Raw genomic sequence first — 69895 nt, 5'->3', positions numbered from 1 at the left:
TCGTGTGAGGCCTGCTGCTCTCAGTTCCTTGCTGGGAGCTTCAGCAGGAGCGCTCTGGAGCTCGCCGGCAGAAGAATGGTGAGTCCCCCCGCCCCACCCCGGCCTCAAGCAAAAGTCCAGATTTCCCCCGTCAGTAACACCTCGGAGTGCCAGAGGGAGCGGGGGGGGGGGGGGGCATGCGTTAACGGAATGCTTCAACCGTGGAAGGTATTTCACGAGACACTGTGCACTCACGTTCGTTGTAACAACTGTCAAAGGGCACTCACTGTATGCCTTCCCACTCCTCGGCTGTGTTTGAGCCCCAGGACGTAAATGCGTTCGTTTGACGAAGCTCCGTGAACGTGCAACGGTGATGGCGAAGCGCTGCCCTGTTCGCTCCAAAGCTCTCGTTCGTGCGGCCTTCCCACGGCCTCAAGGTACGCAGTTCTAAAGAGCCTTACATTCCATGCTGGTGTGCCAAGCCCCCCACCCACCCGCAGGGAGGCATTTGGGCTCTTCTGAGAAACACCAGTGTGCGTCCCGAGTGAAACCAGGGCGTCTCCCCCAGGACGTCGCCGAACGGCAGTCGGATGCCAGAGGTGTACCTCCAGCCGGAAAAAGAGGGAAAAGGACAGCTTTCCCAGGGACAATTGCGGACCCTTGGGACCATCCAGAATCACCAAGGCCTCAACTTTGCACGGCCTGGGGAACGCTCTTCCGCCTGTCCAGCAATGCCCACGTCAACACCTTTCTCGGCAGAGGCAGGCACTCTCTCCCTTTCACTAGATTGCTCGGCAGAGCCTTCCGAGAAACATGCTGCGTCATTCAGCTTGAACGTGGGACGCGGAGGGGAGAGTACGCTTTCTCCCCGTTTGGAGGCGCCTCGCGCTTGGCTTCAAAGCTGCCTGGAACGGCACTAGCGGCCCGCCGTCTCTGCACGGCAGGACTGTCGTTGTGGGCCGAGGCTGCGTGTTCTCCCAAAGCGAAAACCGTGCTGGCAATCCCTTTCTAGGAACTCCTCCCACGGCACCCCAGGTTCAGCTCCGGCCGAACGCAAGGTGACCTCAGGCCTCAAGGTGAAGTTCCAGTGTTTCACGTCGGGGGAGTTGGGTGTGCAGGGGTCTCCAATGAGGCCATACTCCACCACGGAGTGCCTTAACCCTGCGACGCTCCTGGGGACACACAGGGTAGGAGCCCATTCACCAGTTTCGCAGGATGACCTCTCTCCGTGCCGGAACGGCGGCCTCTGGCTTCTGAGGAACCTTAGCGTAAGCAGGCCCCTTGCAGACAGCTCTTCACATTCATAGCTAGGGCAGTGTACTCCTCTCTGGGTTGCCCAGGTTGAGTGGCCCAGTCGTCCGAGAGACTGGCGAAAGCAGCGCTGGGCGGACTCCCTCTGCCAGTCAGTCGAACGGCCTCCTTGACTGAAAGAGAACTGCAGTGCCAAAAGACACCGCGCTGACGACTGGCTCCGGGAAGAGACTCGGGACAGCACTCTCACAGCAGCGAAAGCTAGGCTGTGGGCCCAGCCTGAGGAGCGGTACGTACGTTTGCCACACTTCTTGACACAGCTAGGCGTGAGCCAGAGAGCCTTGGTCACTGAGGCCTACCTGAGGTACTGCCATACTTACCCAGTAGATCCCACGCAGAGGTCCCTGTGCCCAAAAGCGCCTCCACGGAAGGGCCCTGTTCCTCCCGTGTGTTTCCTTGAGGTAATCAGAAACCACCGAGGATAACTACGTGAGCTCCGCTTTGAAACTGGGCGACCCTGGGCAAACCTGATTCCCCTCCGCGGTAGACGAGACAGTGGCGGGTCCTAAGCTGCCTGAAGCACACTCCTCACGCGCACCTTCTCTTTGCTGCCGGAAGGCCTCACATAAGAAGTCTGAGTTGACTCGTGACAGAAGAAGTCTGAGTTGACTCGTGTGAGGCCTGCTGCTCTCAGTTCCTTGCTGGGAGCTTCAGCAGGAGCGCTCTGGAGCTCGCCGGCAGAAGAATGGTGAGTCCCCCCGCCCCACCCCGGCCTCAAGCAAAAGTCCAGACTTCCCCCGTCAGTAACACCTCGGAGTGCCAGAGGGAGCGGGGGGGCATGCGTTAACGGAATGCTTCAACCGTGGAAGGTATTTCACGAGACACTGTGCACTCACGTTCGTTGTAACAACTGTCAAAGGGCACTCACTGTATGCCTTCCCACTCCTCGGCTGTGTTTGAGCCCCAGGACGTAAATGCGTTCGTTTGACGAAGCTCCGTGAACGTGCAACGGTGATGGCGAAGCGCTGCCCTGTTCGCTCCAAAGCTCTCGTTCGTGCGGCCTTCCCACGGCCTCAAGGTACGCAGTTCTAAAGAGCCTTACATTCCATGCTGGTGTGCCAAGCCCCCCACCCACCCGCAGGGAGGAACTTGGGCTCTTCTGAGAAACACCAGTGTGTGCCCCGAGTGAAACCAGGGTGTCTCCCCCAGGACGTCGCCGAACGGCAGTCGGATGCCAGAGGTGTACTTCCAGCCAGAAAAAGAGGGAAAAGGACAGCTTTCCCAGGGACAATTGCGGACCCTTGGGACCATCCAGAATCACCAAGGCCTCAACTTTGCACGGCCTGGGGAACGCTCTTCCGCCTGTCCAGCAATGCCCACGTCAAAACCTTTCTCGGCAGAGGCAGGCACTCTCTCCCTTTCACTAGATTGCTCGGCAGAGCCTTCCGAGAAACATGCTGCGTCATTCAGCTTGAACGTGGGACGCGGAGGGGAGAGTACGCTTTCTCCCCGTTTGGAGGCGCCTCGCGCTTGGCTTCAAAGCTGCCTGGAACGGCACTAGCGGCCCGACGTCTCTGCACGGCAGGACTGTCGTTGTGGGCCGAGGCTGCGTGTTCTCCCAAAGCGAAAACCGTGCTGGCAATCCCTTTCTAGGAACTCCTCCCACGGCACCCCAGGTTCAGCTCCGGCCGAACGAAAGGTGACCTCAGGCCTCAAGGTGAAGTTCCAGTGTTTCACGTCGGGGGAGTTGGGTGTGCAGGGGTCTCCAATGAGGCCATACTCCACCACGGAGTGCCTTAACCCTGCGACGCTCCTGGGGACACACAGGGTAGGAGCCCATTCACCAGTTTCGCAGGATGACCTCTCTCCGTGCCGGAACGGCGGCCTCTGGCTTCTGAGGAACCTTAGCGTAAGCAGGCCCCTTGCAGACAGCTCTTCACATTCATAGCTAGGGCAGTGTACTCCTCTCTGGGTTGCCCAGGTTGAGTGGCCCAGTCGTCCGAGAGACTGGCGAAAGCAGCGCTGGGCGGACTCCCTCTGCCAGTCAGTCGAACGGCCTCCTTGACTGAAAGAGAACTGCAGTGCCAAAAGACACCGCGCTGACGACTGGCTCCGGGAAGAGACTCGGGACAGCACTCTCACAGCAGCGAAAGCTAGGCTGTGGGCCCAGCCTGAGGAGCGGTACGTACGTTTGCCACACTTCTTGACACAGCTAGGCGTGAGCCAGAGAGCCTTGGTCACTGAGGCCTACCTGAGGTACTGCCATACTTACCCGGTAGATCCCACGCAGAGGTCCCTGTGCCCAAAAGCGCCTCCACGGAAGGGCCCTGTTCCTCCCGTGTGTTTCCTTGAGGTAATCAGAAACCACCGAGGATAACTACGTGAGCTCCGCTTTGAAACTGGGCGACCCTGGGCAAACCTGATTCCCCTCCGTGGTAGACGAGACAGTGGCGGGTCCTAAGCTGCCTGAAGCACACTCCTCGCGCGCACCTTCTCTTTGCTGCCGGAAGGCCTCACATAAGAAGTCTGAGTTGACTCGTGACAGAAGAAGTCTGAGTTGACTCGTGTGAGGCCTGCTGCTCTCAGTTCCTTGCTGGGAGCTTCAGCAGGAGCGCTCTGGAGCTCGCCGGCAGAAGAATGGTGAGTCCCCCCGCCCCACCCCGGCCTCAAGCAAAAGTCCAGACTTCCCCCGTTAGTAACACCTCGGAGTGCCAGAGGGAGCGGAGGGGCATGCGTTAACGGAATGCTTCAACCGTGGAAGGTATTTCACGAGACACTGTGCACTCACGTTCGTTGTAACAACTGTCAAAGGGCACTCACTGTATGCCTTCCCACTCCTCGGCTGTGTTTGAGCCCCAGGACGTAAATGCGTTCGTTTGACGAAGCTCCGTGAACGTGCAACGGTGATGGCGAAGCGCTGCCCTGTTCGCTCCAAAGCTCTCGTTCGTGCGGCCTTCCCACGGCCTCAAGGTACGCAGTTCTAAAGAGCCTTACATTCCATGTTGGTGTGCCAAGCCCCCCACCCACCCGCAGGGAGGCATTTGGGCTCTTCTGAGAAACACCAGTGTGCGTCCCGAGTGAAACCAGGGCGTCTCCCCCAGGACGTCGCCGAACGGCAGTCGGATGCCAGAGGTGTACCTCCAGCCGGAAAAAGAGGGAAAAGGACAGCTTTCCCAGGGACAATTGCGGACCCTTGGGACCATCCAGAATCACCAAGGCCTCAACTTTGCACGGCCTGGGGAACGCTCTTCCGTCTGTCCAGCAATCCCCACGTCAACACCTTTCTCGGCAGAGGCAGGCACTCTCTCCCTTGTACTAGATAGCTCGGCAGAGCCTTCCGAGAAACATGCTGCGTCATTCAGCTTGAACGTGGGACGCGGAGGGGAGAGTACGCTTTCTCCCCGTTTGGAGGCGCCTCGCGCTTGGCTTCAAAGCTGCCTGGAACGGCACTAGCGGCCCGACGTCTCTGCGCGGCAGGACTGTCGTTGTGGGCCGAGGCTGCGTGTTCTCCCAAAGCGAAAACCGTGCTGGCAATCCCTTTCTAGGAACTCCTCCCACGGCACCCCAGGTTCAGCTCCGGCCGAACGCAAGGTGACCTCAGGCCTCAAGGTGAAGTTCCAGTGTTTCACGTCGGGGGAGTTGGGTGTGCAGGGGTCTCCAATGAGGCCATACTCCACCACGGAGTGCCTTAACCCTGCGACGCTCCTGGGGACACACAGGGTAGGAGCCCATTCACCAGTTTCGCAGGATGACCTCTCTCCGTGCCGGAACGGCGGCCTCTGGCTTCTGAGGAACCTTAGCGTAAGCAGGCCCCTTGCAGACAGCTCTTCACATTCATAGCTAGGGCAGTGTACTCCTCTCTGGGTTGCCCAGGTTGAGTGGCCCAGTCGTCCGAGAGACTGGCGAAAGCAGCGCTGGGCGGACTCCCTCTGCCAGTCAGTCGAACGGCCTCCTTGACTGAAAGAGAACTGCAGTGCCAAAAGACACCGCGCTGACGACTGGCTCCGGGAAGAGACTCGGGACAGCACTCTCACAGCAGCGAAAGCTAGGCTGTGGGCCCAGCCTGAGGAGCGGTACGTACGTTTGCCACACTTCTTGACACAGCTAGGCGTGAGCCAGAGAGCCTTGGTCACTGAGGCCTACCTGAGGTACTGCCATACTTACCCAGTAGATCCCACGCAGAGGTCCCTGTGCCCAAAAGCGCCTCCACGGAAGGGCCCTGTTCCTCCCGTGTGTTTCCTTGAGGTAATCAGAAACCACCGAGGATAACTACGTGAGCTCCGCTTTGAAACTGGGCGACCCTGGGCAAACCTGATTCCCCTCCGTGGTAGACGAGACAGTGGCGGGTCCTAAGCTGCCTGAAGCACACTCCTCGCGCGCACCTTCTCTTTGCTGCCGGAAGGCCTCACATAAGAAGTCTGAGTTGACTCGTGACAGAAGAAGTCTGAGTTGACTCGTGTGAGGCCTGCTGCTCTCAGTTCCTTGCTGGGAGCTTCAGCAGGAGCGCTCTGGAGCTCGCCGGCAGAAGAATGGTGAGTCCCCCCGCCCCACCCCGGCCTCAAGCAAAAGTCCAGATTTCCCCCGTCAGTAACACCTCGGAGTGCCAGAGGGAGCGGGGGGGCATGCGTTAACGGAATGCTTCAACCGTGGAAGGTATTTCACGAGACACTGTGCACTCACGTTCGTTGTAACAACTGTCAAAGGGCACTCACTGTATGCCTTCCCACTCCTCGGCTGTGTTTGAGCCCCAGGACGTAAATGCGTTCGTTTGACGAAGCTCCGTGAACGTGCAACGGTGATGGCGAAGCGCTGCCCTGTTCGCTCCAAAGCTCTCGTTCGTGCGGCCTTCCCACGGCCTCAAGGTACGCAGTTCTAAAGAGCCTTACATTCCATGCTGGTGTGCCAAGCCCCCCACCCACCCGCAGGGAGGAACTTGGGCTCTTCTGAGAAACACCAGTGTGCGCCCCGAGTGAAACCAGGGCGTCTCCCCCAGGACGTCGCCGAACGGCAGTCGGATGCCAGAGGTGTACTTCCAGCCAGAAAAAGAGGGAAAAGGACAGCTTTCCCAGGGACAATTGCGGACCCTTGGGACCATCCAGAATCACCAAGGCCTCAACTTTGCACGGCCTGGGGAACGCTCTTCCGCCTGTCCAGCAATGCCCACGTCAAAACCTTTCTCGGCAGAGGCAGGCACTCTCTCCCTTTCACTAGATTGCTCGGCAGAGCCTTCCGAGAAACATGCTGCGTCATTCAGCTTGAACGTGGGACGCGGAGGGGAGAGTACGCTTTCTCCCCGTTTGGAGGCGCCTCGCGCTTGGCTTCAAAGCTGCCTGGAACGGCACTAGCGGCCCGACGTCTCTGCACGGCAGGACTGTCGTTGTGGGCCGAGGCTGCGTGTTCTCCCAAAGCGAAAACCGTGCTGGCAATCCCTTTCTAGGAACTCCTCCCACGGCACCCCAGGTTCAGCTCCGGCCGAACGCAAGGTGACCTCAGGCCTCAAGGTGAAGTTCCAGTGTTTCACGTCGGGGGAGTTGGGTGTGCAGGGGTCTCCAATGAGGCCATACTCCACCACGGAGTGCCTTAACCCTGCGACGCTCCTGGGGACACACAGGGTAGGAGCCCATTCACCAGTTTCGCAGGATGACCTCTCTCCGTGCCGGAACGGCGGCCTCTGGCTTCTGAGGAACCTTAGCGTAAGCAGGCCCCTTGCAGACAGCTCTTCACATTCATAGCTAGGGCAGTGTACTCCTCTCTGGGTTGCCCAGGTTGAGTGGCCCAGTCGTCCGAGAGACTGGCGAAAGCAGCGCTGGGCGGACTCCCTCTGCCAGTCAGTCGAACGGCCTCCTTGACTGAAAGAGAACTGCAGTGCCAAAAGACACCGCGCTGACGACTGGCTCCGGGAAGAGACTCGGGACAGCACTCTCACAGCAGCGAAAGCTAGGCTGTGGGCCCAGCCTGAGGAGCGGTACGTACGTTTGCCACACTTCTTGACACAGCTAGGCGTGAGCCAGAGAGCCTTGGTCACTGAGGCCTACCTGAGGTACTGCCATACTTACCCGGTAGATCCCACGCAGAGGTCCCTGTGCCCAAAAGCGCCTCCACGGAAGGGCCCTGTTCCTCCCGTGTGTTTCCTTGAGGTAATCAGAAACCACCGAGGATAACTACGTGAGCTCCGCTTTGAAACTGGGCGACCCTGGGCAAACCTGATTCCCCTCCGTGGTAGACGAGACAGTGGCGGGTCCTAAGCTGCCTGAAGCACACTCCTCGCGCGCACCTTCTCTTTGCTGCCGGAAGGCCTCACATAAGAAGTCTGAGTTGACTCGTGACAGAAGAAGTCTGAGTTGACTCGTGTGAGGCCTGCTGCTCTCAGTTGCTTGCTGGGAGCTTCAGCAGGAGCGCTCTGGAGCTCGCCGGCAGAAGAATGGTGAGTCCCCCCGCCCCACCCCGGCCTCAAGCAAAAGTCCAGACTTCCCCCGTCAGTAACACCTCGGAGTGCCAGAGGGAGCGGGGGGGGCATGCGTTAACGGAATGCTTCAACCGTGGAAGGTATTTCACGAGACACTGTGCACTCACGTTCGTTGTAACAACTGTCAAAGGGCACTCACTGTATGCCTTCCCACTCCTCGGCTGTGTTTGAGCCCCAGGACGTAAATGCGTTCGTTTGACGAAGCTCCGTGAACGTGCAACGGTGATGGCGAAGCGCTGCCCTGTTCGCTCCAAAGCTCTCGTTCGTGCGGCCTTCCCACGGCCTCAAGGTACGCAGTTCTAAAGAGCCTTACATTCCATGCTGGTGTGCCAAGCCCCCCACCCACCCGCAGGGAGGAACTTGGGCTCTTCTGAGAAACACCAGTGTGCGCCCCGAGTGAAACCAGGGCGTCTCCCCCAGGACGTCGCCGAACGGCAGTCGGATGCCAGAGGTGTACTTCCAGCCGGAAAAAGAGGGAAAAGGACAGCTTTCCCAGGGACAATTGCGGACCCTTGGGACCATCCAGAATCACCAAGGCCTCAACTTTGCACGGCCTGGGGAACGCTCTTCCGCCTGTCCAGCAATGCCCACGTCAACACCTTTCTCGGCAGAGGCAGGCACTCTCTCCCTTGTACTAGATAGCTCGGCAGAGCCTTCCGAGAAACATGCTGCGTCATTCAGCTTGAACGTGGGACGCGGAGGGGAGAGTACGCTTTCTCCCCGTTTGGAGGCGCCTCGCGCTTGGCTTCAAAGCTGCCTGGAACGGCACTAGCGGCCCGCCGTCTCTGCACGGCAGGACTGTCGTTGTGGGCCGAGGCTGCGTGTTCTCCCAAAGCGAAAACCGTGCTGGCAATCCCTTTCTAGGAACTCCTCCCACGGCACCCCAGGTTCAGCTCCGGCCGAACGAAAGGTGACCTCAGGCCTCAAGGTGAAGTTCCAGTGTTTCACGTCGGGGGAGTTGGGTGTGCAGGGGTCTCCAATGAGGCCATACTCCACCACGGAGTGCCTTAACCCTGCGACGCTCCTGGGGACACACAGGGTAGGAGCCCATTCACCAGTTTCGCAGGATGACCTCTCTCCGTGCCGGAACGGCGGCCTCTGGCTTCTGAGGAACCTTAGCGTAAGCAGGCCCCTTGCAGACAGCTCTTCACATTCATAGCTAGGGCAGTGTACTCCTCTCTGGGTTGCCCAGGTTGAGTGGCCCAGTCGTCCGAGAGACTGGCGAAAGCAGCGCTGGGCGGACTCCCTCTGCCAGTCAGTCGAACGGCCTCCTTGACTGAAAGAGAACTGCAGTGCCAAAAGACACCGCGCTGACGACTGGCTCCGGGAAGAGACTCGGGACAGCACTCTCACAGCAGCGAAAGCTAGGCTGTGGGCCCAGCCTGAGGAGCGGTACGTACGTTTGCCACACTTCTTGACACAGCTAGGCGTGAGCCAGAGAGCCTTGGGCACTGAGGCCTACCTGAGGTACTGCCATACTTACCCGGTAGATCCCACGCAGAGGTCCCTGTGCCCAAAAGCGCCTCCACGGAAGGGCCCTGTTCCTCCCGTGTGTTTCCTTGAGGTAATCAGAAACCACCGAGGATAACTACGTGAGCTCCGCTTTGAAACTGGGCGACCCTGGGCAAACCTGATTCCCCTCCGCGGTAGACGAGACAGTGGCGGGTCCTAAGCTGCCTGAAGCACACTCCTCGCGCGCACCTTCTCTTTGCTGCCGGAAGGCCTCACATAAGAAGTCTGAGTTGACTCGTGACAGAAGAAGTCTGAGTTGACTCGTGTGAGGCCTGCTGCTCTCAGTTCCTTGCTGGGAGCTTCAGCAGGAGCGCTCTGGAGCTCGCCGGCAGAAGAATGGTGAGTCCCCCCGCCCCACCCCGGCCTCAAGCAAAAGTCCAGACTTCCCCCGTCAGTAACACCTCGGAGTGCCAGAGGGAGCGGGGGGGCATGCGTTAACGGAATGCTTCAACCGTGGAAGGTATTTCACGAGACACTGTGCACTCACGTTCGTTGTAACAACTGTCAAAGGGCACTCACTGTATGCCTTCCCACTCCTCGGCTGTGTTTGAGCCCCAGGACGTAAATGCGTTCGTTTGACGAAGCTCCGTGAACGTGCAACGGTGATGGCGAAGCGCTGCCCTGTTCGCTCCAAAGCTCTCGTTCGTGCGGCCTTCCCACGGCCTCAAGGTACGCAGTTCTAAAGAGCCTTACATTCCATGCTGGTGTGCCAAGCCCCCCACCCACCCGCAGGGAGGAACTTGGGCTCTTCTGAGAAACACCAGTGTGTGCCCCGAGTGAAACCAGGGCGTCTCCCCCAGGACGTCGCCGAACGGCAGTCGGATGCCAGAGGTGTACTTCCAGCCAGAAAAAGAGGGAAAAGGACAGCTTTCCCAGGGACAATTGCGGACCCTTGGGACCATCCAGAATCACCAAGGCCTCAACTTTGCACGGCCTGGGGAACGCTCTTCCGCCTGTCCAGCAATGCCCACGTCAAAACCTTTCTCGGCAGAGGCAGGCACTCTCTCCCTTTCACTAGATTGCTCGGCAGAGCCTTCCGAGAAACATGCTGCGTCATTCAGCTTGAACGTGGGACGCGGAGGGGAGAGTACGCTTTCTCCCCGTTTGGAGGCGCCTCGCGCTTGGCTTCAAAGCTGCCTGGAACGGCACTAGCGGCCCGACGTCTCTGCACGGCAGGACTGTCGTTGTGGGCCGAGGCTGCGTGTTCTCCCAAAGCGAAAACCGTGCTGGCAATCCCTTTCTAGGAACTCCTCCCACGGCACCCCAGGTTCAGCTCCGGCCGAACGAAAGGTGACCTCAGGCCTCAAGGTGAAGTTCCAGTGTTTCACGTCGGGGGAGTTGGGTGTGCAGGGGTCTCCAATGAGGCCATACTCCACCACGGAGTGCCTTAACCCTGCGACGCTCCTGGGGACACACAGGGTAGGAGCCCATTCACCAGTTTCGCAGGATGACCTCTCTCCGTGCCGGAACGGCGGCCTCTGGCTTCTGAGGAACCTTAGCGTAAGCAGGCCCCTTGCAGACAGCTCTTCACATTCATAGCTAGGGCAGTGTACTCCTCTCTGGGTTGCCCAGGTTGAGTGGCCCAGTCGTCCGAGAGACTGGCGAAAGCAGCGCTGGGCGGACTCCCTCTGCCAGTCAGTCGAACGGCCTCCTTGACTGAAAGAGAACTGCAGTGCCAAAAGACACCGCGCTGACGACTGGCTCCGGGAAGAGACTCGGGACAGCACTCTCACAGCAGCGAAAGCTAGGCTGTGGGCCCAGCCTGAGGAGCGGTACGTACGTTTGCCACACTTCTTGACACAGCTAGGCGTGAGCCAGAGAGCCTTGGGCACTGAGGCCTACCTGAGGTACTGCCATACTTACCCGGTAGATCCCACGCAGAGGTCCCTGTGCCCAAAAGCGCCTCCACGGAAGGGCCCTGTTCCTCCCGTGTGTTTCCTTGAGGTAATCAGAAACCACCGAGGATAACTACGTGAGCTCCGCTTTGAAACTGGGCGACCCTGGGCAAACCTGATTCCCCTCCGCGGTAGACGAGACAGTGGCGGGTCCTAAGCTGCCTGAAGCACACTCCTCGCGCGCACCTTCTCTTTGCTGCCGGAAGGCCTCACATAAGAAGTCTGAGTTGACTCGTGACAGAAGAAGTCTGAGTTGACTCGTGTGAGGCCTGCTGCTCTCAGTTCCTTGCTGGGAGCTTCAGCAGGAGCGCTCTGGAGCTCGCCGGCAGAATGGTGAGTCCCCCCGCCCCACCCCGGCCTCAAGCAAAAGTCCAGACTTCCCCCGTCAGTAACACCTCGGAGTGCCAGAGGGAGCGGGGGGGCATGCGTTAACGGAATGCTTCAACCGTGGAAGGTATTTCACGAGACACTGTGCACTCACGTTCGTTGTAACAACTGTCAAAGGGCACTCACTGTATGCCTTCCCACTCCTCGGCTGTGTTTGAGCCCCAGGACGTAAATGCGTTCGTTTGACGAAGCTCCGTGAACGTGCAACGGTGATGGCGAAGCGCTGCCCTGTTCGCTCCAAAGCTCTCGTTCGTGCGGCCTTCCCACGGCCTCAAGGTACGCAGTTCTAAAGAGCCTTACATTCCATGCTGGTGTGCCAAGCCCCCCACCCACCCGCAGGGAGGAACTTGGGCTCTTCTGAGAAACACCAGTGTGTGCCCCGAGTGAAACCAGGGTGTCTCCCCCAGGACGTCGCCGAACGGCAGTCGGATGCCAGAGGTGTACTTCCAGCCAGAAAAAGAGGGAAAAGGACAGCTTTCCCAGGGACAATTGCGGACCCTTGGGACCATCCAGAATCACCAAGGCCTCAACTTTGCACGGCCTGGGGAACGCTCTTCCGTCTGTCCAGCAATCCCCACGTCAACACCTTTCTCGGCAGAGGCAGGCACTCTCTCCCTTGTACTAGATAGCTCGGCAGAGCCTTCCGAGAAACATGCTGCGTCATTCAGCTTGAACGTGGGACGCGGAGGGGAGAGTACGCTTTCTCCCCGTTTGGAGGCGCCTCGCGCTTGGCTTCAAAGCTGCCTGGAACGGCACTAGCGGCCCGACGTCTCTGCGCGGCAGGACTGTCGTTGTGGGCCGAGGCTGCGTGTTCTCCCAAAGCGAAAACCGTGCTGGCAATCCCTTTCTAGGAACTCCTCCCACGGCACCCCAGGTTCAGCTCCGGCCGAACGCAAGGTGACCTCAGGCCTCAAGGTGAAGTTCCAGTGTTTCACGTCGGGGGAGTTGGGTGTGCAGGGGTCTCCAATGAGGCCATACTCCACCACGGAGTGCCTTAACCCTGCGACGCTCCTGGGGACACACAGGGTAGGAGCCCATTCACCAGTTTCGCAGGATGACCTCTCTCCGTGCCGGAACGGCGGCCTCTGGCTTCTGAGGAACCTTAGCGTAAGCAGGCCCCTTGCAGACAGCTCTTCACATTCATAGCTAGGGCAGTGTACTCCTCTCTGGGTTGCCCAGGTTGAGTGGCCCAGTCGTCCGAGAGACTGGCGAAAGCAGCGCTGGGCGGACTCCCTCTGCCAGTCAGTCGAACGGCCTCCTTGACTGAAAGAGAACTGCAGTGCCAAAAGACACCGCGCTGACGACTGGCTCCGGGAAGAGACTCGGGACAGCACTCTCACAGCAGCGAAAGCTAGGCTGTGGGCCCAGCCTGAGGAGCGGTACGTACGTTTGCCACACTTCTTGACACAGCTAGGCGTGAGCCAGAGAGCCTTGGTCACTGAGGCCTACCTGAGGTACTGCCATACTTACCCAGTAGATCCCACGCAGAGGTCCCTGTGCCCAAAAGCGCCTCCACGGAAGGGCCCTGTTCCTCCCGTGTGTTTCCTTGAGGTAATCAGAAACCACCGAGGATAACTACGTGAGCTCCGCTTTGAAACTGGGCGACCCTGGGCAAACCTGATTCCCCTCCGTGGTAGACGAGACAGTGGCGGGTCCTAAGCTGCCTGAAGCACACTCCTCGCGCGCACCTTCTCTTTGCTGCCGGAAGGCCTCACATAAGAAGTCTGAGTTGACTCGTGACAGAAGAAGTCTGAGTTGACTCGTGTGAGGCCTGCTGCTCTCAGTTCCTTGCTGGGAGCTTCAGCAGGAGCGCTCTGGAGCTCGCCGGCAGAAGAATGGTGAGTCCCCCCGCCCCACCCCGGCCTCAAGCAAAAGTCCAGATTTCCCCCGTCAGTAACACCTCGGAGTGCCAGAGGGAGCGGGGGGGCATGCGTTAACGGAATGCTTCAACCGTGGAAGGTATTTCACGAGACACTGTGCACTCACGTTCGTTGTAACAACTGTCAAAGGGCACTCACTGTATGCCTTCCCACTCCTCGGCTGTGTTTGAGCCCCAGGACGTAAATGCGTTCGTTTGACGAAGCTCCGTGAACGTGCAACGGTGATGGCGAAGCGCTGCCCTGTTCGCTCCAAAGCTCTCGTTCGTGCGGCCTTCCCACGGCCTCAAGGTACGCAGTTCTAAAGAGCCTTACATTCCATGCTGGTGTGCCAAGCCCCCCACCCACCCGCAGGGAGGAACTTGGGCTCTTCTGAGAAACACCAGTGTGCGCCCCGAGTGAAACCAGGGCGTCTCCCCCAGGACGTCGCCGAACGGCAGTCGGATGCCAGAGGTGTACTTCCAGCCAGAAAAAGAGGGAAAAGGACAGCTTTCCCAGGGACAATTGCGGACCCTTGGGACCATCCAGAATCACCAAGGCCTCAACTTTGCACGGCCTGGGGAACGCTCTTCCGCCTGTCCAGCAATGCCCACGTCAACACCTTTCTCGGCAGAGGCAGGCACTCTCTCCCTTGTACTAGATAGCTCGGCAGAGCCTTCCGAGAAACATGCTGCGTCATTCAGCTTGAACGTGGGACGCGGAGGGGAGAGTACGCTTTCTCCCCGTTTGGAGGCGCCTCGCGCTTGGCTTCAAAGCTGCCTGGAACGGCACTAGCGGCCCGACGTCTCTGCACGGCAGGACTGTCGTTGTGGGCCGAGGCTGCGTGTTCTCCCAAAGCGAAAACCGTGCTGGCAATCCCTTTCTAGGAACTCCTCCCACGGCACCCCAGGTTCAGCTCCGGCCGAACGCAAGGTGACCTCAGGCCTCAAGGTGAAGTTCCAGTGTTTCACGTCGGGGGAGTTGGGTGTGCAGGGGTCTCCAATGAGGCCATACTCCACCACGGAGTGCCTTAACCCTGCGACGCTCCTGGGGACACACAGGGTAGGAGCCCATTCACCAGTTTCGCAGGATGACCTCTCTCCGTGCCGGAACGGCGGCCTCTGGCTTCTGAGGAACCTTAGCGTAAGCAGGCCCCTTGCAGACAGCTCTTCACATTCATAGCTAGGGCAGTGTACTCCTCTCTGGGTTGCCCAGGTTGAGTGGCCCAGTCGTCCGAGAGACTGGCGAAAGGAGCGCTGGGCGGACTCCCTCTGCCAGTCAGTCGAACGGCCTCCTTGACTGAAAGAGAACTGCAGTGCCAAAAGACACCGCGCTGACGACTGGCTCCGGGAAGAGACTCGGGACAGCACTCTCACAGCAGCGAAAGCTAGGCTGTGGGCCCAGCCTGAGGAGCGGTACGTACGTTTGCCACACTTCTTGACACAGCTAGGCGTGAGCCAGAGAGCCTTGGTCACTGAGGCCTACCTGAGGTACTGCCATACTTACCCGGTAGATCCCACGCAGAGGTCCCTGTGCCCAAAAGCGCCTCCACGGAAGGGCCCTGTTCCTCCCGTGTGTTTCCTTGAGGTAATCAGAAACCACCGAGGATAACTACGTGAGCTCCGCTTTGAAACTGGGCGACCCTGGGCAAACCTGATTCCCCTCCGTGGTAGACGAGACAGTGGCGGGTCCTAAGCTGCCTGAAGCACACTCCTCGCGCGCACCTTCTCTTTGCTGCCGGAAGGCCTCACATAAGAAGTCTGAGTTGACTCGTGACAGAAGAAGTCTGAGTTGACTCGTGTGAGGCCTGCTGCTCTCAGTTGCTTGCTGGGAGCTTCAGCAGGAGCGCTCTGGAGCTCGCCGGCAGAAGAATGGTGAGTCCCCCCGCCCCACCCCGGCCTCAAGCAAAAGTCCAGACTTCCCCCGTCAGTAACACCTCGGAGTGCCAGAGGGAGCGGGGGGGGCATGCGTTAACGGAATGCTTCAACCGTGGAAGGTATTTCACGAGACACTGTGCACTCACGTTCGTTGTAACAACTGTCAAAGGGCACTCACTGTATGCCTTCCAACTCCTCGGCTGTGTTTGAGCCCCAGGACGTAAATGCGTTCGTTTGACGAAGCTCCGTGAACGTGCAACGGTGATGGCGAAGCGCTGCCCTGTTCGCTCCAAAGCTCTCGTTCGTGCGGCCTTCCCACGGCCTCAAGGTACGCAGTTCTAAAGAGCCTTACATTCCATGCTGGTGTGCCAAGCCCCCCACCCACCCGCAGGGAGGAACTTGGGCTCTTCTGAGAAACACCAGTGTGCGCCCCGAGTGAAACCAGGGCGTCTCCCCCAGGACGTCGCCGAACGGCAGTCGGATGCCAGAGGTGTACTTCCAGCCGGAAAAAGAGGGAAAAGGACAGCTTTCCCAGGGACAATTGCGGACCCTTGGGACCATCCAGAATCACCAAGGCCTCAACTTTGCACGGCCTGGGGAACGCTCTTCCGCCTGTCCAGCAATGCCCACGTCAACACCTTTCTCGGCAGAGGCAGGCACTCTCTCCCTTGTACTAGATAGCTCGGCAGAGCCTTCCGAGAAACATGCTGCGTCATTCAGCTTGAACGTGGGACGCGGAGGGGAGAGTACGCTTTCTCCCCGTTTGGAGGCGCCTCGCGCTTGGCTTCAAAGCTGCCTGGAACGGCACTAGCGGCCCGCCGTCTCTGCACGGCAGGACTGTCGTTGTGGGCCGAGGCTGCGTGTTCTCCCAAAGCGAAAACCGTGCTGGCAATCCCTTTCTAGGAACTCCTCCCACGGCACCCCAGGTTCAGCTCCGGCCGAACGAAAGGTGACCTCAGGCCTCAAGGTGAAGTTCCAGTGTTTCACGTCGGGGGAGTTGGGTGTGCAGGGGTCTCCAATGAGGCCATACTCCACCACGGAGTGCCTTAACCCTGCGACGCTCCTGGGGACACACAGGGTAGGAGCCCATTCACCAGTTTCGCAGGATGACCTCTCTCCGTGCCGGAACGGCGGCCTCTGGCTTCTGAGGAACCTTAGCGTAAGCAGGCCCCTTGCAGACAGCTCTTCACATTCATAGCTAGGGCAGTGTACTCCTCTCTGGGTTGCCCAGGTTGAGTGGCCCAGTCGTCCGAGAGACTGGCGAAAGCAGCGCTGGGCGGACTCCCTCTGCCAGTCAGTCGAACGGCCTCCTTGACTGAAAGAGAACTGCAGTGCCAAAAGACACCGCGCTGACGACTGGCTCCGGGAAGAGACTCGGGACAGCACTCTCACAGCAGCGAAAGCTAGGCTGTGGGCCCAGCCTGAGGAGCGGTACGTACGTTTGCCACACTTCTTGACACAGCTAGGCGTGAGCCAGAGAGCCTTGGGCACTGAGGCCTACCTGAGGTACTGCCATACTTACCCGGTAGATCCCACGCAGAGGTCCCTGTGCCCAAAAGCGCCTCCACGGAAGGGCCCTGTTCCTCCCGTGTGTTTCCTTGAGGTAATCAGAAACCACCGAGGATAACTACGTGAGCTCCGCTTTGAAACTGGGCGACCCTGGGCAAACCTGATTCCCCTCCGCGGTAGACGAGACAGTGGCGGGTCCTAAGCTGCCTGAAGCACACTCCTCGCGCGCACCTTCTCTTTGCTGCCGGAAGGCCTCACATAAGAAGTCTGAGTTGACTCGTGACAGAAGAAGTCTGAGTTGACTCGTGTGAGGCCTGCTGCTCTCAGTTCCTTGCTGGGAGCTTCAGCAGGAGCGCTCTGGAGCTCGCCGGCAGAAGAATGGTGAGTCCCCCCGCCCCACCCCGGCCTCAAGCAAAAGTCCAGACTTCCCCCGTCAGTAACACCTCGGAGTGCCAGAGGGAGCGGGGGGGCATGCGTTAACGGAATGCTTCAACCGTGGAAGGTATTTCACGAGACACTGTGCACTCACGTTCGTTGTAACAACTGTCAAAGGGCACTCACTGTATGCCTTCCCACTCCTCGGCTGTGTTTGAGCCCCAGGACGTAAATGCGTTCGTTTGACGAAGCTCCGTGAACGTGCAACGGTGATGGCGAAGCGCTGCCCTGTTCGCTCCAAAGCTCTCGTTCGTGCGGCCTTCCCACGGCCTCAAGGTACGCAGTTCTAAAGAGCCTTACATTCCATGCTGGTGTGCCAAGCCCCCCACCCACCCGCAGGGAGGAACTTGGGCTCTTCTGAGAAACACCAGTGTGTGCCCCGAGTGAAACCAGGGCGTCTCCCCCAGGACGTCGCCGAACGGCAGTCGGATGCCAGAGGTGTACTTCCAGCCAGAAAAAGAGGGAAAAGGACAGCTTTCCCAGGGACAATTGCGGACCCTTGGGACCATCCAGAATCACCAAGGCCTCAACTTTGCACGGCCTGGGGAACGCTCTTCCGCCTGTCCAGCAATGCCCACGTCAAAACCTTTCTCGGCAGAGGCAGGCACTCTCTCCCTTTCACTAGATTGCTCGGCAGAGCCTTCCGAGAAACATGCTGCGTCATTCAGCTTGAACGTGGGACGCGGAGGGGAGAGTACGCTTTCTCCCCGTTTGGAGGCGCCTCGCGCTTGGCTTCAAAGCTGCCTGGAACGGCACTAGCGGCCCGACGTCTCTGCACGGCAGGACTGTCGTTGTGGGCCGAGGCTGCGTGTTCTCCCAAAGCGAAAACCGTGCTGGCAATCCCTTTCTAGGAACTCCTCCCACGGCACCCCAGGTTCAGCTCCGGCCGAACGAAAGGTGACCTCAGGCCTCAAGGTGAAGTTCCAGTGTTTCACGTCGGGGGAGTTGGGTGTGCAGGGGTCTCCAATGAGGCCATACTCCACCACGGAGTGCCTTAACCCTGCGACGCTCCTGGGGACACACAGGGTAGGAGCCCATTCACCAGTTTCGCAGGATGACCTCTCTCCGTGCCGGAACGGCGGCCTCTGGCTTCTGAGGAACCTTAGCGTAAGCAGGCCCCTTGCAGACAGCTCTTCACATTCATAGCTAGGGCAGTGTACTCCTCTCTGGGTTGCCCAGGTTGAGTGGCCCAGTCGTCCGAGAGACTGGCGAAAGCAGCGCTGGGCGGACTCCCTCTGCCAGTCAGTCGAACGGCCTCCTTGACTGAAAGAGAACTGCAGTGCCAAAAGACACCGCGCTGACGACTGGCTCCGGGAAGAGACTCGGGACAGCACTCTCACAGCAGCGAAAGCTAGGCGGTGGGCCCAGCCTGAGGAGCGGTACGTACGTTTGCCACACTTCTTGACACAGCTAGGCGTGAGCCAGAGAGCCTTGGGCACTGAGGCCTACCTGAGGTACTGCCATACTTACCCGGTAGATCCCACGCAGAGGTCCCTGTGCCCAAAAGCGCCTCCACGGAAGGGCCCTGTTCCTCCCGTGTGTTTCCTTGAGGTAATCAGAAACCACCGAGGATAACTACGTGAGCTCCGCTTTGAAACTGGGCGACCCTGGGCAAACCTGATTCCCCTCCGTGGTAGACGAGACAGTGGCGGGTCCTAAGCTGCCTGAAGCACACTCCTCGCGCGCACCTTCTCTTTGCTGCCGGAAGGCCTCACATAAGAAGTCTGAGTTGACTCGTGACAGAAGAAGTCTGAGTTGACTCGTGTGAGGCCTGCTGCTCTCAGTTCCTTGCTGGGAGCTTCAGCAGGAGCGCTCTGGAGCTCGCCGGCAGAAGAATGGTGAGTCCCCCCGCCCCACCCCGGCCTCAAGCAAAAGTCCAGACTTCCCCCGTTAGTAACACCTCGGAGTGCCAGAGGGAGCGGAGGGGCATGCGTTAACGGAATGCTTCAACCGTGGAAGGTATTTCACGAGACACTGTGCACTCACGTTCGTTGTAACAACTGTCAAAGGGCACTCACTGTATGCCTTCCCACTCCTCGGCTGTGTTTGAGCCCCAGGACGTAAATGCGTTCGTTTGACGAAGCTCCGTGAACGTGCAACGGTGATGGCGAAGCGCTGCCCTGTTCGCTCCAAAGCTCTCGTTCGTGCGGCCTTCCCACGGCCTCAAGGTACGCAGTTCTAAAGAGCCTTACATTCCATGTTGGTGTGCCAAGCCCCCCACCCACCCGCAGGGAGGCATTTGGGCGCTTCTGAGAAACACCAGTGTGCGTCCCGAGTGAAACCAGGGCGTCTCCCCCAGGACGTCGCCGAACGGCAGTCGGATGCCAGAGGTGTACCTCCAGCCGGAAAAAGAGGGAAAAGGACAGCTTTCCCAGGGACAATTGCGGACCCTTGGGACCATCCAGAATCACCAAGGCCTCAACTTTGCACGGCCTGGGGAACGCTCTTCCGTCTGTCCAGCAATCCCCACGTCAACACCTTTCTCGGCAGAGGCAGGCACTCTCTCCCTTGTACTAGATAGCTCGGCAGAGCCTTCCGAGAAACATGCTGCGTCATTCAGCTTGAACGTGGGACGCGGAGGGGAGAGTACGCTTTCTCCCCGTTTGGAGGCGCCTCGCGCTTGGCTTCAAAGCTGCCTGGAACGGCACTAGCGGCCCGACGTCTCTGCGCGGCAGGACTGTCGTTGTGGGCCGAGGCTGCGTGTTCTCCCAAAGCGAAAACCGTGCTGGCAATCCCTTTCTAGGAACTCCTCCCACGGCACCCCAGGTTCAGCTCCGGCCGAACGCAAGGTGACCTCAGGCCTCAAGGTGAAGTTCCAGTGTTTCACGTCGGGGGAGTTGGGTGTGCAGGGGTCTCCAATGAGGCCATACTCCACCACGGAGTGCCTTAACCCTGCGACGCTCCTGGGGACACACAGGGTAGGAGCCCATTCACCAGTTTCGCAGGATGACCTCTCTCCGTGCCGGAACGGCGGCCTCTGGCTTCTGAGGAACCTTAGCGTAAGCAGGCCCCTTGCAGACAGCTCTTCACATTCATAGCTAGGGCAGTGTACTCCTCTCTGGGTTGCCCAGGTTGAGTGGCCCAGTCGTCCGAGAGACTGGCGAAAGCAGCGCTGGGCGGACTCCCTCTGCCAGTCAGTCGAACGGCCTCCTTGACTGAAAGAGAACTGCAGTGCCAAAAGACACCGCGCTGACGACTGGCTCCGGGAAGAGACTCGGGACAGCACTCTCACAGCAGCGAAAGCTAGGCTGTGGGCCCAGCCTGAGGAGCGGTACGTACGTTTGCCACACTTCTTGACACAGCTAGGCGTGAGCCAGAGAGCCTTGGTCACTGAGGCCTACCTGAGGTACTGCCATACTTACCCAGTAGATCCCACGCAGAGGTCCCTGTGCCCAAAAGCGCCTCCACGGAAGGGCCCTGTTCCTCCCGTGTGTTTCCTTGAGGTAATCAGAAACCACCGAGGATAACTACGTGAGCTCCGCTTTGAAACTGGGCGACCCTGGGCAAACCTGATTCCCCTCCGTGGTAGACGAGACAGTGGCGGGTCCTAAGCTGCCTGAAGCACACTCCTCGCGCGCACCTTCTCTTTGCTGCCGGAAGGCCTCACATAAGAAGTCTGAGTTGACTCGTGACAGAAGAAGTCTGAGTTGACTCGTGTGAGGCCTGCTGCTCTCAGTTCCTTGCTGGGAGCTTCAGCAGGAGCGCTCTGGAGCTCGCCGGCAGAAGAATGGTGAGTCCCCCCGCCCCACCCCGGCCTCAAGCAAAAGTCCAGATTTCCCCCGTCAGTAACACCTCGGAGTGCCAGAGGGAGCGGGGGGGCATGCGTTAACGGAATGCTTCAACCGTGGAAGGTATTTCACGAGACACTGTGCACTCACGTTCGTTGTAACAACTGTCAAAGGGCACTCACTGTATGCCTTCCCACTCCTCGGCTGTGTTTGAGCCCCAGGACGTAAATGCGTTCGTTTGACGAAGCTCCGTGAACGTGCAACGGTGATGGCGAAGCGCTGCCCTGTTCGCTCCAAAGCTCTCGTTCGTGCGGCCTTCCCACGGCCTCAAGGTACGCAGTTCTAAAGAGCCTTACATTCCATGCTGGTGTGCCAAGCCCCCCACCCACCCGCAGGGAGGAACTTGGGCTCTTCTGAGAAACACCAGTGTGCGCCCCGAGTGAAACCAGGGCGTCTCCCCCAGGACGTCGCCGAACGGCAGTCGGATGCCAGAGGTGTACTTCCAGCCAGAAAAAGAGGGAAAAGGACAGCTTTCCCAGGGACAATTGCGGACCCTTGGGACCATCCAGAATCACCAAGGCCTCAACTTTGCACGGCCTGGGGAACGCTCTTCCGCCTGTCCAGCAATGCCCACGTCAACACCTTTCTCGGCAGAGGCAGGCACTCTCTCCCTTGTACTAGATAGCTCGGCAGAGCCTTCCGAGAAACATGCTGCGTCATTCAGCTTGAACGTGGGACGCGGAGGGGAGAGTACGCTTTCTCCCCGTTTGGAGGCGCCTCGCGCTTGGCTTCAAAGCTGCCTGGAACGGCACTAGCGGCCCGACGTCTCTGCACGGCAGGACTGTCGTTGTGGGCCGAGGCTGCGTGTTCTCCCAAAGCGAAAACCGTGCTGGCAATCCCTTTCTAGGAACTCCTCCCACGGCACCCCAGGTTCAGCTCCGGCCGAACGCAAGGTGACCTCAGGCCTCAAGGTGAAGTTCCAGTGTTTCACGTCGGGGGAGTTGGGTGTGCAGGGGTCTCCAATGAGGCCATACTCCACCACGGAGTGCCTTAACCCTGCGACGCTCCTGGGGACACACAGGGTAGGAGCCCATTCACCAGTTTCGCAGGATGACCTCTCTCCGTGCCGGAACGGCGGCCTCTGGCTTCTGAGGAACCTTAGCGTAAGCAGGCCCCTTGCAGACAGCTCTTCACATTCATAGCTAGGGCAGTGTACTCCTCTCTGGGTTGCCCAGGTTGAGTGGCCCAGTCGTCCGAGAGACTGGCGAAAGGAGCGCTGGGCGGACTCCCTCTGCCAGTCAGTCGAACGGCCTCCTTGACTGAAAGAGAACTGCAGTGCCAAAAGACACCGCGCTGACGACTGGCTCCGGGAAGAGACTCGGGACAGCACTCTCACAGCAGCGAAAGCTAGGCTGTGGGCCCAGCCTGAGGAGCGGTACGTACGTTTGCCACACTTCTTGACACAGCTAGGCGTGAGCCAGAGAGCCTTGGTCACTGAGGCCTACCTGAGGTACTGCCATACTTACCCGGTAGATCCCACGCAGAGGTCCCTGTGCCCAAAAGCGCCTCCACGGAAGGGCCCTGTTCCTCCCGTGTGTTTCCTTGAGGTAATCAGAAACCACCGAGGATAACTACGTGAGCTCCGCTTTGAAACTGGGCGACCCTGGGCAAACCTGATTCCCCTCCGCGGTAGACGAGACAGTGGCGGGTCCTAAGCTGCCTGAAGCACACTCCTCGCGCGCACCTTCTCTTTGCTGCCGGAAGGCCTCACATAAGAAGTCTGAGTTGACTCGTGACAGAAGAAGTCTGAGTTGACTCGTGTGAGGCCTGCTGCTCTCAGTTCCTTGCTGGGAGCTTCAGCAGGAGCGCTCTGGAGCTCGCCGGCAGAAGAATGGTGAGTCCCCCCGCCCCACCCCGGCCTCAAGCAAAAGTCCAGACTTCCCCCGTCAGTAACACCTCGGAGTGCCAGAGGGAGCGGGGGGGCATGCGTTAACGGAATGCTTCAACCGTGGAAGGTATTTCACGAGACACTGTGCACTCACGTTCGTTGTAACAACTGTCAAAGGGCACTCACTGTATGCCTTCCCACTCCTCGGCTGTGTTTGAGCCCCAGGACGTAAATGCGTTCGTTTGACGAAGCTCCGTGAACGTGCAACGGTGATGGCGAAGCGCTGCCCTGTTCGCTCCAAAGCTCTCGTTCGTGCGGCCTTCCCACGGCCTCAAGGTACGCAGTTCTAAAGAGCCTTACATTCCATGCTGGTGTGCCAAGCCCCCCACCCACCCGCAGGGAGGAACTTGGGCTCTTCTGAGAAACACCAGTGTGTGCCCCGAGTGAAACCAGGGTGTCTCCCCCAGGACGTCGCCGAACGGCAGTCGGATGCCAGAGGTGTACTTCCAGCCAGAAAAAGAGGGAAAAGGACAGCTTTCCCAGGGACAATTGCGGACCCTTGGGACCATCCAGAATCACCAAGGCCTCAACTTTGCACGGCCTGGGGAACGCTCTTCCGCCTGTCCAGCAATGCCCACGTCAAAACCTTTCTCGGCAGAGGCAGGCACTCTCTCCCTTTCACTAGATTGCTCGGCAGAGCCTTCCGAGAAACATGCTGCGTCATTCAGCTTGAACGTGGGACGCGGAGGGGAGAGTACGCTTTCTCCCCGTTTGGAGGCGCCTCGCGCTTGGCTTCAAAGCTGCCTGGAACGGCACTAGCGGCCCGACGTCTCTGCACGGCAGGACTGTCGTTGTGGGCCGAGGCTGCGTGTTCTCCCAAAGCGAAAACCGTGCTGGCAATCCCTTTCTAGGAACTCCTCCCACGGCACCCCAGGTTCAGCTCCGGCCGAACGAAAGGTGACCTCAGGCCTCAAGGTGAAGTTCCAGTGTTTCACGTCGGGGGAGTTGGGTGTGCAGGGGTCTCCAATGAGGCCATACTCCACCACGGAGTGCCTTAACCCTGCGACGCTCCTGGGGACACACAGGGTAGGAGCCCATTCACCAGTTTCGCAGGATGACCTCTCTCCGTGCCGGAACGGCGGCCTCTGGCTTCTGAGGAACCTTAGCGTAAGCAGGCCCCTTGCAGACAGCTCTTCACATTCATAGCTAGGGCAGTGTACTCCTCTCTGGGTTGCCCAGGTTGAGTGGCCCAGTCGTCCGAGAGACTGGCGAAAGCAGCGCTGGGCGGACTCCCTCTGCCAGTCAGTCGAACGGCCTCCTTGACTGAAAGAGAACTGCAGTGCCAAAAGACACCGCGCTGACGACTGGCTCCGGGAAGAGACTCGGGACAGCACTCTCACAGCAGCGAAAGCTAGGCTGTGGGCCCAGCCTGAGGAGCGGTACGTACGTTTGCCACACTTCTTGACACAGCTAGGCGTGAGCCAGAGAGCCTTGGTCACTGAGGCCTACCTGAGGTACTGCCATACTTACCCGGTAGATCCCACGCAGAGGTCCCTGTGCCCAAAAGCGCCTCCACGGAAGGGCCCTGTTCCTCCCGTGTGTTTCCTTGAGGTAATCAGAAACCACCGAGGATAACTACGTGAGCTCCGCTTTGAAACTGGGCGACCCTGGGCAAACCTGATTCCCCTCCGTGGTAGACGAGACAGTGGCGGGTCCTAAGCTGCCTGAAGCACACTCCTCGCGCGCACCTTCTCTTTGCTGCCGGAAGGCCTCACATAAGAAGTCTGAGTTGACTCGTGACAGAAGAAGTCTGAGTTGACTCGTGTGAGGCCTGCTGCTCTCAGTTCCTTGCTGGGAGCTTCAGCAGGAGCGCTCTGGAGCTCGCCGGCAGAAGAATGGTGAGTCCCCCCGCCCCACCCCGGCCTCAAGCAAAAGTCCAGACTTCCCCCGTTAGTAACACCTCGGAGTGCCAGAGGGAGCGGAGGGGCATGCGTTAACGGAATGCTTCAACCGTGGAAGGTATTTCACGAGACACTGTGCACTCACGTTCGTTGTAACAACTGTCAAAGGGCACTCACTGTATGCCTTCCCACTCCTCGGCTGTGTTTGAGCCCCAGGACGTAAATGCGTTCGTTTGACGAAGCTCCGTGAACGTGCAACGGTGATGGCGAAGCGCTGCCCTGTTCGCTCCAAAGCTCTCGTTCGTGCGGCCTTCCCACGGCCTCAAGGTACGCAGTTCTAAAGAGCCTTACATTCCATGTTGGTGTGCCAAGCCCCCCACCCACCCGCAGGGAGGCATTTGGGCGCTTCTGAGAAACACCAGTGTGCGTCCCGAGTGAAACCAGGGCGTCTCCCCCAGGACGTCGCCGAACGGCAGTCGGATGCCAGAGGTGTACCTCCAGCCGGAAAAAGAGGGAAAAGGACAGCTTTCCCAGGGACAATTGCGGACCCTTGGGACCATCCAGAATCACCAAGGCCTCAACTTTGCACGGCCTGGGGAACGCTCTTCCGTCTGTCCAGCAATCCCCACGTCAACACCTTTCTCGGCAGAGGCAGGCACTCTCTCCCTTGTACTAGATAGCTCGGCAGAGCCTTCCGAGAAACATGCTGCGTCATTCAGCTTGAACGTGGGACGCGGAGGGGAGAGTACGCTTTCTCCCCGTTTGGAGGCGCCTCGCGCTTGGCTTCAAAGCTGCCTGGAACGGCACTAGCGGCCCGACGTCTCTGCGCGGCAGGACTGTCGTTGTGGGCCGAGGCTGCGTGTTCTCCCAAAGCGAAAACCGTGCTGGCAATCCCTTTCTAGGAACTCCTCCCACGGCACCCCAGGTTCAGCTCCGGCCGAACGCAAGGTGACCTCAGGCCTCAAGGTGAAGTTCCAGTGTTTCACGTCGGGGGAGTTGGGTGTGCAGGGGTCTCCAATGAGGCCATACTCCACCACGGAGTGCCTTAACCCTGCGACGCTCCTGGGGACACACAGGGTAGGAGCCCATTCACCAGTTTCGCAGGATGACCTCTCTCCGTGCCGGAACGGCGGCCTCTGGCTTCTGAGGAACCTTAGCGTAAGCAGGCCCCTTGCAGACAGCTCTTCACATTCATAGCTAGGGCAGTGTACTCCTCTCTGGGTTGCCCAGGTTGAGTGGCCCAGTCGTCCGAGAGACTGGCGAAAGCAGCGCTGGGCGGACTCCCTCTGCCAGTCAGTCGAACGGCCTCCTTGACTGAAAGAGAACTGCAGTGCCAAAAGACACCGCGCTGACGACTGGCTCCGGGAAGAGACTCGGGACAGCACTCTCACAGCAGCGAAAGCTAGGCTGTGGGCCCAGCCTGAGGAGCGGTACGTACGTTTGCCACACTTCTTGACACAGCTAGGCGTGAGCCAGAGAGCCTTGGTCACTGAGGCCTACCTGAGGTACTGCCATACTTACCCAGTAGATCCCACGCAGAGGTCCCTGTGCCCAAAAGCGCCTCCACGGAAGGGCCCTGTTCCTCCCGTGTGTTTCCTTGAGGTAATCAGAAACCACCGAGGATAACTACGTGAGCTCCGCTTTGAAACTGGGCGACCCTGGGCAAACCTGATTCCCCTCCGTGGTAGACGAGACAGTGGCGGGTCCTAAGCTGCCTGAAGCACACTCCTCGCGCGCACCTTCTCTTTGCTGCCGGAAGGCCTCACATAAGAAGTCTGAGTTGACTCGTGACAGAAGAAGTCTGAGTTGACTCGTGTGAGGCCTGCTGCTCTCAGTTCCTTGCTGGGAGCTTCAGCAGGAGCGCTCTGGAGCTCGCCGGCAGAAGAATGGTGAGTCCCCCCGCCCCACCCCGGCCTCAAGCAAAAGTCCAGATTTCCCCCGTCAGTAACACCTCGGAGTGCCAGAGGGAGCGGGGGGGCATGCGTTAACGGAATGCTTCAACCGTGGAAGGTATTTCACGAGACACTGTGCACTCACGTTCGTTGTAACAACTGTCAAAGGGCACTCACTGTATGCCTTCCCACTCCTCGGCTGTGTTTGAGCCCCAGGACGTAAATGCGTTCGTTTGACGAAGCTCCGTGAACGTGCAACGGTGATGGCGAAGCGCTGCCCTGTTCGCTCCAAAGCTCTCGTTCGTGCGGCCTTCCCACGGCCTCAAGGTACGCAGTTCTAAAGAGCCTTACATTCCATGCTGGTGTGCCAAGCCCCCCACCCACCCGCAGGGAGGAACTTGGGCTCTTCTGAGAAACACCAGTGTGCGCCCCGAGTGAAACCAGGGCGTCTCCCCCAGGACGTCGCCGAACGGCAGTCGGATGCCAGAGGTGTACTTCCAGCCAGAAAAAGAGGGAAAAGGACAGCTTTCCCAGGGACAATTGCGGACCCTTGGGACCATCCAGAATCACCAAGGCCTCAACTTTGCACGGCCTGGGGAACGCTCTTCCGCCTGTCCAGCAATGCCCACGTCAACACCTTTCTCGGCAGAGGCAGGCACTCTCTCCCTTTCACTAGATTGCTCGGCAGAGCCTTCCGAGAAACATGCTGCGTCATTCAGCTTGAACGTGGGACGCGGAGGGGAGAGTACGCTTTCTCCCCGTTTGGAGGCGCCTCGCGCTTGGCTTCAAAGCTGCCTGGAACGGCACTAGCGGCCCGACGTCTCTGCACGGCAGGACTGTCGTTGTGGGCCGAGGCTGCGTGTTCTCCCAAAGCGAAAACCGTGCTGGCAATCCCTTTCTAGGAACTCCTCCCACGGCACCCCAGGTTCAGCTCCGGCCGAACGCAAGGTGACCTCAGGCCTCAAGGTGAAGTTCCAGTGTTTCACGTCGGGGGAGTTGGGTGTGCAGGGGTCTCCAATGAGGCCATACTCCACCACGGAGTGCCTTAACCCTGCGACGCTCCTGGGGACACACAGGGTAGGAGCCCATTCACCAGTTTCGCAGGATGACCTCTCTCCGTGCCGGAACGGCGGCCTCTGGCTTCTGAGGAACCTTAGCGTAAGCAGGCCCCTTGCAGACAGCTCTTCACATTCATAGCTAGGGCAGTGTACTCCTCTCTGGGTTGCCCAGGTTGAGTGGCCCAGTCGTCCGAGAGACTGGCGAAAGCAGCGCTGGGCGGACTCCCTCTGCCAGTCAGTCGAACGGCCTCCTTGACTGAAAGAGAACTGCAGTGCCAAAAGACACCGCGCTGACGACTGGCTCCGGGAAGAGACTCGGGACAGCACTCTCACAGCAGCGAAAGCTAGGCTGTGGGCCCAGCCTGAGGAGCGGTACGTACGTTTGCCACACTTCTTGACACAGCTAGGCGTGAGCCAGAGAGCCTTGGTCACTGAGGCCTACCTGAGGTACTGCCATACTTACCCGGTAGATCCCACGCAGAGGTCCCTGTGCCCAAAAGCGCCTCCACGGAAGGGCCCTGTTCCTCCCGTGTGTTTCCTTGAGGTAATCAGAAACCACCGAGGATAACTACGTGAGCTCCGCTTTGAAACTGGGCGACCCTGGGCAAACCTGATTCCCCTCCGTGGTAGACGAGACAGTGGCGGGTCCTAAGCTGCCTGAAGCACACTCCTCGCGCGCACCTTCTCTTTGCTGCCGGAAGGCCTCACATAAGAAGTCTGAGTTGACTCGTGACAGAAGAAGTCTGAGTTGACTCGTGTGAGGCCTGCTGCTCTCAGTTGCTTGCTGGGAGCTTCAGCAGGAGCGCTCTGGAGCTCGCCGGCAGAAGAATGGTGAGTCCCCCCGCCCCACCCCGGCCTCAAGCAAAAGTCCAGACTTCCCCCGTCAGTAACACCTCGGAGTGCCAGAGGGAGCGGGGGGGGCATGCGTTAACGGAATGCTTCAACCGTGGAAGGTATTTCACGAGACACTGTGCACTCACGTTCGTTGTAACAACTGTCAAAGGGCACTCACTGTATGCCTTCCAACTCCTCGGCTGTGTTTGAGCCCCAGGACGTAAATGCGTTCGTTTGACGAAGCTCCGTGAACGTGCAACGGTGATGGCGAAGCGCTGCCCTGTTCGCTCCAAAGCTCTCGTTCGTGCGGCCTTCCCACGGCCTCAAGGTACGCAGTTCTAAAGAGCCTTACATTCCATGCTGGTGTGCCAAGCCCCCCACCCACCCGCAGGGAGGAACTTGGGCTCTTCTGAGAAACACCAGTGTGCGCCCCGAGTGAAACCAGGGCGTCTCCCCCAGGACGTCGCCGAACGGCAGTCGGATGCCAGAGGTGTACTTCCAGCCGGAAAAAGAGGGAAAAGGACAGCTTTCCCAGGGACAATTGCGGACCCTTGGGACCATCCAGAATCACCAAGGCCTCAACTTTGCACGGCCTGGGGAACGCTCTTCCGCCTGTCCAGCAATGCCCACGTCAACACCTTTCTCGGCAGAGGCAGGCACTCTCTCCCTTGTACTAGATAGCTCGGCAGAGCCTTCCGAGAAACATGCTGCGTCATTCAGCTTGAACGTGGGACGCGGAGGGGAGAGTACGCTTTCTCCCCGTTTGGAGGCGCCTCGCGCTTGGCTTCAAAGCTGCCTGGAACGGCACTAGCGGCCCGCCGTCTCTGCACGGCAGGACTGTCGTTGTGGGCCGAGGCTGCGTGTTCTCCCAAAGCGAAAACCGTGCTGGCAATCCCTTTCTAGGAACTCCTCCCACGGCACCCCAGGTTCAGCTCCGGCCGAACGCAAGGTGACCTCAGGCCTCAAGGTGAAGTTCCAGTGTTTCACGTCGGGGGAGTTGGGTGTGCAGGGGTCTCCAATGAGGCCATACTCCACCACGGAGTGCCTTAACCCTGCGACGCTCCTGGGGACACACAGGGTAGGAGCCCATTCACCAGTTTCGCAGGATGACCTCTCTCCGTGCCGGAACGGCGGCCTCTGGCTTCTGAGGAACCTTAGCGTAAGCAGGCCCCTTGCAGACAGCTCTTCACATTCATAGCTAGGGCAGTGTACTCCTCTCTGGGTTGCCCAGGTTGAGTGGCCCAGTCGTCCGAGAGACTGGCGAAAGGAGCGCTGGGCGGACTCCCTCTGCCAGTCAGTCGAACGGCCTCCTTGACTGAAAGAGAACTGCAGTGCCAAAAGACACCGCGCTGACGACTGGCTCCGGGAAGAGACTCGGGACAGCACTCTCACAGCAGCGAAAGCTAGGCTGTGGGCCCAGCCTGAGGAGCGGTACGTACGTTTGCCACACTTCTTGACACAGCTAGGCGTGAGCCAGAGAGCCTTGGTCACTGAGGCCTACCTGAGGTACTGCCATACTTACCCGGTAGATCCCACGCAGAGGTCCCTGTGCCCAAAAGCGCCTCCACGGAAGGGCCCTGTTCCTCCCGTGTGTTTCCTTGAGGTAATCAGAAACCACCGAGGATAACTACGTGAGCTCCGCTTTGAAACTGGGCGACCCTGGGCAAACCTGATTCCCCTCCGCGGTAGACGAGACAGTGGCGGGTCCTAAGCTGCCTGAAGCACACTCCTCGCGCGCACCTTCTCTTTGCTGCCGGAAGGCCTCACATAAGAAGTCTGAGTTGACTCGTGACAGAAGAAGTCTGAGTTGACTCGTGTGAGGCCTGCTGCTCTCAGTTGCTTGCTGGGAGCTTCAGCAGGAGCGCTCTGGAGCTCGCCGGCAGAAGAATGGTGAGTCCCCCCGCCCCACCCCGGCCTCAAGCAAAAGTCCAGATTTCCCCCGTCAGTAACACCTCGGAGTGCCAGAGGGAGCGGGGGGGCATGCGTTAACGGAATGCTTCAACCGTGGAAGGTATTTCACGAGACACTGTGCACTCACGTTCGTTGTAACAACTGTCAAAGGGCACTCACTGTATGCCTTCCCACTCCTCGGCTGTGTTTGAGCCCCAGGACGTAAATGCGTTCGTTTGACGAAGCTCCGTGAACGTGCAACGGTGATGGCGAAGCGCTGCCCTGTTCGCTCCAAAGCTCTCGTTCGTGCGGCCTTCCCACGGCCTCAAGGTACGCAGTTCTAAAGAGCCTTACATTCCATGCTGGTGTGCCAAGCCCCCCACCCACCCGCAGGGAGGAACTTGGGCTCTTCTGAGAAACACCAGTGTGCGCCCCGAGTGAAACCAGGGCGTCTCCCCCAGGACGTCGCCGAACGGCAGTCGGATGCCAGAGGTGTACTTCCAGCCAGAAAAAGAGGGAAAAGGACAGCTTTCCCAGGGACAATTGCGGACCCTTGGGACCATCCAGAATCACCAAGGCCTCAACTTTGCACGGCCTGGGGAACGCTCTTCCGCCTGTCCAGCAATGCCCACGTCAACACCTTTCTCGGCAGAGGCAGGCACTCTCTCCCTTTCACTAGATTGCTCGGCAGAGCCTTCCGAGAAACATGCTGCGTCATTCAGCTTGAACGTGGGACGCGGAGGGGAGAGTACGCTTTCTCCCCGTTTGGAGGCGCCTCGCGCTTGGCTTCAAAGCTGCCTGGAACGGCACTAGCGGCCCGACGTCTCTGCACGGCAGGACTGTCGTTGTGGGCCGAGGCTGCGTGTTCTCCCAAAGCGAAAACCGTGCTGGCAATCCCTTTCTAGGAACTCCTCCCACGGCACCCCAGGTTCAGCTCCGGCCGAACGCAAGGTGACCTCAGGCCTCAAGGTGAAGTTCCAGTGTTTCACGTCGGGGGAGTTGGGTGTGCAGGGGTCTCCAATGAGGCCATACTCCACCACGGAGTGCCTTAACCCTGCGACGCTCCTGGGGACACACAGGGTAGGAGCCCATTCACCAGTTTCGCAGGATGACCTCTCTCCGTGCCGGAACGGCGGCCTCTGGCTTCTGAGGAACCTTAGCGTAAGCAGGCCCCTTGCAGACAGCTCTTCACATTCATAGCTAGGGCAGTGTACTCCTCTCTGGGTTGCCCAGGTTGAGTGGCCCAGTCGTCCGAGAGACTGGCGAAAGCAGCGCTGGGCGGACTCCCTCTGCCAGTCAGTCGAACGGCCTCCTTGACTGAAAGAGAACTGCAGTGCCAAAAGACACCGCGCTGACGACTGGCTCCGGGAAGAGACTCGGGACAGCACTCTCACAGCAGCGAAAGCTAGGCTGTGGGCCCAGCCTGAGGAGCGGTACGTACGTTTGCCACACTTCTTGACACAGCTAGGCGTGAGCCAGAGAGCCTTGGTCACTGAGGCCTACCTGAGGTACTGCCATACTTACCCGGTAGATCCCACGCAGAGGTCCCTGTGCCCAAAAGCGCCTCCACGGAAGGGCCCTGTTCCTCCCGTGTGTTTCCTTGAGGTAATCAGAAACCACCGAGGATAACTACGTGAGCTCCGCTTTGAAACTGGGCGACCCTGGGCAAACCTGATTCCCCTCCGTGGTAGACGAGACAGTGGCGGGTCCTAAGCTGCCTGAAGCACACTCCTCGCGCGCACCTTCTCTTTGCTGCCGGAAGGCCTCACATAAGAAGTCTGAGTTGACTCGTGACAGAAGAAGTCTGAGTTGACTCGTGTGAGGCCTGCTGCTCTCAGTTGCTTGCTGGGAGCTTCAGCAGGAGCGCTCTGGAGCTCGCCGGCAGAAGAATGGTGAGTCCCCCCGCCCCACCCCGGCCTCAAGCAAAAGTCCAGACTTCCCCCGTCAGTAACACCTCGGAGTGCCAGAGGGAGCGGGGGGGGCATGCGTTAACGGAATGCTTCAACCGTGGAAGGTATTTCACGAGACACTGTGCACTCACGTTCGTTGTAACAACTGTCAAAGGGCACTCACTGTATGCCTTCCAACTCCTCGGCTGTGTTTGAGCCCCAGGACGTAAATGCGTTCGTTTGACGAAGCTCCGTGAACGTGCAACGGTGATGGCGAAGCGCTGCCCTGTTCGCTCCAAAGCTCTCGTTCGTGCGGCCTTCCCACGGCCTCAAGGTACGCAGTTCTAAAGAGCCTTACATTCCATGCTGGTGTGCCAAGCCCCCCACCCACCCGCAGGGAGGAACTTGGGCTCTTCTGAGAAACACCAGTGTGCGCCCCGAGTGAAACCAGGGCGTCTCCCCCAGGACGTCGCCGAACGGCAGTCGGATGCCAGAGGTGTACTTCCAGCCGGAAAAAGAGGGAAAAGGACAGCTTTCCCAGGGACAATTGCGGACCCTTGGGACCATCCAGAATCACCAAGGCCTCAACTTTGCACGGCCTGGGGAACGCTCTTCCGCCTGTCCAGCAATGCCCACGTCAACACCTTTCTCGGCAGAGGCAGGCACTCTCTCCCTTGTACTAGATAGCTCGGCAGAGCCTTCCGAGAAACATGCTGCGTCATTCAGCTTGAACGTGGGACGCGGAGGGGAGAGTACGCTTTCTCCCCGTTTGGAGGCGCCTCGCGCTTGGCTTCAAAGCTGCCTGGAACGGCACTAGCGGCCCGCCGTCTCTGCACGGCAGGACTGTCGTTGTGGGCCGAGGCTGCGTGTTCTCCCAAAGCGAAAACCGTGCTGGCAATCCCTTTCTAGGAACTCCTCCCACGGCACCCCAGGTTCAGCTCCGGCCGAACGCAAGGTGACCTCAGGCCTCAAGGTGAAGTTCCAGTGTTTCACGTCGGGGGAGTTGGGTGTGCAGGGGTCTCCAATGAGGCCATACTCCACCACGGAGTGCCTTAACCCTGCGACGCTCCTGGGGACACACAGGGTAGGAGCCCATTCACCAGTTTCGCAGGATGACCTCTCTCCGTGCCGGAACGGCGGCCTCTGGCTTCTGAGGAACCTTAGCGTAAGCAGGCCCCTTGCAGACAGCTCTTCACATTCATAGCTAGGGCAGTGTACTCCTCTCTGGGTTGCCCAGGTTGAGTGGCCCAGTCGTCCGAGAGACTGGCGAAAGGAGCGCTGGGCGGACTCCCTCTGCCAGTCAGTCGAACGGCCTCCTTGACTGAAAGAGAACTGCAGTGCCAAAAGACACCGCGCTGACGACTGGCTCCGGGAAGAGACTCGGGACAGCACTCTCACAGCAGCGAAAGCTAGGCTGTGGGCCCAGCCTGAGGAGCGGTACGTACGTTTGCCACACTTCTTGACACAGCTAGGCGTGAGCCAGAGAGCCTTGGTCACTGAGGCCTACCTGAGGTACTGCCATACTTACCCGGTAGATCCCACGCAGAGGTCCCTGTGCCCAAAAGCGCCTCCACGGAAGGGCCCTGTTCCTCCCGTGTGTTTCCTTGAGGTAATCAGAAACCACCGAGGATAACTACGTGAGCTCCGCTTTGAAACTGGGCGACCCTGGGCAAACCTGATTCCCCTCCGCGGTAGACGAGACAGTGGCGGGTCCTAAGCTGCCTGAAGCACACTCCTCGCGCGCACCTTCTCTTTGCTGCCGGAAGGCCTCACATAAGAAGTCTGAGTTGACTCGTGACAGAAGAAGTCTGAGTTGACTCGTGTGAGGCCTGCTGCTCTCAGTTGCTTGCTGGGAGCTTCAGCAGGAGCGCTCTGGAGCTCGCCGGCAGAAGAATGGTGAGTCCCCCCGCCCCACCCCGGCCTCAAGCAAAAGTCCAGATTTCCCCCGTCAGTAACACCTCGGAGTGCCAGAGGGAGCGGGGGGGCATGCGTTAACGGAATGCTTCAACCGTGGAAGGTATTTCACGAGACACTGTGCACTCACGTTCGTTGTAACAACTGTCAAAGGGCACTCACTGTATGCCTTCCCACTCCTCGGCTGTGTTTGAGCCCCAGGACGTAAATGCGTTCGTTTGACGAAGCTCCGTGAACGTGCAACGGTGATGGCGAAGCGCTGCCCTGTTCGCTCCAAAGCTCTCGTTCGTGCGGCCTTCCCACGGCCTCAAGGTACGCAGTTCTAAAGAGCCTTACATTCCATGCTGGTGTGCCAAGCCCCCCACCCACCCGCAGGGAGGCATTTGGGCTCTTCTGAGAAACACCAGTGTGCGTCCCGAGTGAAACCAGGGCGTCTCCCCCAGGACGTCGCCGAACGGCAGTCGGATGCCAGAGGTGTACCTCCAGCCGGAAAAAGAGGGAAAAGGACAGCTTTCCCAGGGACAATTGCGGACCCTTGGGACCATCCAGAATCACCAAGGCCTCAACTTTGCACGGCCTGGGGAACGCTCTTCCGCCTGTCCAGCAATCCCCACGTCAACACCTTTCTCGGCAGAGGCAGGCACTCTCTCCCTTGCACTAGATAGCTCGGCATAGCCTTCCGAGAAACATGCTGCGTCATTCAGCTTGAACGTGGGACGCGGAGGGGGTGTACGCTTTCTCCCCGTTTGGAGGCGCCTCGCGCTTGGCTTCAAAGCTGCCTGGAACGGCACTAGCGGCCCGACGTCTCTGCACGGCAGGACTGTCGTTGTGGGCCGAGGCTGCGTGTTCTCCCAAAGCGAAAACCGTGCTGGCAATCCCTTTCTAGGAACTCCTCCCACGGCACCCCAGGTTCAGCTCCGGCCGAACGAAAGGTGACCTCAGGCCTCAAGGTGAAGTTCCAGTGTTTCACGTCAGGGGAGTTGGGTGTGCAGGGGTCTCCAATGAGGCCATACTCCACCACGGAGTGCCTTAACCCTGCGACGCTCCTGGGGACACACAGGGTAGGAGCCCATTCACCAGTTTCGCAGGATGACCTCTCTCCGTGCCGGAACGGCGGCCTGTGGCTTCTGAGGAACCTTAGCGTAAGCAGGCCCCTTGCAGACAGCTCTTCACATTCATAGCTAGGGCAGTGTACTCCTCTCTGGGTTGCCCAGGTTGAGTGGCCCAGTCGTCCGAGAGACTGGCGAAAGCAGCGCTGGGCGGACTCCCTCTGCCAGTCAGTCGAACGGCCTCCTTGACTGAAAGAGAACTGCAGTGCCAAAAGACACCGCGCTGACGACTGGCTCCGGGAAGAGACTCGGGACAGCACTCTCACAGCAGCGAAAGCTAGGCTGTGGGCCCAGCCTGAGGAGCGGTACGTACGTTTGCCACACTTCTTGACACAGCTAGGCGTGAGCCAGAGAGCCTTGGTCACTGAGGCCTACCTGAGGTACTGCCATACTTACCCAGTAGATCCCACGCAGAGGTCCCTGTGCCCAAAAGCGCCTCCACGGAAGGGCCCTGTTCCTCCCGTGTGTTTCCTTGAGGTAATCAGAAACCACCGAGGATAACTACGTGAGCTCCGCTTTGAAACTGGGCGACCCTGGGCAAACCTGATTCCCCTCCGTGGTAGACGAGACAGTGGCGGGTCCTAAGCTGCCTGAAGCACACTCCTCGCGCGCACCTTCTCTTTGCTGCCGGAAGGCCTCACATAAGAAGTCTGAGTTGACTCGTGACAGAAGAAGTCTGAGTTGACTCGTGTGAGGCCTGCTGCTCTCAGTTCCTTGCTGGGAGCTTCAGCAGGAGCGCTCTGGAGCTCGCCGGCAGAAGAATGGTGAGTCCCCCCGCCCCACCCCGGCCTCAAGCAAAAGTCCAGACTTCCCCCGTCAGTAACACCTCGGAGTGCCAGAGGGAGCGGGGGGGCATGCGTTAACGGAATGCTTCAACCGTGGAAGGTATTTCACGAGACACTGTGCACTCACGTTCGTTGTAACAACTGTCAAAGGGCACTCACTGTATGCCTTCCCACTCCTCGGCTGTGTTTGAGCCCCAGGACGTAAATGCGTTCGTTTGACGAAGCTCCGTGAACGTGCAACGGTGATGGCGAAGCGCTGCCCTGTTCGCTCCAAAGCTCTCGTTCGTGCGGCCTTCCCACGGCCTCAAGGTACGCAGTTCTAAAGAGCCTTACATTCCATGCTGGTGTGCCAAGCCCCCCACCCACCCGCAGGGAGGAACTTGGGCTCTTCTGAGAAACACCAGTGTGTGCCCCGAGTGAAACCAGGGCGTCTCCCCCAGGACGTCGCCGAACGGCAGTCGGATGCCAGAGGTGTACTTCCAGCCAGAAAAAGAGGGAAAAGGACAGCTTTCCCAGGGACAATTGCGGACCCTTGGGACCATCCAGAATCACCAAGGCCTCAACTTTGCACGGCCTGGGGAACGCTCTTCCGCCTGTCCAGCAATGCCCACGTCAAAACCTTTCTCGGCAGAGGCAGGCACTCTCTCCCTTTCACTAGATTGCTCGGCAGAGCCTTCCGAGAAACATGCTGCGTCATTCAGCTTGAACGTGGGACGCGGAGGGGAGAGTACGCTTTCTCCCCGTTTGGAGGCGCCTCGCGCTTGGCTTCAAAGCTGCCTGGAACGGCACTAGCGGCCCGACGTCTCTGCACGGCAGGACTGTCGTTGTGGGCCGAGGCTGCGTGTTCTCCCAAAGCGAAAACCGTGCTGGCAATCCCTTTCTAGGAACTCCTCCCACGGCACCCCAGGTTCAGCTCCGGCCGAACGAAAGGTGACCTCAGGCCTCAAGGTGAAGTTCCAGTGTTTCACGTCGGGGGAGTTGGGTGTGCAGGGGTCTCCAATGAGGCCATACTCCACCACGGAGTGCCTTAACCCTGCGACGCTCCTGGGGACACACAGGGTAGGAGCCCATTCACCAGTTTCGCAGGATGACCTCTCTCCGTGCCGGAACGGCGGCCTCTGGCTTCTGAGGAACCTTAGCGTAAGCAGGCCCCTTGCAGACAGCTCTTCACATTCATAGCTAGGGCAGTGTACTCCTCTCTGGGTTGCCCAGGTTGAGTGGCCCAGTCGTCCGAGAGACTGGCGAAAGCAGCGCTGGGCGGACTCCCTCTGCCAGTCAGTCGAACGGCCTCCTTGACTGAAAGAGAACTGCAGTGCCAAAAGACACCGCGCTGACGACTGGCTCCGGGAAGAGACTCGGGACAGCACTCTCACAGCAGCGAAAGCTAGGCTGTGGGCCCAGCCTGAGGAGCGGTACGTACGTTTGCCACACTTCTTGACACAGCTAGGCGTGAGCCAGAGAGCCTTGGTCACTGAGGCCTACCTGAGGTACTGCCATACTTACCCGGTAGATCCCACGCAGAGGTCCCTGTGCCCAAAAGCGCCTCCACGGAAGGGCCCTGTTCCTCCCGTGTGTTTCCTTGAGGTAATCAGAAACCACCGAGGATAACTACGTGAGCTCCGCTTTGAAACTGGGCGACCCTGGGCAAACCTGATTCCCCTCCGTGGTAGACGAGACAGTGGCGGGTCCTAAGCTGCCTGAAGCACACTCCTCGCGCGCACCTTCTCTTTGCTGCCGGAAGGCCTCACATAAGAAGTCTGAGTTGACTCGTGACAGAAGAAGTCTGAGTTGACTCGTGTGAGGCCTGCTGCTCTCAGTTGCTTGCTGGGAGCTTCAGCAGGAGCGCTCTGGAGCTCGCCGGCAGAAGAATGGTGAGTCCCCCCGCCCCACCCCGGCCTCAAGCAAAAGTCCAGATTTCCCCCGTCAGTAACACCTCGGAGTGCCAGAGGGAGCGGGGGGGCATGCGTTAACGGAATGCTTCAACCGTGGAAGGTATTTCACGAGACACTGTGCACTCACGTTCGTTGTAACAACTGTCAAAGGGCACTCACTGTATGCCTTCCCACTCCTCGGCTGTGTTTGAGCCCCAGGACGTAAATGCGTTCGTTTGACGAAGCTCCGTGAACGTGCAACGGTGATGGCGAAGCGCTGCCCTGTTCGCTCCAAAGCTCTCGTTCGTGCGGCCTTCCCACGGCCTCAAGGTACGCAGTTCTAAAGAGCCTTACATTCCATGCTGGTGTGCCAAGCCCCCCACCCACCCGCAGGGAGGCATTTGGGCTCTTCTGAGAAACACCAGTGTGCGTCCCGAGTGAAACCAGGGCGTCTCCCCCAGGACGTCGCCGAACGGCAGTCGGATGCCAGAGGTGTACCTCCAGCCGGAAAAAGAGGGAAAAGGACAGCTTTCCCAGGGACAATTGCGGACCCTTGGGACCATCCAGAATCACCAAGGCCTCAACTTTGCACGGCCTGGGGAACGCTCTTCCGCCTGTCCAGCAATCCCCACGTCAACACCTTTCTCGGCAGAGGCAGGCACTCTCTCCCTTGCACTAGATAGCTCGGCATAGCCTTCCGAGAAACATGCTGCGTCATTCAGCTTGAACGTGGGACGCGGAGGGGGTGTACGCTTTCTCCCCGTTTGGAGGCGCCTCGCGCTTGGCTTCAAAGCTGCCTGGAACGGCACTAGCGGCCCGACGTCTCTGCACGGCAGGACTGTCGTTGTGGGCCGAGGCTGCGTGTTCTCCCAAAGCGAAAACCGTGCTGGCAATCCCTTTCTAGGAACTCCTCCCACGGCACCCCAGGTTCAGCTCCGGCCGAACGAAAGGTGACCTCAGGCCTCAAGGTGAAGTTCCAGTGTTTCACGTCAGGGGAGTTGGGTGTGCAGGGGTCTCCAATGAGGCCATACTCCACCACGGAGTGCCTTAACCCTGCGACGCTCCTGGGGACACACAGGGTAGGAGCCCATTCACCAGTTTCGCAGGATGACCTCTCTCCGTGCCGGAACGGCGGCCTCTGGCTTCTGAGGAACCTTAGCGTAAGCAGGCCCCTTGCAGACAGCTCTTCACATTCATAGCTAGGGCAGTGTACTCCTCTCTGGGTTGCCCAGGTTGAGTGGCCCAGTCGTCCGAGAGACTGGCGAAAGGAGCGCTGGGCGGACTCCCTCTGCCAGTCAGTCGAACGGCCTCCTTGACTGAAAGAGAACTGCAGTGCCAAAAGACACCGCGCTGACGACTGGCTCCGGGAAGAGACTCGGGACAGCACTCTCACAGCAGCGAAAGCTAGGCTGTGGGCCCAGCCTGAGGAGCGGTACGTACGTTTGCCACACTTCTTGACACAGCTAGGCGTGAGCCAGAGAGCCTTGGTCACTGAGGCCTACCTGAGGTACTGCCATACTTACCCGGTAGATCCCACGCAGAGGTCCCTGTGCCCAAAAGCGCCTCCACGGAAGGGCCCTGTTCCTCCCGTGTGTTTCCTTGAGGTAATCAGAAACCACCGAGGATAACTACGTGAGCTCCGCTTTGAAACTGGGCGACCCTGGGCAAACCTGATTCCCCTCCGTGGTAGACGAGACAGTGGCGGGTCCTAAGCTGCCTGAAGCACACTCCTCGCGCGCACCTTCTCTTTGCTGCCGGAAGGCCTCACATAAGAAGTCTGAGTTGACTCGTGACAGAAGAAGTCTGAGTTGACTCGTGTGAGGCCTGCTGCTCTCAGTTGCTTGCTGGGAGCTTCAGCAGGAGCGCTCTGGAGCTCGCCGGCAGAAGAATGGTGAGTCCCCCCGCCCCACCCCGGCCTCAAGCAAAAGTCCAGATTTCCCCCGTCAGTAACACCTCGGAGTGCCAGAGGGAGCGGGGGGGCATGCGTTAACGGAATGCTTCAACCGTGGAAGGTATTTCACGAGACACTGTGCACTCACGTTCGTTGTAACAACTGTCAAAGGGCACTCACTGTATGCCTTCCCACTCCTCGGCTGTGTTTGAGCCCCAGGACGTAAATGCGTTCGTTTGACGAAGCTCCGTGAACGTGCAACGGTGATGGCGAAGCGCTGCCCTGTTCGCTCCAAAGCTCTCGTTCGTGCGGCCTTCCCACGGCCTCAAGGTACGCAGTTCTAAAGAGCCTTACATTCCATGCTGGTGTGCCAAGCCCCCCACCCACCCGCAGGGAGGCATTTGGGCTCTTCTGAGAAACACCAGTGTGCGTCCCGAGTGAAACCAGGGCGTCTCCCCCAGGACGTCGCCGAACGGCAGTCGGATGCCAGAGGTGTACCTCCAGCCGGAAAAAGAGGGAAAAGGACAGCTTTCCCAGGGACAATTGCGGACCCTTGGGACCATCCAGAATCACCAAGGCCTCAACTTTGCACGGCCTGGGGAACGCTCTTCCGCCTGTCCAGCAATCCCCACGTCAACACCTTTCTCGGCAGAGGCAGGCACTCTCTCCCTTGCACTAGATAGCTCGGCATAGCCTTCCGAGAAACATGCTGCGTCATTCAGCTTGAACGTGGGACGCGGAGGGGGTGTACGCTTTCTCCCCGTTTGGAGGCGCCTCGCGCTTGGCTTCAAAGCTGCCTGGAACGGCACTAGCGGCCCGACGTCTCTGCACGGCAGGACTGTCGTTGTGGGCCGAGGCTGCGTGTTCTCCCAAAGCGAAAACCGTGCTGGCAATCCCTTTCTAGGAACTCCTCCCACGGCACCCCAGGTTCAGCTCCGGCCGAACGAAAGGTGACCTCAGGCCTCAAGGTGAAGTTCCAGTGTTTCACGTCAGGGGAGTTGGGTGTGCAGGGGTCTCCAATGAGGCCATACTCCACCACGGAGTGCCTTAACCCTGCGACGCTCCTGGGGACACACAGGGTAGGAGCCCATTCACCAGTTTCGCAGGATGACCTCTCTCCGTGCCGGAACGGCGGCCTCTGGCTTCTGAGGAACCTTAGCGTAAGCAGGCCCCTTGCAGACAGCTCTTCACATTCATAGCTAGGGCAGTGTACTCCTCTCTGGGTTGCCCAGGTTGAGTGGCCCAGTCGTCCGAGAGACTGGCGAAAGGAGCGCTGGGCGGACTCCCTCTGCCAGTCAGTCGAACGGCCTCCTTGACTGAAAGAGAACTGCAGTGCCAAAAGACACCGCGCTGACGACTGGCTCCGGGAAGAGACTCGGGACAGCACTCTCACAGCAGCGAAAGCTAGGCTGTGGGCCCAGCCTGAGGAGCGGTACGTACGTTTGCCACACTTCTTGACACAGCTAGGCGTGAGCCAGAGAGCCTTGGTCACTGAGGCCTACCTGAGGTACTGCCATACTTACCCGGTAGATCCCACGCAGAGGTCCCTGTGCCCAAAAGCGCCTCCACGGAAGGGCCCTGTTCCTCCCGTGTGTTTCCTTGAGGTAATCAGAAACCACCGAGGATAACTACGTGAGCTCCGCTTTGAAACTGGGCGACCCTGGGCAAACCTGATTCCCCTCCGCGGTAGACGAGACAGTGGCGGGTCCTAAGCTGCCTGAAGCACACTCCTCGCGCGCACCTTCTCTTTGCTGCCGGAAGGCCTCACATAAGAAGTCTGAGTTGACTCGTGACAGAAGAAGTCTGAGTTGACTCGTGTGAGGCCTGCTGCTCTCAGTTGCTTGCTGGGAGCTTCAGCAGGAGCGCTCTGGAGCTCGCCGGCAGAAGAATGGTGAGTCCCCCCGCCCCACCCCGGCCTCAAGCAAAAGTCCAGATTTCCCCCGTCAGTAACACCTCGGAGTGCCAGAGGGAGCGGGGGGGCATGCGTTAACGGAATGCTTCAACCGTGGAAGGTATTTCACGAGACACTGTGCACTCACGTTCGTTGTAACAACTGTCAAAGGGCACTCACTGTATGCCTTCCCACTCCTCGGCTGTGTTTGAGCCCCAGGACGTAAATGCGTTCGTTTGACGAAGCTCCGTGAACGTGCAACGGTGATGGCGAAGCGCTGCCCTGTTCGCTCCAAAGCTCTCGTTCGTGCGGCCTTCCCACGGCCTCAAGGTACGCAGTTCTAAAGAGCCTTACATTCCATGCTGGTGTGCCAAGCCCCCCACCCACCCGCAGGGAGGCATTTGGGCTCTTCTGAGAAACACCAGTGTGCGTCCCGAGTGAAACCAGGGCGTCTCCCCCAGGACGTCGCCGAACGGCAGTCGGATGCCAGAGGTGTACCTCCAGCCGGAAAAAGAGGGAAAAGGACAGCTTTCCCAGGGACAATTGCGGACCCTTGGGACCATCCAGAATCACCAAGGCCTCAACTTTGCACGGCCTGGGGAACGCTCTTCCGCCTGTCCAGCAATCCCCACGTCAACACCTTTCTCGGCAGAGGCAGGCACTCTCTCCCTTGCACTAGATAGCTCGGCATAGCCTTCCGAGAAACATGCTGCGTCATTCAGCTTGAACGTGGGACGCGGAGGGGGTGTACGCTTTCTCCCCGTTTGGAGGCGCCTCGCGCTTGGCTTCAAAGCTGCCTGGAACGGCACTAGCGGCCCGACGTCTCTGCACGGCAGGACTGTCGTTGTGGGCCGAGGCTGCGTGTTCTCCCAAAGCGAAAACCGTGCTGGCAATCCCTTTCTAGGAACTCCTCCCACGGCACCCCAGGTTCAGCTCCGGCCGAACGAAAGGTGACCTCAGGCCTCAAGGTGAAGTTCCAGTGTTTCACGTCGGGGGAGTTGGGTGTGCAGGGGTCTCCAATGAGGCCATACTCCACCACGGAGTGCCTTAACCCTGCGACGCTCCTGGGGACACACAGGGTAGGAGCCCATTCACCAGTTTCGCAGGATGACCTCTCTCCGTGCCGGAACGGCGGCCTCTGGCTTCTGAGGAACCTTAGCGTAAGCAGGCCCCTTGCAGACAGCTCTTCACATTCATAGCTAGGGCAGTGTACTCCTCTCTGGGTTGCCCAGGTTGAGTGGCCCAGTCGTCCGAGAGACTGGCGAAAGCAGCGCTGGGCGGACTCCCTCTGCCAGTCAGTCGAACGGCCTCCTTGACTGAAAGAGAACTGCAGTGCCAAAAGACACCGCGCTGACGACTGGCTCCGGGAAGAGACTCGGGACAGCACTCTCACAGCAGCGAAAGCTAGGCTGTGGGCCCAGCCTGAGGAGCGGTACGTACGTTTGCCACACTTCTTGACACAGCTAGGCGTGAGCCAGAGAGCCTTGGTCACTGAGGCCTACCTGAGGTACTGCCATACTTACCCGGTAGATCCCACGCAGAGGTCCCTGTGCCCAAAAGCGCCTCCACGGAAGGGCCCTGTTCCTCCCGTGTGTTTCCTTGAGGTAATCAGAAACCACCGAGGATAACTACGTGAGCTCCGCTTTGAAACTGGGCGACCCTGGGCAAACCTGATTCCCCTCCGTGGTAGACGAGACAGTGGCGGGTCCTAAGCTGCCTGAAGCACACTCCTCGCGCGCACCTTCTCTTTGCTGCCGGAAGGCCTCACATAAGAAGTCTGAGTTGACTCGTGACAGAAGAAGTCTGAGTTGACTCGTGTGAGGCCTGCTGCTCTCAGTTGCTTGCTGGGAGCTTCAGCAGGAGCGCTCTGGAGCTCGCCGGCAGAAGAATGGTGAGTCCCCCCGCCCCACCCCGGCCTCAAGCAAAAGTCCAGATTTCCCCCGTCAGTAACACCTCGGAGTGCCAGAGGGAGCGGGGGGGCATGCGTTAACGGAATGCTTCAACCGTGGAAGGTATTTCACGAGACACTGTGCACTCACGTTCGTTGTAACAACTGTCAAAGGGCACTCACTGTATGCCTTCCCACTCCTCGGCTGTGTTTGAGCCCCAGGACGTAAATGCGTTCGTTTGACGAAGCTCCGTGAACGTGCAACGGTGATGGCGAAGCGCTGCCCTGTTCGCTCCAAAGCTCTCGTTCGTGCGGCCTTCCCACGGCCTCAAGGTACGCAGTTCTAAAGAGCCTTACATTCCATGCTGGTGTGCCAAGCCCCCCACCCACCCGCAGGGAGGCATTTGGGCTCTTCTGAGAAACACCAGTGTGCGTCCCGAGTGAAACCAGGGCGTCTCCCCCAGGACGTCGCCGAACGGCAGTCGGATGCCAGAGGTGTACCTCCAGCCGGAAAAAGAGGGAAAAGGACAGCTTTCCCAGGGACAATTGCGGACCCTTGGGACCATCCAGAATCACCAAGGCCTCAACTTTGCACGGCCTGGGGAACGCTCTTCCGCCTGTCCAGCAATCCCCACGTCAACACCTTTCTCGGCAGAGGCAGGCACTCTCTCCCTTGCACTAGATAGCTCGGCATAGCCTTCCGAGAAACATGCTGCGTCATTCAGCTTGAACGTGGGACGCGGAGGGGGTGTACGCTTTCTCCCCGTTTGGAGGCGCCTCGCGCTTGGCTTCAAAGCTGCCTGGAACGGCACTAGCGGCCCGACGTCTCTGCACGGCAGGACTGTCGTTGTGGGCCGAGGCTGCGTGTTCTCCCAAAGCGAAAACCGTGCTGGCAATCCCTTTCTAGGAACTCCTCCCACGGCACCCCAGGTTCAGCTCCGGCCGAACGAAAGGTGACCTCAGGCCTCAAGGTGAAGTTCCAGTGTTTCACGTCAGGGGAGTTGGGTGTGCAGGGGTCTCCAATGAGGCCATACTCCACCACGGAGTGCCTTAACCCTGCGACGCTCCTGGGGACACACAGGGTAGGAGCCCATTCACCAGTTTCGCAGGATGACCTCTCTCCGTGCCGGAACGGCGGCCTCTGGCTTCTGAGGAACCTTAGCGTAAGCAGGCCCCTTGCAGACAGCTCTTCACATTCATAGCTAGGGCAGTGTACTCCTCTCTGGGTTGCCCAGGTTGAGTGGCCCAGTCGTCCGAGAGACTGGCGAAAGGAGCGCTGGGCGGACTCCCTCTGCCAGTCAGTCGAACGGCCTCCTTGACTGAAAGAGAACTGCAGTGCCAAAAGACACCGCGCTGACGACTGGCTCCGGGAAGAGACTCGGGACAGCACTCTCACAGCAGCGAAAGCTAGGCTGTGGGCCCAGCCTGAGGAGCGGTACGTACGTTTGCCACACTTCTTGACACAGCTAGGCGTGAGCCAGAGAGCCTTGGTCACTGAGGCCTACCTGAGGTACTGCCATACTTACCCGGTAGATCCCACGCAGAGGTCCCTGTGCCCAAAAGCGCCTCCACGGAAGGGCCCTGTTCCTCCCGTGTGTTTCCTTGAGGTAATCAGAAACCACCGAGGATAACTACGTGAGCTCCGCTTTGAAACTGGGCGACCCTGGGCAAACCTGATTCCCCTCCGCGGTAGACGAGACAGTGGCGGGTCCTAAGCTGCCTGAAGCACACTCCTCGCGCGCACCTTCTCTTTGCTGCCGGAAGGCCTCACATAAGAAGTCTGAGTTGACTCGTGACAGAAGAAGTCTGAGTTGACTCGTGTGAGGCCTGCTGCTCTCAGTTGCTTGCTGGGAGCTTCAGCAGGAGCGCTCTGGAGCTCGCCGGCAGAAGAATGGTGAGTCCCCCCGCCCCACCCCGGCCTCAAGCAAAAGTCCAGATTTCCCCCGTCAGTAACACCTCGGAGTGCCAGAGGGAGCGGGGGGGCATGCGTTAACGGAATGCTTCAACCGTGGAAGGTATTTCACGAGACACTGTGCACTCACGTTCGTTGTAACAACTGTCAAAGGGCACTCACTGTATGCCTTCCCACTCCTCGGCTGTGTTTGAGCCCCAGGACGTAAATGCGTTCGTTTGACGAAGCTCCGTGAACGTGCAACGGTGATGGCGAAGCGCTGCCCTGTTCGCTCCAAAGCTCTCGTTCGTGCGGCCTTCCCACGGCCTCAAGGTACGCAGTTCTAAAGAGCCTTACATTCCATGCTGGTGTGCCAAGCCCCCCACCCACCCGCAGGGAGGCATTTGGGCTCTTCTGAGAAACACCAGTGTGCGTCCCGAGTGAAACCAGGGCGTCTCCCCCAGGACGTCGCCGAACGGCAGTCGGATGCCAGAGGTGTACCTCCAGCCGGAAAAAGAGGGAAAAGGACAGCTTTCCCAGGGACAATTGCGGACCCTTGGGACCATCCAGAATCACCAAGGCCTCAACTTTGCACGGCCTGGGGAACGCTCTTCCGCCTGTCCAGCAATCCCCACGTCAACACCTTTCTCGGCAGAGGCAGGCACTCTCTCCCTTGCACTAGATAGCTCGGCATAGCCTTCCGAGAAACATGCTGCGTCATTCAGCTTGAACGTGGGACGCGGAGGGGGTGTACGCTTTCTCCCCGTTTGGAGGCGCCTCGCGCTTGGCTTCAAAGCTGCCTGGAACGGCACTAGCGGCCCGACGTCTCTGCACGGCAGGACTGTCGTTGTGGGCCGAGGCTGCGTGTTCTCCCAAAGCGAAAACCGTGCTGGCAATCCCTTTCTAGGAACTCCTCCCACGGCACCCCAGGTTCAGCTCCGGCCGAACGAAAGGTGACCTCAGGCCTCAAGGTGAAGTTCCAGTGTTTCACGTCAGGGGAGTTGGGTGTGCAGGGGTCTCCAATGAGGCCATACTCCACCACGGAGTGCCTTAACCCTGCGACGCTCCTGGGGACACACAGGGTAGGAGCCCATTCACCAGTTTCGCAGGATGACCTCTCTCCGTGCCGGAACGGCGGCCTGTGGCTTCTGAGGAACCTTAGCGTAAGCAGGCCCCTTGCAGACAGCTCTTCACATTCATAGCTAGGGCAGTGTACTCCTCTCTGGGTTGCCCAGGTTGAGTGGCCCAGTCGTCCGAGAGACTGGCGAAAGCAGCGCTGGGCGGACTCCCTCTGCCAGTCAGTCGAACGGCCTCCTTGACTGAAAGAGAACTGCAGTGCCAAAAGACACCGCGCTGACGACTGGCTCCGGGAAGAGACTCGGGACAGCACTCTCACAGCAGCGAAAGCTAGGCTGTGGGCCCAGCCTGAGGAGCGGTACGTACGTTTGCCACACTTCTTGACACAGCTAGGCGTGAGCCAGAGAGCCTTGGTCACTGAGGCCTACCTGAGGTACTGCCATACTTACCCGGTAGATCCCACGCAGAGGTCCCTGTGCCCAAAAGCGCCTCCACGGAAGGGCCCTGTTCCTCCCGTGTGTTTCCTTGAGGTAATCAGAAACCACCGAGGATAACTACGTGAGCTCCGCTTTGAAACTGGGCGACCCTGGGCAAACCTGATTCCCCTCCGTGGTAGACGAGACAGTGGCGGGTCCTAAGCTGCCTGAAGCACACTCCTCGCGCGCACCTTCTCTTTGCTGCCGGAAGGCCTCACATAAGAAGTCTGAGTTGACTCGTGACAGAAGAAGTCTGAGTTGACTCGTGTGAGGCCTGCTGCTCTCAGTTCCTTGCTGGGAGCTTCAGCAGGAGCGCTCTGGAGCTCGCCGGCAGAAGAATGGTGAGTCCCCCCGCCCCACCCCGGCCTCAAGCAAAAGTCCAGACTTCCCCCGTCAGTAACACCTCGGAGTGCCAGAGGGAGCGGGGGGGCATGCGTTAACGGAATGCTTCAACCGTGGAAGGTATTTCACGAGACACTGTGCACTCACGTTCGTTGTAACAACTGTCAAAGGGCACTCACTGTATGCCTTCCCACTCCTCGGCTGTGTTTGAGCCCCAGGACGTAAATGCGTTCGTTTGACGAAGCTCCGTGAACGTGCAACGGTGATGGCGAAGCGCTGCCCTGTTCGCTCCAAAGCTCTCGTTCGTGCGGCCTTCCCACGGCCTCAAGGTACGCAGTTCTAAAGAGCCTTACATTCCATGCTGGTGTGCCAAGCCCCCCACCCACCCGCAGGGAGGCATTTGGGCTCTTCTGAGAAACACCAGTGTGCGTCCCGAGTGAAACCAGGGCGTCTCCCCCAGGACGTCGCCGAACGGCAGTCGGATGCCAGAGGTGTACCTCCAGCCGGAAAAAGAGGGAAAAGGACAGCTTTCCCAGGGACAATTGCGGACCCTTGGGACCATCCAGAATCACCAAGGCCTCAACTTTGCACGGCCTGGGGAACGCTCTTCCGCCTGTCCAGCAATCCCCACGTCAACACCTTTCTCGGCAGAGGCAGGCACTCTCTCCCTTGCACTAGATAGCTCGGCATAGCCTTCCGAGAAACATGCTGCGTCATTCAGCTTGAACGTGGGACGCGGAGGGGGTGTACGCTTTCTCCCCGTTTGGAGGCGCCTCGCGCTTGGCTTCAAAGCTGCCTGGAACGGCACTAGCGGCCCGACGTCTCTGCACGGCAGGACTGTCGTTGTGGGCCGAGGCTGCGTGTTCTCCCAAAGCGAAAACCGTGCTGGCAATCCCTTTCTAGGAACTCCTCCCACGGCACCCCAGGTTCAGCTCCGGCCGAACGAAAGGTGACCTCAGGCCTCAAGGTGAAGTTCCAGTGTTTCACGTCAGGGGAGTTGGGTGTGCAGGGGTCTCCAATGAGGCCATACTCCACCACGGAGTGCCTTAACCCTGCGACGCTCCTGGGGACACACAGGGTAGGAGCCCATTCACCAGTTTCGCAGGATGACCTCTCTCCGTGCCGGAACGGCGGCCTGTGGCTTCTGAGGAACCTTAGCGTAAGCAGGCCCCTTGCAGACAGCTCTTCACATTCATAGCTAGGGCAGTGTACTCCTCTCTGGGTTGCCCAGGTTGAGTGGCCCAGTCGTCCGAGAGACTGGCGAAAGCAGCGCTGGGCGGACTCCCTCTGCCAGTCAGTCGAACGGCCTCCTTGACTGAAAGAGAACTGCAGTGCCAAAAGACACCGCGCTGACGACTGGCTCCGGGAAGAGACTCGGGACAGCACTCTCACAGCAGCGAAAGCTAGGCTGTGGGCCCAGCCTGAGGAGCGGTACGTACGTTTGCCACACTTCTTGACACAGCTAGGCGTGAGCCAGAGAGCCTTGGTCACTGAGGCCTACCTGAGGTACTGCCATACTTACCCAGTAGATCCCACGCAGAGGTCCCTGTGCCCAAAAGCGCCTCCACGGAAGGGCCCTGTTCCTCCCGTGTGTTTCCTTGAGGTAATCAGAAACCACCGAGGATAACTACGTGAGCTCCGCTTTGAAACTGGGCGACCCTGGGCAAACCTGATTCCCCTCCGTGGTAGACGAGACAGTGGCGGGTCCTAAGCTGCCTGAAGCACACTCCTCGCGCGCACCTTCTCTTTGCTGCCGGAAGGCCTCACATAAGAAGTCTGAGTTGACTCGTGACAGAAGAAGTCTGAGTTGACTCGTGTGAGGCCTGCTGCTCTCAGTTCCTTGCTGGGAGCTTCAGCAGGAGCGCTCTGGAGCTCGCCGGCAGAAGAATGGTGAGTCCCCCCGCCCCACCCCGGCCTCAAGCAAAAGTCCAGACTTCCCCCGTCAGTAACACCTCGGAGTGCCAGAGGGAGCGGGGGGGCATGCGTTAACGGAATGCTTCAACCGTGGAAGGTATTTCACGAGACACTGTGCACTCACGTTCGTTGTAACAACTGTCAAAGGGCACTCACTGTATGCCTTCCCACTCCTCGGCTGTGTTTGAGCCCCAGGACGTAAATGCGTTCGTTTGACGAAGCTCCGTGAACGTGCAACGGTGATGGCGAAGCGCTGCCCTGTTCGCTCCAAAGCTCTCGTTCGTGCGGCCTTCCCACGGCCTCAAGGTACGCAGTTCTAAAGAGCCTTACATTCCATGCTGGTGTGCCAAGCCCCCCACCCACCCGCAGGGAGGAACTTGGGCTCTTCTGAGAAACACCAGTGTGTGCCCCGAGTGAAACCAGGGTGTCTCCCCCAGGACGTCGCCGAACGGCAGTCGGATGCCAGAGGTGTACTTCCAGCCAGAAAAAGAGGGAAAAGGACAGCTTTCCCAGGGACAATTGCGGACCCTTGGGACCATCCAGAATCACCAAGGCCTCAACTTTGCACGGCCTGGGGAACGCTCTTCCGCCTGTCCAGCAATGCCCACGTCAAAACCTTTCTCGGCAGAGGCAGGCACTCTCTCCCTTTCACTAGATTGCTCGGCAGAGCCTTCCGAGAAACATGCTGCGTCATTCAGCTTGAACGTGGGACGCGGAGGGGAGAGTACGCTTTCTCCCCGTTTGGAGGCGCCTCGCGCTTGGCTTCAAAGCTGCCTGGAACGGCACTAGCGGCCCGACGTCTCTGCACGGCAGGACTGTCGTTGTGGGCCGAGGCTGCGTGTTCTCCCAAAGCGAAAACCGTGCTGGCAATCCCTTTCTAGGAACTCCTCCCACGGCACCCCAGGTTCAGCTCCGGCCGAACGAAAGGTGACCTCAGGCCTCAAGGTGAAGTTCCAGTGTTTCACGTCGGGGGAGTTGGGTGTGCAGGGGTCTCCAATGAGGCCATACTCCACCACGGAGTGCCTTAACCCTGCGACGCTCCTGGGGACACACAGGGTAGGAGCCCATTCACCAGTTTCGCAGGATGACCTCTCTCCGTGCCGGAACGGCGGCCTCTGGCTTCTGAGGAACCTTAGCGTAAGCAGGCCCCTTGCAGACAGCTCTTCACATTCATAGCTAGGGCAGTGTACTCCTCTCTGGGTTGCCCAGGTTGAGTGGCCCAGTCGTCCGAGAGACTGGCGAAAGCAGCGCTGGGCGGACTCCCTCTGCCAGTCAGTCGAACGGCCTCCTTGACTGAAAGAGAACTGCAGTGCCAAAAGACACCGCGCTGACGACTGGCTCCGGGAAGAGACTCGGGACAGCACTCTCACAGCAGCGAAAGCTAGGCTGTGGGCCCAGCCTGAGGAGCGGTACGTACGTTTGCCACACTTCTTGACACAGCTAGGCGTGAGCCAGAGAGCCTTGGTCACTGAGGCCTACCTGAGGTACTGCCATACTTACCCGGTAGATCCCACGCAGAGGTCCCTGTGCCCAAAAGCGCCTCCACGGAAGGGCCCTGTTCCTCCCGTGTGTTTCCTTGAGGTAATCAGAAACCACCGAGGATAACTACGTGAGCTCCGCTTTGAAACTGGGCGACCCTGGGCAAACCTGATTCCCCTCCGTGGTAGACGAGACAGTGGCGGGTCCTAAGCTGCCTGAAGCACACTCCTCGCGCGCACCTTCTCTTTGCTGCCGGAAGGCCTCACATAAGAAGTCTGAGTTGACTCGTGACAGAAGAAGTCTGAGTTGACTCGTGTGAGGCCTGCTGCTCTCAGTTCCTTGCTGGGAGCTTCAGCAGGAGCGCTCTGGAGCTCGCCGGCAGAAGAATGGTGAGTCCCCCCGCCCCACCCCGGCCTCAAGCAAAAGTCCAGACTTCCCCCGTTAGTAACACCTCGGAGTGCCAGAGGGAGCGGAGGGGCATGCGTTAACGGAATGCTTCAACCGTGGAAGGTATTTCACGAGACACTGTGCACTCACGTTCGTTGTAACAACTGTCAAAGGGCACTCACTGTATGCCTTCCCACTCCTCGGCTGTGTTTGAGCCCCAGGACGTAAATGCGTTCGTTTGACGAAGCTCCGTGAACGTGCAACGGTGATGGCGAAGCGCTGCCCTGTTCGCTCCAAAGCTCTCGTTCGTGCGGCCTTCCCACGGCCTCAAGGTACGCAGTTCTAAAGAGCCTTACATTCCATGTTGGTGTGCCAAGCCCCCCACCCACCCGCAGGGAGGCATTTGGGCGCTTCTGAGAAACACCAGTGTGCGTCCCGAGTGAAACCAGGGCGTCTCCCCCAGGACGTCGCCGAACGGCAGTCGGATGCCAGAGGTGTACTTCCAGCCGGAAAAAGAGGGAAAAGGACAGCTTTCCCAGGGACAATTGCGGACCCTTGGGACCATCCAGAATCACCAAGGCCTCAACTTTGCACGGCCTGGGGAACGCTCTTCCGTCTGTCCAGCAATCCCCACGTCAACACCTTTCTCGGCAGAGGCAGGCACTCTCTCCCTTGTACTAGATAGCTCGGCAGAGCCTTCCGAGAAACATGCTGCGTCATTCAGCTTGAACGTGGGACGCGGAGGGGAGAGTACGCTTTCTCCCCGTTTGGAGGCGCCTCGCGCTTGGCTTCAAAGCTGCCTGGAACGGCACTAGCGGCCCGACGTCTCTGCACGGCAGGACTGTCGTTGTGGGCCGAGGCTGCGTGTTCTCCCAAAGCGAAAACCGTGCTGGCAATCCCTTTCTAGGAACTCCTCCCATGGCACCCCAGGTTCAGCTCCGGCCGATCGAAAGGTGACCTCAGGCCTCAAGGTGAAGTTCCAGTGTTTCACGTCAGGGGAGTTGGGTGTGCAGGGGTCTCCAATGAGGCCATACTCCACCACGGAGTGCCTTAACCCTGCGACGCTCCTGGGGACACACAGGGTAGGAGCCCATTCACCAGTTTCGCAGGATGACCTCTCTCCGTGCCGGAACGGCGGCCTGTGGCTTCTGAGGAACCTTAGCGTAAGCAGGCCCCTTGCAGACAGCTCTTCACATTCATAGCTAGGGCAGTGTACTCCTCTCTGGGTTGCCCAGGTTGAGTGGCCCAGTCGTCCGAGAGACTGGCGAAAGCAGCGCTGGGCGGACTCCCTCTGCCAGTCAGTCGAACGGCCTCCTTGACTGAAAGAGAACTGCAGTGCCAAAAGACACCGCGCTGACGACTGGCTCCGGGAAGAGACTCGGGACAGCACTCTCACAGCAGCGAAAGCTAGGCTGTGGGCCCAGCCTGAGGAGCGGTACGTACGTTTGCCACACTTCTTGACACAGCTAGGCGTGAGCCAGAGAGCCTTGGTCACTGAGGCCTACCTGAGGTACTGCCATACTTACCCAGTAGATCCCACGCAAAGGTCCCTGTGCCCAAAAGCGCCTCCACGGAAGGGCCCTGTTCCTCCCGTGTGTTTCCTTGAGGTAATCAGAAACCACCGAGGATAACTACGTGAGCTCCGCTTTGAAACTGGGCGACCCTGGGCAAACCTGATTCCCCTCCGTGGTAGACGAGACAGTGGCGGGTCCTAAGCTGCCTGAAGCACACTCCTCGCGCGCACCTTCTCTTTGCTGCCGGAAGGCCTCACATAAGAAGTCTGAGTTGACTCGTGACAGAAGAAGTCTGAGTTGACTCGTGTGAGGCCTGCTGCTCTCAGTTCCTTGCTGGGAGCTTCAGCAGGAGCGCTCTGGAGCTCGCCGGCAGAAGAATGGTGAGTCCCCCCGCCCCACCCCGGCCTCAAGCAAAAGTCCAGACTTCCCCCGTCAGTAACACCTCGGAGTGCCAGAGGGAGCGGGGGGGCATGCGTTAACGGAATGCTTCAACCGTGGAAGGTATTTCACGAGACACTGTGCACTCACGTTCGTTGTAACAACTGTCAAAGGGCACTCACTGTATGCCTTCCCACTCCTCGGCTGTGTTTGAGCCCCAGGACGTAAATGCGTTCGTTTGACGAAGCTCCGTGAACGTGCAACGGTGATGGCGAAGCGCTGCCCTGTTCGCTCCAAAGCTCTCGTTCGTGCGGCCTTCCCACGGCCTCAAGGTACGCAGTTCTAAAGAGCCTTACATTCCATGCTGGTGTGCCAAGCCCCCCACCCACCCGCAGGGAGGAACTTGGGCTCTTCTGAGAAACACCAGTGTGTGCCCCGAGTGAAACCAGGGTGTCTCCCCCAGGACGTCGCCGAACGGCAGTCGGATGCCAGAGGTGTACTTCCAGCCAGAAAAAGAGGGAAAAGGACAGCTTTCCCAGGGACAATTGCGGACCCTTGGGACCATCCAGAATCACCAAGGCCTCAACTTTGCACGGCCTGGGGAACGCTCTTCCGCCTGTCCAGCAATGCCCACGTCAAAACCTTTCTCGGCAGAGGCAGGCACTCTCTCCCTTTCACTAGATTGCTCGGCAGAGCCTTCCGAGAAACATGCTGCGTCATTCAGCTTGAACGTGGGACGCGGAGGGGAGAGTACGCTTTCTCCCCGTTTGGAGGCGCCTCGCGCTTGGCTTCAAAGCTGCCTGGAACGGCACTAGCGGCCCGACGTCTCTGCACGGCAGGACTGTCGTTGTGGGCCGAGGCTGCGTGTTCTCCCAAAGCGAAAACCGTGCTGGCAATCCCTTTCTAGGAACTCCTCCCACGGCACCCCAGGTTCAGCTCCGGCCGAACGAAAGGTGACCTCAGGCCTCAAGGTGAAGTTCCAGTGTTTCACGTCGGGGGAGTTGGGTGTGCAGGGGTCTCCAATGAGGCCATACTCCACCACGGAGTGCCTTAACCCTGCGACGCTCCTGGGGACACACAGGGTAGGAGCCCATTCACCAGTTTCGCAGGATGACCTCTCTCCGTGCCGGAACGGCGGCCTCTGGCTTCTGAGGAACCTTAGCGTAAGCAGGCCCCTTGCAGACAGCTCTTCACATTCATAGCTAGGGCAGTGTACTCCTCTCTGGGTTGCCCAGGTTGAGTGGCCCAGTCGTCCGAGAGACTGGCGAAAGCAGCGCTGGGCGGACTCCCTCTGCCAGTCAGTCGAACGGCCTCCTTGACTGAAAGAGAACTGCAGTGCCAAAAGACACCGCGCTGACGACTGGCTCCGGGAAGAGACTCGGGACAGCACTCTCACAGCAGCGAAAGCTAGGCTGTGGGCCCAGCCTGAGGAGCGGTACGTACGTTTGCCACACTTCTTGACACAGCTAGGCGTGAGCCAGAGAGCCTTGGTCACTGAGGCCTACCTGAGGTACTGCCATACTTACCCGGTAGATCCCACGCAGAGGTCCCTGTGCCCAAAAGCGCCTCCACGGAAGGGCCCTGTTCCTCCCGTGTGTTTCCTTGAGGTAATCAGAAACCACCGAGGATAACTACGTGAGCTCCGCTTTGAAACTGGGCGACCCTGGGCAAACCTGATTCCCCTCCGTGGTAGACGAGACAGTGGCGGGTCCTAAGCTGCCTGAAGCACACTCCTCGCGCGCACCTTCTCTTTGCTGCCGGAAGGCCTCACATAAGAAGTCTGAGTTGACTCGTGACAGAAGAAGTCTGAGTTGACTCGTGTGAGGCCTGCTGCTCTCAGTTGCTTGCTGGGAGCTTCAGCAGGAGCGCTCTGGAGCTCGCCGGCAGAAGAATGGTGAGTCCCCCCGCCCCACCCCGGCCTCAAGCAAAAGTCCAGATTTCCCCCGTCAGTAACACCTCGGAGTGCCAGAGGGAGCGGGGGGGCATGCGTTAACGGAATGCTTCAACCGTGGAAGGTATTTCACGAGACACTGTGCACTCACGTTCGTTGTAACAACTGTCAAAGGGCACTCACTGTATGCCTTCCCACTCCTCGGCTGTGTTTGAGCCCCAGGACGTAAATGCGTTCGTTTGACGAAGCTCCGTGAACGTGCAACGGTGATGGCGAAGCGCTGCCCTGTTCGCTCCAAAGCTCTCGTTCGTGCGGCCTTCCCACGGCCTCAAGGTACGCAGTTCTAAAGAGCCTTACATTCCATGCTGGTGTGCCAAGCCCCCCACCCACCCGCAGGGAGGCATTTGGGCTCTTCTGAGAAACACCAGTGTGCGTCCCGAGTGAAACCAGGGCGTCTCCCCCAGGACGTCGCCGAACGGCAGTCGGATGCCAGAGGTGTACCTCCAGCCGGAAAAAGAGGGAAAAGGACAGCTTTCCCAGGGACAATTGCGGACCCTTGGGACCATCCAGAATCACCAAGGCCTCAACTTTGCACGGCCTGGGGAACGCTCTTCCGCCTGTCCAGCAATCCCCACGTCAACACCTTTCTCGGCAGAGGCAGGCACTCTCTCCCTTGCACTAGATAGCTCGGCATAGCCTTCCGAGAAACATGCTGCGTCATTCAGCTTGAACGTGGGACGCGGAGGGGGTGTACGCTTTCTCCCCGTTTGGAGGCGCCTCGCGCTTGGCTTCAAAGCTGCCTGGAACGGCACTAGCGGCCCGACGTCTCTGCACGGCAGGACTGTCGTTGTGGGCCGAGGCTGCGTGTTCTCCCAAAGCGAAAACCGTGCTGGCAATCCCTTTCTAGGAACTCCTCCCACGGCACCCCAGGTTCAGCTCCGGCCGAACGAAAGGTGACCTCAGGCCTCAAGGTGAAGTTCCAGTGTTTCACGTCAGGGGAGTTGGGTGTGCAGGGGTCTCCAATGAGGCCATACTCCACCACGGAGTGCCTTAACCCTGCGACGCTCCTGGGGACACACAGGGTAGGAGCCCATTCACCAGTTTCGCAGGATGACCTCTCTCCGTGCCGGAACGGCGGCCTGTGGCTTCTGAGGAACCTTAGCGTAAGCAGGCCCCTTGCAGACAGCTCTTCACATTCATAGCTAGGGCAGTGTACTCCTCTCTGGGTTGCCCAGGTTGAGTGGCCCAGTCGTCCGAGAGACTGGCGAAAGCAGCGCTGGGCGGACTCCCTCTGCCAGTCAGTCGAACGGCCTCCTTGACTGAAAGAGAACTGCAGTGCCAAAAGACACCGCGCTGACGACTGGCTCCGGGAAGAGACTCGGGACAGCACTCTCACAGCAGCGAAAGCTAGGCTGTGGGCCCAGCCTGAGGAGCGGTACGTACGTTTGCCACACTTCTTGACACAGCTAGGCGTGAGCCAGAGAGCCTTGGTCACTGAGGCCTACCTGAGGTACTGCCATACTTACCCAGTAGATCCCACGCAGAGGTCCCTGTGCCCAAAAGCGCCTCCACGGAAGGGCCCTGTTCCTCCCGTGTGTTTCCTTGAGGTAATCAGAAACCACCGAGGATAACTACGTGAGCTCCGCTTTGAAACTGGGCGACCCTGGGCAAACCTGATTCCCCTCCGTGGTAGACGAGACAGTGGCGGGTCCTAAGCTGCCTGAAGCACACTCCTCGCGCGCACCTTCTCTTTGCTGCCGGAAGGCCTCACATAAGAAGTCTGAGTTGACTCGTGACAGAAGAAGTCTGAGTTGACTCGTGTGAGGCCTGCTGCTCTCAGTTCCTTGCTGGGAGCTTCAGCAGGAGCGCTCTGGAGCTCGCCGGCAGAAGAATGGTGAGTCCCCCCGCCCCACCCCGGCCTCAAGCAAAAGTCCAGACTTCCCCCGTCAGTAACACCTCGGAGTGCCAGAGGGAGCGGGGGGGCATGCGTTAACGGAATGCTTCAACCGTGGAAGGTATTTCACGAGACACTGTGCACTCACGTTCGTTGTAACAACTGTCAAAGGGCACTCACTGTATGCCTTCCCACTCCTCGGCTGTGTTTGAGCCCCAGGACGTAAATGCGTTCGTTTGACGAAGCTCCGTGAACGTGCAACGGTGATGGCGAAGCGCTGCCCTGTTCGCTCCAAAGCTCTCGTTCGTGCGGCCTTCCCACGGCCTCAAGGTACGCAGTTCTAAAGAGCCTTACATTCCATGCTGGTGTGCCAAGCCCCCCACCCACCCGCAGGGAGGAACTTGGGCTCTTCTGAGAAACACCAGTGTGTGCCCCGAGTGAAACCAGGGTGTCTCCCCCAGGACGTCGCCGAACGGCAGTCGGATGCCAGAGGTGTACTTCCAGCCAGAAAAAGAGGGAAAAGGACAGCTTTCCCAGGGACAATTGCGGACCCTTGGGACCATCCAGAATCACCAAGGCCTCAACTTTGCACGGCCTGGGGAACGCTCTTCCGCCTGTCCAGCAATGCCCACGTCAAAACCTTTCTCGGCAGAGGCAGGCACTCTCTCCCTTTCACTAGATTGCTCGGCAGAGCCTTCCGAGAAACATGCTGCGTCATTCAGCTTGAACGTGGGACGCGGAGGGGAGAGTACGCTTTCTCCCCGTTTGGAGGCGCCTCGCGCTTGGCTTCAAAGCTGCCTGGAACGGCACTAGCGGCCCGACGTCTCTGCACGGCAGGACTGTCGTTGTGGGCCGAGGCTGCGTGTTCTCCCAAAGCGAAAACCGTGCTGGCAATCCCTTTCTAGGAACTCCTCCCACGGCACCCCAGGTTCAGCTCCGGCCGAACGAAAGGTGACCTCAGGCCTCAAGGTGAAGTTCCAGTGTTTCACGTCGGGGGAGTTGGGTGTGCAGGGGTCTCCAATGAGGCCATACTCCACCACGGAGTGCCTTAACCCTGCGACGCTCCTGGGGACACACAGGGTAGGAGCCCATTCACCAGTTTCGCAGGATGACCTCTCTCCGTGCCGGAACGGCGGCCTCTGGCTTCTGAGGAACCTTAGCGTAAGCAGGCCCCTTGCAGACAGCTCTTCACATTCATAGCTAGGGCAGTGTACTCCTCTCTGGGTTGCCCAGGTTGAGTGGCCCAGTCGTCCGAGAGACTGGCGAAAGCAGCGCTGGGCGGACTCCCTCTGCCAGTCAGTCGAACGGCCTCCTTGACTGAAAGAGAACTGCAGTGCCAAAAGACACCGCGCTGACGACTGGCTCCGGGAAGAGACTCGGGACAGCACTCTCACAGCAGCGAAAGCTAGGCTGTGGGCCCAGCCTGAGGAGCGGTACGTACGTTTGCCACACTTCTTGACACAGCTAGGCGTGAGCCAGAGAGCCTTGGTCACTGAGGCCTACCTGAGGTACTGCCATACTTACCCGGTAGATCCCACGCAGAGGTCCCTGTGCCCAAAAGCGCCTCCACGGAAGGGCCCTGTTCCTCCCGTGTGTTTCCTTGAGGTAATCAGAAACCACCGAGGATAACTACGTGAGCTCCGCTTTGAAACTGGGCGACCCTGGGCAAACCTGATTCCCCTCCGCGGTAGACGAGACAGTGGCGGGTCCTAAGCTGCCTGAAGCACACTCCTCGCGCGCACCTTCTCTTTGCTGCCGGAAGGCCTCACATAAGAAGTCTGAGTTGACTCGTGACAGAAGAAGTCTGAGTTGACTCGTGTGAGGCCTGCTGCTCTCAGTTCCTTGCTGGGAGCTTCAGCAGGAGCGCTCTGGAGCTCGCCGGCAGAAGAATGGTGAGTCCCCCCGCCCCACCCCGGCCTCAAGCAAAAGTCCAGACTTCCCCCGTTAGTAACACCTCGGAGTGCCAGAGGGAGCGGAGGGGCATGCGTTAACGGAATGCTTCAACCGTGGAAGGTATTTCACGAGACACTGTGCACTCACGTTCGTTGTAACAACTGTCAAAGGGCACTCACTGTATGCCTTCCCACTCCTCGGCTGTGTTTGAGCCCCAGGACGTAAATGCGTTCGTTTGACGAAGCTCCGTGAACGTGCAACGGTGATGGTGAAGCGCTGCCCTGTTCGCTCCAAAGCTCTCGTTCGTGCGGCCTTCCCACGGCCTCAAGGTACGCAGTTCTAAAGAGCCTTACATTCCATGTTGGTGTGCCAAGCCCCCCACCCACCCGCAGGGAGGCATTTGGGCGCTTCTGAGAAACACCAGTGTGCGTCCCGAGTGAAACCAGGGCGTCTCCCCCAGGACGTCGCCGAACGGCAGTCGGATGCCAGAGGTGTACTTCCAGCCGGAAAAAGAGGGAAAAGGACAGCTTTCCCAGGGACAATTGCGGACCCTTGGGACCATCCAGAATCACCAAGGCCTCAACTTTGCACGGCCTGGGGAACGCTCTTCCGTCTGTCCAGCAATCCCCACGTCAACACCTTTCTCGGCAGAGGCAGGCACTCTCTCCCTTGTACTAGATAGCTCGGCAGAGCCTTCCGAGAAACATGCTGCGTCATTCAGCTTGAACGTGGGACGCGGAGGGGAGAGTACGCTTTCTCCCCGTTTGGAGGCGCCTCGCGCTTGGCTTCAAAGCTGCCTGGAACGGCACTAGCGGCCCGACGTCTCTGCACGGCAGGACTGTCGTTGTGGGCCGAGGCTGCGTGTTCTCCCAAAGCGAAAACCGTGCTGGCAATCCCTTTCTAGGAACTCCTCCCATGGCACCCCAGGTTCAGCTCCGGCCGATCGAAAGGTGACCTCAGGCCTCAAGGTGAAGTTCCAGTGTTTCACGTCAGGGGAGTTGGGTGTGCAGGGGTCTCCAATGAGGCCATACTCCACCACGGAGTGCCTTAACCCTGCGACGCTCCTGGGGACACACAGGGTAGGAGCCCATTCACCAGTTTCGCAGGATGACCTCTCTCCGTGCCGGAACGGCGGCCTCTGGCTTCTGAGGAACCTTAGCGTAAGCAGGCCCCTGGAGACAGCTCTTCACATTCATAGCTAGGGCAGTGTACTCCTCTCTGGGTTGCCCAGGTTGAGTGGCCCAGTCGTCCGAGAGACTGGCGAAAGGAGCGCTGGGCGGACTCCCTCTGCCAGTCAGTCGAACGGCCTCCTTGACTGAAAGAGAACTGCAGTGCCAAAAGACACCGCGCTGACGACTGGCTCCGGGAAGAGACTCGGGACAGCACTCTCACAGCAGCGAAAGCTAGGCTGTGGGCCCAGCCTGAGGAGCGGTACGTACGTTTGCCACACTTCTTGACACAGCTAGGCGTGAGCCAGAGAGCCTTGGTCACTGAGGCCTACCTGAGGTACTGCCATACTTACCCGGTAGATCCCACGCAGAGGTCCCTGTGCCCAAAAGGGCCTCCACGGAAGGGCCCTGTTCCTCCCGTGTGTTTCCTTGAGGTAATCAGAAACCACCGAGGATAACTACGTGAGCTCCGCTTTGAAACTGGGCGACCCTGGGCAAACCTGATTCCCCTCCGTGGTAGACGAGACAGTGGCGGGTCCTAAGCTGCCTGAAGCACACTCCTCGCGCGCACCTTCTCTTTGCTGCCGGAAGGCCTCACATAAGAAGTCTGAGTTGACTCGTGACAGAAGAAGTCTGAGTTGACTCGTGTGAGGCCTGCTGCTCTCAGTTCCTTGCTGGGAGCTTCAGCAGGAGCGCTCTGGAGCTCGCCGGCAGAAGAATGGTGAGTCCCCCCGCCCCACCCCGGCCTCAAGCAAAAGTCCAGACTTCCCCCGTTAGTAACACCTCGGAGTGCCAGAGGGAGCGGAGGGGCATGCGTTAACGGAATGCTTCAACCGTGGAAGGTATTTCACGAGACACTGTGCACTCACGTTCGTTGTAACAACTGTCAAAGGGCACTCACTGTATGCCTTCCCACTCCTCGGCTGTGTTTGAGCCCCAGGACGTAAATGCGTTCGTTTGACGAAGCTCCGTGAACGTGCAACGGTGATGGCGAAGCGCTGCCCTGTTCGCTCCAAAGCTCTCGTTCGTGCGGCCTTCCCACGGCCTCAAGGTACGCAGTTCTAAAGAGCCTTACATTCCATGCTGGTGTGCCAAGCCCCCCACCCACCCGCAGGGAGGAACTTGGGCTCTTCTGAGAAACACCAGTGTGCGCCCCGAGTGAAACCAGGGCGTCTCCCCCAGGACGTCGCCGAACGGCAGTCGGATGCCAGAGGTGTACTTCCAGCCGGAAAAAGAGGGAAAAGGACAGCTTTCCCAGGGACAATTGCGGACCCTTGGGACCATCCAGAATCACCAAGGCCTCAACTTTGCACGGCCTGGGGAACGCTCTTCCGTCTGTCCAGCAATCCCCACGTCAACACCTTTCTCGGCAGAGGCAGGTACTCTCTCCCTTGCACTAGATAGCTCGGCAGAGCCTTCCGAGAAACATGCTGCGTCATTCAGCTTGAACGTGGGACGCGGAGGGGAGAGTACGCTTTCTCCCCGTTTGGAGGCGCCTCGCGCTTGGCTTCAAAGCTGCCTGGAACGGCACTAGCGGCCCGCCGTCTCTGCACGGCAGGACTGTCGTTGTGGGCCGAGGCTGCGTGTTCTCCCAAAGCGAAAACCGTGCTGGCAATCCCTTTCTAGGAACTCCTCCCACGGCACCCCAGGTTCAGCTCCGGCCGAACGAAAGGTGACCTCAGGCCTCAAGGTGAAGTTCCAGTGTTTCACGTCGGGGGAGTTGGGTGTGCAGGGGTCTCCAATGAGGCCATACTCCACCACGGAGTGCCTTAACCCTGCGACGCTCCTGGGGACACACAGGGTAGGAGCCCATTCACCAGTTTCGCAGGATGACCTCTCTCCGTGCCGGAACGGCGGCCTCTGGCTTCTGAGGAACCTTAGCGTAAGCAGGCCCCTGGAGACAGCTCTTCACATTCATAGCTAGGGCAGTGTACTCCTCTCTGGGTTGCCCAGGTTGAGTGGCCCAGTCGTCCGAGAGACTGGCGAAAGGAGCGCTGGGCGGACTCCCTCTGCCAGTCAGTCGAACGGCCTCCTTGACTGAAAGAGAACTGCAGTGCCAAAAGACACCGCGCTGACGACTGGCTCCGGGAAGAGACTCGGGACAGCACTCTCACAGCAGCGAAAGCTAGGCTGTGGGCCCAGCCTGAGGAGCGGTACGTACGTTTGCCACACTTCTTGACACAGCTAGGCGTGAGCCAGAGAGCCTTGGTCACTGAGGCCTACCTGAGGTACTGCCATACTTACCCGGTAGATCCCACGCAGAGGTCCCTGTGCCCAAAAGGGCCTCCACGGAAGGGCCCTGTTCCTCCCGTGTGTTTCCTTGAGGTAATCAGAAACCACCGAGGATAACTACGTGAGCTCCGCTTTGAAACTGGGCGACCCTGGGCAAACCTGATTCCCCTCCGTGGTAGACGAGACAGTGGCGGGTCCTAAGCTGCCTGAAGCACACTCCTCGCGCGCACCTTCTCTTTGCTGCCGGAAGGCCTCACATAAGAAGTCTGAGTTGACTCGTGACAGAAGAAGTCTGAGTTGACTCGTGTGAGGCCTGCTGCTCTCAGTTGCTTGCTGGGAGCTTCAGCAGGAGCGCTCTGGAGCTCGCCGGCAGAAGAATGGTGAGTCCCCCCGCCCCACCCCGGCCTCAAGCAAAAGTCCAGACTTCCCCCGTTAGTAACACCTCGGAGTGCCAGAGGGAGCGGAGGGGCATGCGTTAACGGAATGCTTCAACCGTGGAAGGTATTTCACGAGACACTGTGCACTCACGTTCGTTGTAACAACTGTCAAAGGGCACTCACTGTATGCCTTCCCACTCCTCGGCTGTGTTTGAGCCCCAGGACGTAAATGCGTTCGTTTGACGAAGCTCCGTGAACGTGCAACGGTGATGGTGAAGCGCTGCCCTGTTCGCTCCAAAGCTCTCGTTCGTGCGGCCTTCCCACGGCCTCAAGGTACGCAGTTCTAAAGAGGCTTACATTCCATGCTGGTGTGCCAAGCCCCCCACCCACCCGCAGGGAGGCATTTGGGCTCTTCTGAGAAACACCAGTGTGCGTCCCGAGTGAAACCAGGGCGTCTCCCCCAGGACGTCGCCGAACGGCAGTCGGATGCCAGAGGTGTACTTCCAGCCGGAAAAAGAGGGAAAAGGACAGCTTTCCCAGGGACAATTGCGGACCCTTGGGACCATCCAGAATCACCAAGGCCTCAACTTTGCACGGCCTGGGGAACGCTCTTCCGTCTGTCCAGCAATGCCCACGTCAACACCTTTCTCGGCAGAGGCAGGCACTCTCTCCCTTGTACTAGATAGCTCGGCAGAGCCTTCCGAGAAACATGCTGCGTCATTCAGCTTGAACGTGGGACGCGGAGGGGAGAGTACGCTTTCTCCCCGTTTGGAGGCGCCTCGCGCTTGGCTTCAAAGCTGCCTGGAACGGCACTAGCGGCCCGACGTCTCTGCACGGCAGGACTGTCGTTGTGGGCCGAGGCTGCGTGTTCTCCCAAAGCGAAAACCGTGCTGGCAATCCCTTTCTAGGAACTCCTCCCACGGCACCCCAGGTTCAGCTCCGGCCGATCGAAAGGTGACCTCAGGCCTCAAGGTGAAGTTCCAGTGTTTCACGTCAGGGGAGTTGGGTGTGCAGGGGTCTCCAATGAGGCCATACTCCACCACGGAGTGCCTTAACCCTGCGACGCTCCTGGGGACACACAGGGTAGGAGCCCATTCACCAGTTTCGCAGGATGACCTCTCTCCGTGCCGGAACGGCGGCCTCTGGCTTCTGAGGAACCTTAGCGTAAGCAGGCCCCTGGAGACAGCTCTTCACATTCATAGCTAGGGCAGTGTACTCCTCTCTGGGTTGCCCAGGTTGAGTGGCCCAGTCGTCCGAGAGACTGGCGAAAGGAGCGCTGGGCGGACTCCCTCTGCCAGTCAGTCGAACGGCCTCCTTGACTGAAAGAGAACTGCAGTGCCAAAAGACACCGCGCTGACGACTGGCTCCGGGAAGAGACTCGGGACAGCACTCTCACAGCAGCGAAAGCTAGGCTGTGGGCCCAGCCTGAGGAGCGGTACGTACGTTTGCCACACTTCTTGACACAGCTAGGCGTGAGCCAGAGAGCCTTGGTCACTGAGGCCTACCTGAGGTACTGCCATACTTACCCGGTAGACCCCACGCAGAGGTCCCTGTGCCCAAAAGCGCCTCCACGGAAGGGCCCTGTTCCTCCCGTGTGTTTCCTTGAGGTAATCAGAAACCACCGAGGATAACTACGTGAGCTCCGCTTTGAAACTGGGCGACCCTGGGCAAACCTGATTCCCCTCCGTGGTAGACGAGACAGTGGCGGGTCCTAAGCTGCCTGAAGCACACTCCTCGCGCGCACCTTCTCTTTGCTGCCGGAAGGCCTCACATAAGAAGTCTGAGTTGACTCGTGTGAGGCCTGCTGCTCTCAGTTGCTTGCTGGGAGCTTCAGCAGGAGCGCTCTGGAGCTCGCCGGCAGAAGAATGGTGAGTCCCCCCGCCCCACCCCGGCCTCAAGCAAAAGTCCAGACTTCCCCCGTCAGTAACACCTCGGAGTGCCAGAGGGAGCGGGGGGGCATGCGTTAACGGAATGCTTCAACCGTGGAAGGTATTTCACGAGACACTGTGCACTCACGTTCGTTGTAACAACTGTCAAAGGGCACTCACTGTATGCCTTCCCACTCCTCGGCTGTGTTTGAGCCCCAGGACGTAAATGCGTTCGTTTGACGAAGCTCCGTGAACGTGCAACGGTGATGGCGAAGCGCTGCCCTGTTCGCTCCAAAGCTCTCGTTCGTGCGGCCTTCCCACGGCCTCAAGGTACGCAGTTCTAAAGAGCCTTACATTCCATGCTGGTGTGCCAAGCCCCCCACCCACCCGCAGGGAGGAACTTGGGCTCTTCTGAGAAACACCAGTGTGCGCCCCGAGTGAAACCAGGGCGTCTCCCCCAGGACGTCGCCGAACGGCAGTCGGATGCCAGAGGTGTACTTCCAGCCGGAAAAAGAGGGAAAAGGACAGCTTTCCCAGGGACAATTGCGGACCCTTGGGACCATCCAGAATCACCAAGGCCTCAACTTTGCACGGCCTGGGGAACGCTCTTCCGTCTGTCCAGCAATCCCCACGTCAACACCTTTCTCGGCAGAGGCAGGTACTCTCTCCCTTGCACTAGATAGCTCGGCAGAGCCTTCCGAGAAACATGCTGCGTCATTCAGCTTGAACGTGGGACGCGGAGGGGAGAGTACGCTTTCTCCCCGTTTGGAGGCGCCTCGCGCTTGGCTTCAAAGCTGCCTGGAACGGCACTAGCGGCCCGACGTCTCTGCACGGCAGGACTGTCGTTGTGGGCCGAGGCTGCGTGTTCTCCCAAAGCGAAAACCGTGCTGGCAATCCCTTTCTAGGAACTCCTCCCACGGCACCCCAGGTTCAGCTCCGGCCGAACGAAAGGTGACCTCAGGCCTCAAGGTGAAGTTCCAGTGTTTCACGTCAGGGGAGTTGGGTGTGCAGGGGTCTCCAATGAGGCCATACTCCACCACGGAGTGCCTTAACCCTGCGACGCTCCTGGGGACACACAGGGTAGGAGCCCATTCACCAGTTTCGCAGGATGACCTCTCTCCGTGCCGGAACGGCGGCCTCTGGCTTCTGAGGAACCTTAGCGTAAGCAGGCCCCTTGCAGACAGCTCTTCACATTCATAGCTAGGGCAGTGTACTCCTCTCTGGGTTGCCCAGGTTGAGTGGCCCAGTCGTCCGAGAGACTGGCGAAAGCAGCGCTGGGCGGACTCCCTCTGCCAGTCAGTCGAACGGCCTCCTTGACTGAAAGAGAACTGCAGTGCCAAAAGACACCGCGCTGACGACTGGCTCCGGGAAGAGACTCGGGACAGCACTCTCACAGCAGCGAAAGCTAGGCTGTGGGCCCAGCCTGAGGAGCGGTACGTACGTTTGCCACACTTCTTGACACAGCTAGGCGTGAGCCAGAGAGCCTTGGTCACTGAGGCCTACCTGAGGTACTGCCATACTTACCCGGTAGATCCCACGCAGAGGTCCCTGTGCCCAAAAGGGCCTCCACGGAAGGGCCCTGTTCCTCCCGTGTGTTTCCTTGAGGTAATCAGAAACCACCGAGGATAACTACGTGAGCTCCGCTTTGAAACTGGGCGACCCTGGGCAAACCTGATTCCCCTCCGTGGTAGACGAGACAGTGGCGGGTCCTAAGCTGCCTGAAGCACACTCCTCGCGCGCACCTTCTCTTTGCTGCCGGAAGGCCTCACATAAGAAGTCTGAGTTGACTCGTGACAGAAGAAGTCTGAGTTGACTCGTGTGAGGCCTGCTGCTCTCAGTTCCTTGCTGGGAGCTTCAGCAGGAGCGCTCTGGAGCTCGCCGGCAGAAGAATGGTGAGTCCCCCCGCCCCACCCCGGCCTCAAGCAAAAGTCCAGACTTCCCCCGTTAGTAACACCTCGGAGTGCCAGAGGGAGCGGAGGGGCATGCGTTAACGGAATGCTTCAACCGTGGAAGGTATTTCACGAGACACTGTGCACTCACGTTCGTTGTAACAACTGTCAAAGGGCACTCACTGTATGCCTTCCCACTCCTCGGCTGTGTTTGAGCCCCAGGACGTAAATGCGTTCGTTTGACGAAGCTCCGTGAACGTGCAACGGTGATGGCGAAGCGCTGCCCTGTTCGCTCCAAAGCTCTCGTTCGTGCGGCCTTCCCACGGCCTCAAGGTACGCAGTTCTAAAGAGCCTTACATTCCATGCTGGTGTGCCAAGCCCCCCACCCACCCGCAGGGAGGAACTTGGGCTCTTCTGAGAAACACCAGTGTGCGCCCCGAGTGAAACCAGGGCGTCTCCCCCAGGACGTCGCCGAACGGCAGTCGGATGCCAGAGGTGTACTTCCAGCCGGAAAAAGAGGGAAAAGGACAGCTTTCCCAGGGACAATTGCGGACCCTTGGGACCATCCAGAATCACCAAGGCCTCAACTTTGCACGGCCTGGGGAACGCTCTTCCGTCTGTCCAGCAATCCCCACGTCAACACCTTTCTCGGCAGAGGCAGGTACTCTCTCCCTTGCACTAGATAGCTCGGCAGAGCCTTCCGAGAAACATGCTGCGTCATTCAGCTTGAACGTGGGACGCGGAGGGGAGAGTACGCTTTCTCCCCGTTTGGAGGCGCCTCGCGCTTGGCTTCAAAGCTGCCTGGAACGGCACTAGCGGCCCGCCGTCTCTGCACGGCAGGACTGTCGTTGTGGGCCGAGGCTGCGTGTTCTCCCAAAGCGAAAACCGTGCTGGCAATCCCTTTCTAGGAACTCCTCCCACGGCACCCCAGGTTCAGCTCCGGCCGAACGAAAGGTGACCTCAGGCCTCAAGGTGAAGTTCCAGTGTTTCACGTCGGGGGAGTTGGGTGTGCAGGGGTCTCCAATGAGGCCATACTCCACCACGGAGTGCCTTAACCCTGCGACGCTCCTGGGGACACACAGGGTAGGAGCCCATTCACCAGTTTCGCAGGATGACCTCTCTCCGTGCCGGAACGGCGGCCTCTGGCTTCTGAGGAACCTTAGCGTAAGCAGGCCCCTGGAGACAGCTCTTCACATTCATAGCTAGGGCAGTGTACTCCTCTCTGGGTTGCCCAGGTTGAGTGGCCCAGTCGTCCGAGAGACTGGCGAAAGGAGCGCTGGGCGGACTCCCTCTGCCAGTCAGTCGAACGGCCTCCTTGACTGAAAGAGAACTGCAGTGCCAAAAGACACCGCGCTGACGACTGGCTCCGGGAAGAGACTCGGGACAGCACTCTCACAGCAGCGAAAGCTAGGCTGTGGGCCCAGCCTGAGGAGCGGTACGTACGTTTGCCACACTTCTTGACACAGCTAGGCGTGAGCCAGAGAGCCTTGGTCACTGAGGCCTACCTGAGGTACTGCCATACTTACCCGGTAGATCCCACGCAGAGGTCCCTGTGCCCAAAAGGGCCTCCACGGAAGGGCCCTGTTCCTCCCGTGTGTTTCCTTGAGGTAATCAGAAACCACCGAGGATAACTACGTGAGCTCCGCTTTGAAACTGGGCGACCCTGGGCAAACCTGATTCCCCTCCGTGGTAGACGAGACAGTGGCGGGTCCTAAGCTGCCTGAAGCACACTCCTCGCGCGCACCTTCTCTTTGCTGCCGGAAGGCCTCACATAAGAAGTCTGAGTTGACTCGTGACAGAAGAAGTCTGAGTTGACTCGTGTGAGGCCTGCTGCTCTCAGTTGCTTGCTGGGAGCTTCAGCAGGAGCGCTCTGGAGCTCGCCGGCAGAAGAATGGTGAGTCCCCCCGCCCCACCCCGGCCTCAAGCAAAAGTCCAGACTTCCCCCGTTAGTAACACCTCGGAGTGCCAGAGGGAGCGGAGGGGCATGCGTTAACGGAATGCTTCAACCGTGGAAGGTATTTCACGAGACACTGTGCACTCACGTTCGTTGTAACAACTGTCAAAGGGCACTCACTGTATGCCTTCCAACTCCTCGGCTGTGTTTGAGCCCCAGGACGTAAATGCGTTCGTTTGACGAAGCTCCGTGAACGTGCAACGGTGATGGCGAAGCGCTGCCCTGTTCGCTCCAAAGCTCTCGTTCGTGCGGCCTTCCCACGGCCTCAAGGTACGCAGTTCTAAAGAGCCTTACATTCCATGCTGGTGTGCCAAGCCCCCCACCCACCCGCAGGGAGGCATTTGGGCTCTTCTGAGAAACACCAGTGTGCGTCCCGAGTGAAACCAGGGCGTCTCCCCCAGGACGTCGCCGAACGGCAGTCGGATGCCAGAGGTGTACTTCCAGCCGGAAAAAGAGGGAAAAGGACAGCTTTCCCAGGGACAATTGCGGACCCTTGGGACCATCCAGAATCACCAAGGCCTCAACTTTGCACGGCCTGGGGAACGCTCTTCCGTCTGTCCAGCAATCCCCACGTCAACACCTTTCTCGGCAGAGGCAGGCACTCTCTCCCTTGTACTAGATAGCTCGGCAGAGCCTTCCGAGAAACATGCTGCGTCATTCAGCTTGAACGTGGGACGCGGAGGGGAGAGTACGCTTTCTCCCCGTTTGGAGGCGCCTCGCGCTTGGCTTCAAAGCTGCCTGGAACGGCACTAGCGGCCCGACGTCTCTGCACGGCAGGACTGTCGTTGTGGGCCGAGGCTGCGTGTTCTCCCAAAGCGAAAACCGTGCTGGCAATCCCTTTCTAGGAACTCCTCCCACGGCACCCCAGGTTCAGCTCCGGCCGATCGAAAGGTGACCTCAGGCCTCAAGGTGAAGTTCCAGTGTTTCACGTCAGGGGAGTTGGGTGTGCAGGGGTCTCCAATGAGGCCATACTCCACCACGGAGTGCCTTAACCCTGCGACGCTCCTGGGGACACACAGGGTAGGAGCCCATTCACCAGTTTCGCAGGATGACCTCTCTCCGTGCCGGAACGGCGGCCTCTGGCTTCTGAGGAACCTTAGCGTAAGCAGGCCCCTGGAGACAGCTCTTCACATTCATAGCTAGGGCAGTGTACTCCTCTCTGGGTTGCCCAGGTTGAGTGGCCCAGTCGTCCGAGAGACTGGCGAAAGGAGCGCTGGGCGGACTCCCTCTGCCAGTCAGTCGAACGGCCTCCTTGACTGAAAGAGAACTGCAGTGCCAAAAGACACCGCGCTGACGACTGGCTCCGGGAAGAGACTCGGGACAGCACTCTCACAGCAGCGAAAGCTAGGCTGTGGGCCCAGCCTGAGGAGCGGTACGTACGTTTGCCACACTTCTTGACACAGCTAGGCGTGAGCCAGAGAGCCTTGGTCACTGAGGCCTACCTGAGGTACTGCCATACTTACCCGGTAGATCCCACGCAGAGGTCCCTGTGCCCAAAAGGGCCTCCACGGAAGGGCCCTGTTCCTCCCGTGTGTTTCCTTGAGGTAATCAGAAACCACCGAGGATAACTACGTGAGCTCCGCTTTGAAACTGGGCGACCCTGGGCAAACCTGATTCCCCTCCGTGGTAGACGAGACAGTGGCGGGTCCTAAGCTGCCTGAAGCACACTCCTCG

The sequence above is a fragment of the Orcinus orca genome, chromosome 15 (assembly GCF_937001465.1).
Source record: "Orcinus orca chromosome 15, mOrcOrc1.1, whole genome shotgun sequence".
Classification (NCBI taxonomy): Eukaryota; Metazoa; Chordata; class Mammalia; order Artiodactyla; family Delphinidae; genus Orcinus; species Orcinus orca.
This window is presented reverse-complemented; position numbering follows the sequence as displayed.